The 72,089-nt window shown below is 37.0% G+C and overlaps 2 protein-coding genes across 9 annotated transcripts in view; one reads left to right on the top strand and one right to left on the bottom strand.

Annotated features, from left to right (window-relative positions):
• The window catches only part of LOC145664754 (uncharacterized), a 147,825-nt gene extending 147,824 nt beyond the window's left edge, over position 1 (top strand). Inside the window, exon 7 of the mRNA XM_081731681.1 lies at position 1. This exon is cut by the window's left edge and continues 336 nt beyond it. The gene's annotated coding sequence lies outside the window, so the exon portion shown is untranslated.
• A 22,384-nt stretch (positions 2-22,385) lies between these two features.
• Positions 22,386-71,524, bottom strand: LOC145664753 (uncharacterized). 8 transcript variants are annotated; one of them, XM_081731669.1, is made up of 8 exons: positions 71,048-71,286; positions 68,070-68,230; positions 66,470-66,597; positions 59,847-59,984; positions 56,209-56,337; positions 43,724-43,876; positions 33,208-33,950; positions 22,386-23,274 (listed from the first exon to the last, which is right to left on the bottom strand). In XM_081731669.1, the coding sequence occupies exons 3-8, from the start codon at positions 66,587-66,589 to the stop codon at positions 22,461-22,463; spliced, it is 2,097 nt and encodes a 698-aa protein (XP_081587795.1). In that variant the 5' UTR covers positions 66,590-66,597; positions 68,070-68,230; positions 71,048-71,286; the 3' UTR covers positions 22,386-22,460. The 8 variants fall into 8 exon arrangements, with proteins under 8 accessions (XP_081587795.1, XP_081587792.1, XP_081587798.1 ...); XM_081731666.1 differs by having other exon boundaries at positions 68,074-68,230; positions 71,048-71,283; XM_081731672.1 differs by having other exon boundaries at positions 59,856-59,984; positions 68,074-68,230; positions 71,048-71,238.
• Between the last annotated feature and the right edge of the window lie 565 nt (positions 71,525-72,089).

Below are 72,089 nucleotides of genomic sequence, written 5' to 3'. Positions count from 1 at the left end.
TGCTATGTGACTTGAAATTAAATAAAATTGTTTTTAACAAATAAAAGTTAATGCAGAACATTTTATCCGATTATTTACCTTTGATTGCAGCATATCAATTACATCTTGGTTGAATTCTGGTTTTCCCATTATCAAGTCTTTTTCGATGGAAAGCACAGCTAATGCCTGATAACGCTTCTTAGGACATTCAATTCCTTGAAAGTGTCTTAATTCTTTTCGATGTGGAAACGTGACTTCAACTTTCGCCTATTCAAGATTCACCTAATAACCCCAGGCAATGGAATTTACAGATTATAACTCAAGAAAAAGTGGAGGCGAATCTCGAATTCAAGATTTGCCTAATGCGAAATTATGTTGGTAGTATGCCCTACTGTCAAGAAATGACAAAAGGCACATATCTAAAAAGTATAAACACAATTACAGTATAAGACTAGACTATGACAGTATATGACTGATATTGTATGTTTGACATCGAGCTGTGATAATGGTACACGAAGTTACAAAATGTCTTACAGAAAACAAAACATAAAATGAAGTGATAGAAATTATACGAAAGTTTGCATAAATTATAAACAAAGCACCAAGAATCACTAGTCACATATACCTAAGTAAATGAAATGTAGTGAGACACTGCAGCATCAAAGTGCTGTATTATGACTATTTCTTGTGATCCAACCCTTCTTTTGAATTCCACAATACATCGAAAAAGGCGTCACCACTTTGCTTTCTTTGATTTAGCGACGTATCCCATTTGGAGTTGATTCATTGTCATTTCATTTTCTGTTTGCTCCTGTTTCAAAAGATCTACAAGTCTGTATAGCCCTATATTTAAGCAGCCGCCGTTTATAGAACAATTATGTTTTCCTTGATTTTTTACCTTAGGTTCAATTATTATACGGTCTTCGAGCTTATAACAAAATATTTTGTAAACAAAATTTCCTTAGTTTCATATATGTCATCCCTGTAGGTAGGTAGATATAAAATTACAAATGATAGGCTTGTGCCGTTTAATCTTGTTATTTGTTTCTTTCAAGTGTATTTTTCTGATTGCTTTAAAACTGATTCACAAAGAAGGCAAATTTCATCAACCAGCCAAAATGTTTAAATACATGAAAATAAATGGGGAAATATGGATGATGTGATACTGTTTTACATGAATTTTTTAGGAAGAGGCACGACTTCGTTCCAGAAAGGGAAGAAAACATGTTAGAAACTACTCAAGAGATAGATAGCTCATTGGACGGTGTTATGTATCAATTGGCCAAGCACCCAAACACGGTTCTGAGATATTGAAGGAAGTAAAAACATGTTCCCATTACGATCCAGTACTTGGCGCTTGGTCGATAAGCTTTCCCTGAACAGTTAAACAAATATCTAGGGTTTCAAACCATTTTTAAATTATTTATATTGTTTCCTACTCACTGATGTAAAAATCTCGAAAATCGCAAAATGGCGCTCGGTCAATTGATTAATCTACTATGAATCCTGAAGAACTCGTAAAAGTGGGATAATTTTTCCAATTATACCTTTATGCATCGCATGATAATGAGGCTCTGGCATTCTGCCGGTATTTCACATACAGAATACTTATTTCACACCAGTCACTCATCCCTCAGTTTTGCCCAAAAAAGCGTGCGAGCAGACGACACGTATTGAAGGTGTAGTATCAGAAGCAAATTCGGCTGGAGTAAGATATTCCAGCAATTGATTGAGGATCGGAGGAGAAAATGAAGAATGCTACCCAATTACTTGTTTGAACATACCAGTATCCAAGGGCACCGATTTCTCTGTAACTTTGGGGGGGGGCTTCATAAAAATACATATAACAAGAAAAAATACATATAAAAATACAGGGGCCCACATGAGCTTTGGGGGTTCCCGGGCCCCCAGGGTCGGCGCCATTGCCAGTATCAAATTCTTTTCTGAAGCTGGTGTATTGTAAATGTAAAACCCTTATGCCCTTAGTTCAACTGTTCTTGTTCGAGATTGTTTTACTCAGACATGTGCATTAATTGTAGGGAAGTCACATTTTAGGAATCAAATAACAAGATGAAAGTGACATGTTGGCGTTATCTTAATGTTGAACTACCCTCGAATTATACATAACTTATATGAATCTTTCGAAGTTCTTTCTTATTCTTTTTAGTTTTTCAGTGTAATAGATACCTTTCCTGTTCTGAAAGAAGCAGAGTTTATTATATTAAACCTAAAATATTAAAACATAAACGCTCTCCTTAAAACTGATTGTTTCAATGACCTTTTTCATCAAGCAGCTGTGGGTCTGATCCAACCGAACCGTATCGTTCATGTCCCAGTAGTGCACAGTGTCAAGGATTGGTTAATTTTTGTGTATTTTATACACTATAAATTATAAATGAGGCGCAGGACTACCAACATATGCGAGCTAAACCAAGGTTTATGAAAAATTCAACTTTCGCTTAGTAAAAAAATTAGCTCTGTGTCATCGTTTTGATTGAAGTTTGCATAGCTAGGAGGTATTAGGCGAATCTTGAATAGGCGAAACTTGAAGCCCTGTGTGGAAAAAACGCCTTTCTCCTATTGCTGACGTCATAGGTGCAGTTAATATTAATTTCAGAAGCTTTGAAGATTCACTATATATATTAGATTACTGCGAACAATTCATTCTAGCAAACTCACAGTCCCTGACAGAGATCCAAATTCCTCTGCAGCGTAGACTGAAGACAGTTCGCGGCAGAGATTAGTATTATAAACAAATCTGTATCTTGAACACACTTTATTCAGTTTATCTAGGAAATTTTAAAACAAACTGGAAATATATCTGATGCAACGTTGCTGCAATGAGATGTCTTGTGAATTTAAACCGGGTTTTATCTTCGTAACTAATGACATCGCGTACTTCTTTTGTTTCTGGTGGCGAGGTGAGCAAGATATCCTGGAAGAGTCAGAGAATTTGCAATTTCTAGAAAAGTTACGGAATTCTCGGAATTTCTGCTACTAGTCAGGGAAATTTCAAGCTTCCGAAAGCATAGTGCCGTTGTGTAACTGCGTGGACATTTTTTAAATCATAATTTTTCATCGCATCCTTGCAGTATCAAACATGTTATTTCAAAAACAATTTTCTACTGCTCTTTTGACCTGTCATTTGGAACAGAAAGTAGTTGACGGAATAATAAAAACAAAAATTTATGTGGAAAGAAAGTTCTGCTAACATTTGATTCAACAGAGAAAGGAACGCACATATTGTAAAATACTTTACAAGACATTATTGAGTATGTACTGTTTATAATTGTGAATATGTACTTTTTATAATAGTTGAGGTTATAATCAAAGGAAGATTGTTATATTTGAATAAACAGAGGAAGGACGTAAAAAGTTTATAATCTTTTTCAAAACGATTTTTTAATTATTTTACTCGAGATTTCTTCATTGTTTGTTATTAAAATACTTACCAACATATCCTCATTTTATTGTCCAAACAAACCAATATACGTTGATAGTAAAGTAGTTTAGATTGAAAGAGGTCCTGGGCCTTCAGAATTTCATGTCACCCCCCCCCCCCTTCCCGGTTACGAAATCCTTGCTAAACGAATCAATATATGTTTCAGTTAAAAAGTTTAGAATGATCGAGCCGCTGGTGTGATGACCACAGTATTTCATATCATGGACCCCCTTCTTCACGAAATCCTGGCTACGTGCCTGCAGGATTGATGTTTCTTTCAAAGTTTAAAATCGCCTGTTGTGCAGAACACGGATCAATTCCCTCTTTTGAAGTTGCCTAAACAAAATTTGCACAAACAAAATTATTTTGCTAAAGAAAGATAACCAAAAATTGAAATGGTGACTGATAAGCATCCTTTACGCCATCAGCTGGTGCATTGTATTTGTATTTTTTATATGTCATCCATCGTTGGTATCTTTTTCATATAACAGCTCAGTAGATCTCAAAATGGAGTCCGCGGACCCCTGGGGGTCTGTGGGACCTAGCCAAAGTTCCGCGACGCCTAGAAATTGAAATGTGTTGTAATAAAATGGAACTCACAGCTGTTACGCAAGAAGTATTTTTTTAGTTATTGAAATAAAGTAATTAGAAATTATACCTACGTTTGTAAATTTAAATTTTTCCTATTTTACTAAATTTCTGCCCTGAACTTGGTCAAGTGTTATATAGGACTACTTCAAGTGGGAGAAATTTCTTTTTTGTTAGGGCACTTTTTCACAAACAGTTGTACATTAACTGTACGACGCCTCGGAATTTCATGGATTTCATCTTCAAGTGGCGGAAAGCTCCCACCACTATTACCAATTCCAGATTTCTTTCTTTAAAAAGAAGTAGGGGCCTAAATGTTAGTCATTCCTGTCCTTATAAACATCAAAGGCATTATGCAGAGTCGTTTTGACATCTGATTAATGCCGTACTACGGGTTTGACTAACGGATGGTTATCAAAAGTGTATTCAGACTCTGATTAGGACGTAGTAGTTGATGAAGTTAATCACGTGTTACTAATTAATCTAGATCAGAGGGTACCCTTTTAGCCACGGTTTAGCTTGTGCGACACAACAATTCATATTTCATATATTTTCATGTTTACAGACTACGCATGTGCACATCTACTTTTCCGTAGTTGCCACATTTATTTTTCTCACCCGATGCGTTGGGGTTATATAAGTTAATCATACCCTAATAATCACCATTTTAGTTGTACTCAAAGTAGACTCTGAATACCAAAAAGTACACCTTCCTTAGTAAAGATCTAGTATGCGACTAACTAGTCTGGGCCTTATGCAGAATTGTTTTGAAATATGATTAGTGTCATACTAAAGACCTGACTACTGCAGGAAACATGTTAGTCGAACTCTTTAGTATGACTCTAATCACGCGTCAGAACGACTCTGCATAAGGCCCTGTGTCTAACCCTTCATTAACGAATTGTCTCTGAATACCGCCCCAAGCCTCCCCTCAATTCTGGGATTTCTAAACAAAACTGTGAGAAACCCTTCCCAAAATGTTCCTAGATCCGCCACTGCGAGTAACTCTTGATTCAAATTGATTTGCGTGTGCGCTGTGAGTACGAAGAGTTGTCTAAAAGCCATTGCAACATTTCCCCTACCACTTACTTATGTGAGCAGACCTTTTCTGCTCTTAGCAGTATTAAAACCTTAAAGCGAAATCGTCTTAATGTGGAATCGGATGTAAGATTGATGGTGTCAAAAATTATTCCAGATTTCAATACAATTATGGGAAACCGCAAAGAATTTCATTGCACACATTAGTGATCTCACATTTGAGAACGTTGTTTATCAGGTGAATTTCCTTTAAAAATAATTGATTTTTAGTGTTGAAAGTTACTGTATTTTCAATAGAAATTTCGTTCACTAGGAAACAATCATGTATGTATCTTTAGAATAAATTACTTATTGCATTATTTTTCTTGTCATTGGTAATTCTAATTAGAATATTTCTAAATCCAACTTCGTTAATTTCCTGATCTCAAGCATTCATTACATGTAGCATTCTGGATCTTTTTGGACGTCCCTTTGAACACTGTGGGCCTTATGCAGTCGTTTTGACGTCTGATTAACGCCATACTACGGGGTTGAGTAACGGATGGTTATCAAAAGTGGAATCAGAGTCTCTGATTAGGACGTAGTATTTGGCGAAGTTATTCACATGTGACTAATTAATCTAGAGCTTAGGCTAATCCTTTACCCACGGTTTAGCGTGCGACACAACATTACGTATTTTCATTTGTACAGACTGCGCATGCGCTCATCTACTTTTCCTTAGTTGCCACATTTATTTTTCTCACCCGATGCGTTGGGGTTATATAAGTTAATCATACCCAAATTAGCATTTTAGTTGTACTCAAAGTAGACTGAATACCAAAAAGTGCACCTTCCTTAGTAAAGAACTAGTATGCCACTAACTAGTCTGACTAAATATCGATTAATGAATTCTCTCTGAATACCGCCCTGTAGCTCTTTCTAAATGGTTGAGTTTAAGTTTGGGTTTAACGTCCTGTTCAGCAGCAAGGCTATATGAGACGTCGATCTACTGATTAACGTGGAATCCGAACTACACGAGCTCCCGCCGGGAATCGAAACCGAGTTTCCCACTCCAAAGGCGCGTATGCTAATCGTTTAGTCATGAAGGAACTCTTTGTCTAAATGGTTTCTTACAGTAACGTTTAATTCAAAGCTGAAATCTATTTATTCTTTAAATACACCCGGGTTCAAGGACGAGTCAGTTTCGTCATGCCCCCTTAAAGCTAGTTCAAAAACGCCACGAAAACAAAGTTTATGAAACAGGGTTTTCATAAAGTCTGGACGGATTTAATTTGCTTATAATTTTCATAAAAATGCTCATAATGAAATCAAATAAAGTGCAAACGGTAGCGGAAGGATTACATTTTTAGTTGGCAACACTGTTAGATAAGCGGCAACTCTGAACACGTTGAGAGAGGGAGAGGGAGGGCAAGGGTCAGTTTCTTACCAAATTCCATCCATTGTTGTTTTCATTGTTGTTTGAATGTTGACTGTTAAAAGTAAGTTGTAAGCTGAAAATGGCATGCTAAGTTCTTGGAGACAGGAAGCGTCCTGGACCGTCCTCGAAGTAGGAGGCCGCCAACATCGCCTGCAACAGTGAGCAGGGTAAGGGAAAGCATCATCAACAGCCCACGCCTACGCGAATGTGTGGACGTAAATGGCGCCCAGTTGGAGGTGTGGCGGTGAATGAACTGAGCTGGTGCAGATTACAGGTAAAAATTTAATCCTTCCGCTGCCGTTTGCACTTTATTTGATTTCAATATGAGCATTTTTATGTAAATTATAAGCGAATTAAATCCGTCCATACTTTATGAAAACCCTGTATATTCAATACGTACCTGTTCTGTTTGACTTTTTCATTATGTTCTTCAAGTTTTCTTCTATAAGCAGTGTCCATTGCGAAGCATATTTACTTTTCCAAAAAGCGTAAATTTTAAAACGCTTCTCAAATGTAAAGCTGAAGATTTTTTTTAATGTTTGAGCCTAAACGGTTTAAAGCCCGATTTTGTCCACGATCCTTCACCACCAAACAATAAACATGGGAAGCAAAACAGTGTATTCTTTACTTCGCAACCACACAACCATTTATTATTATTGTATGTATCTTTTCGAACACACTCCCAGGGTCCCCACGCAACTGGCAAAAAAATTCCAGGATTTTCCAGGATACTCAGGCGAATTTTCCAGGCATATCATAAAAATTCCAAGGTATTTCTGACAAAATATACCTATTCTGAAGTTATAATATGCAGTTCAGCAGAATATCATTACTTTACTGTTAATCTTTAGACCAACACATCGCTATGGCAGATTAACTGAGTTTCATCATCTCCTTTTCACTTAGCTCCTTCACCACACTTTTCACTTCCTCTTCTTTATGTTTTGCAGATCTTCTTATGCTGTTTTGATTTTGCAATGAAAATCAAACTGCCGCACTGTTCCGCTTTTTCGGCGTATTTGTCAGCAGATTTCTGTAGTTCATCTATGTCATCTTGTAACCGTTTCTTTTTGTTCTTCAGCTCTTGAACAGCATCAGCAACTTCTTTCCTTTTTTGTGATGACTCTTTCTTTGCCTTCTCCTTCTTCTGTTCTTCTATGAATAACTGGTACTTACTACGAGCATTTGATGCAGAAGCTAAGAGTTTCTTCGAAATATCTACTTTTGTTACACCACCAACATAACTGACGTGGTCACATATTATTCTTTGCGCTTGGAATGACTTCTGCTGAAGATTTTCGATTTCAATTTCCTTATTAACAGAAAATCCTCTTTCAGCTGTGGTTTGCCCATGTGATAAGAGAAGAACTGGCTTCATCACCTGCAACCACAACTTATTGTATTTTCCTGACGAACCAACTTCTCTATACAGGAAAGCATCAATACTTTCTTTGCCTGAAATATAATCGAATTCCTTATATACACCGTTGTTTGGAAGGACAACAGCATCAAGAAAATATTTGTACTTTTTCAGCATATTATCGCAAGAAGACATTCCACCCTCAATTCTATTTAAGTCTGTCAATGTCTTTAATAAGCTCAGTCATCATTTTCTGACATCTCGGTTTATCTGTTCCCATTAATTTGGGATTCAGACATTATATGGCACGTGCTAGTGGGTATTTGATAGGTGACTTTTCCAATATCTTTTTTGCAATGCAGACACGAAAAGACCTGCACTGAATCTTGAATTCTAGCACACGTTTTTCACTAATGGCCTTGCTAGTAACTGATCAAGCTCATGCTGAGCTGCAAATCCAACATCAATGTTTTTTGTTGGGCAATGAACGGAAAGAAGTTGGTAAAGCCGATTTTCGGCTGAAAAAAAAATCTGCACTGTGCCGTTTCGGTTGTTTGTCAAAGCCAAATGTTTCTTTCCAGCTGCACAACTTCGAATGGCAGTCTCACCCATGTTGCAAACATCGAACACTTTTGAGCAAAAGCACACATTTTGCACTGTACTTGTCCGGACCCACAGTCAGCCACTTTTCATATTCTCTTTTCTTCAACCAAGTTTCACTGAACGTGGATTTACCTTTAGGCTTTTTTTTCTAATCGTTAAGTAAAATAAAAAGAAAAGTATCGCTATTATTCAACCACATGAACAAAGCACAATCTATCAAACGAAGATCGCCAATGAACTAACTGGACATTTCTCTTTTCTTCCTTCCTTCGTAATGGATATTGCTCTGAAGGCGGTAGCACGCCTTTGAGCAGTTTACACGAGCGGTTGAGGAACCGTAAACGCATAGTATACACAATGTTCAGTCTAATGCACTCTCACTTTTATACAATGTCATTGCAGATTAAGATGTGACCAGGGCCGGCGCTAGCAGTTTTGCCGCCCTGGGCGGTACTATCACATGCCGCCCCTTTAACCCGCAAACCTTATTTGACAGAAGACGTTCAAGTGTCATGAAAAAGATGCCCCGTTTAAAAGCATGTATGAAATGGAAAAGTAAACAAAAAATCGAACTACTTCTCTCGAATATTTACATAATATTTGAGGGGCCACGGTGGCTCAGTGGAAGAGTGTTCAGCAGTGGTACATGTGGTCCGTGGTTCGATCTCAGCTCGCACCAAGTGAGTTTTGTGATGGACAAACATAGTGTGCGTGGGTCCTCGGGATTCTCCCGTTTCCTACCACTTTCTTCATTCCACCATTTTCCTAATTTCTCATCATCATTGTCTGCTTTAACCTAGTCGGCATAATTGTGGGACGTAAAACTCAAAGATTTTTTAAAAATTTTGCTTACATACTCCATACATGACACAATATTTAGTATGCTCGATTTCGCTGTGTACCTGTGATGTACAGCAGCGCATACAGAAAATAAAATAAAAATGCTTTAGTCACGGCTAAGAATTTTAATTTTTAAGCTTATTTTATATCAAAAGGTGTTTCCAATAGAGTATGGAGCATAAAGATAATAGAGTGAATCAGATATTACGGCAAAACTAAGTGATTATACTTTAATTGAAAGAAACTTCTTGCTTTGATACGAGCAAATTCCATTATCACTTTCACGTAGTCCAACGTTTCAGCCAATTCGTATTCTATTGATATCTCTAGACCACACAAGGGTGTTTTAGACGTGCAAGAACGTAGATAGTTTTTAATAAACTTAAGTTTCGGGAAACTTCTTTGTCCACTTGCCACTGTTACCGGTAAGGTTAATAGAATCCTAAGTCATGGGAGCATCGTTAATTAATTTTAAAGTCTCTTTTGGTGACCTTTCAGGCTTAATTATAGCGGATAACACTTTCAGTTCGTCTTTCAAATCATTGAGGTTAATATCTTTCGATTAGGAGGTTTGTTAAAATGCTGGCAAGTTTAGTCACTTTTCAGACAAAATTTCAGGCGGCATATCTTTAAGATTATTTATATCGTAAAGAAAATCGAAATACTCGCTGTGATATTTAAGTTGCTCAAACCTTTCTCTTAAAGCTAACACAATCACGTCTAGAACTTTGTAATAAAAATCGATCTTGTATCTTATTTGTGGATCTTCAATAACTTCATCCTCTGCCTCGTACTGAAATTGTCTCTTCTTTTGACTTCGAGCTTGCACTGTATTACCTATCTGTGGATCATCCATACCTAATACTGATGCCAACTCTATCGCATCAAGTAAGTAAGATTGAAACTTTGCATCATTTCTTTTCTCCTCTCAAAGTACTCAAATACATTTTCAAGAAACCCGACTGTATCCAGCACATGACAATCAATGCTTTGGAAATTTTTGCTTACTATGTTTATGTGGAGTAAAAAGTCATACCAGATAACAAGTGAGCAAAGGAAAGTAGCCACGCAGCTGGTTTGCTATACACAGAACATCGTGGGTGACCATTGTATCTGAACTTTTGTCGTCACTTACTTGAAGTAAGGCATCATAAAACTCCCCTATTTGATATCTAACGTGTAAGTAGTCAGAACATCAATTTGGCTCTCCCACCTTGTGGTGCTTAATTGTTTTGAAGAGACTGCTAATATGGTCCTTTAGTATGGATCAACGTTGAACTTATACAAAAACTGAAACGGCGTACTGAGATGCTGTGGCTGCATCGTTAACGACAAGCTTTAATGAGTGACTACTGCAAGGAACATGGAAGGCTCGGGAATATATTTCTAAAATTCTCTTCTAAATACCTGAATGTTTGCCTTTCATATTGGAACCATTGTCATATCCTTGGCCCCTCATGTTTTCGATAGGAATGTTCATTTCCTTTATATGTTTATTATTAGTACTTCTGTCAGTCCTAGGCCAGCGGTGTCTGTTACCGGTACGAAACCAATGAGTTTTCAACCAATTTGTGAATTAGTTACAAACTCGCTGCTAGAACCTAAATGTCTCTAGATGCTGTAGACTAAACGCCCTGTCTCAAGTGGAAGTGTACCTTTTTCATATTTGGAGTGGAGTGTTAGAACATTGCTGAATAGAAAAAATATAAAAGACACTTTGAAAATCTTATCCACCCTAGCTGAAAATCTTCGTCGCTGCAAGGGAAATATTGAACGAGATACCTGTGGCTAGTAGTTCGATAATTGAAAATGAGGGGGAATGCTGTGAATTTCCTGAGTAAATAATTTCCTGAATGTGAGTGAAGTAAGTTCAATTACATTCTCAGGTGAATACAGTTTTATGTTTCCATTTGTGGGCCTATTACGAAGCATATTTTGATAGTATTCTTTTCTTTTTCAAATATTGCCGCCCATTAGACTTGCCGCCCTGGGCGGTGGCACGGCTCGACCCCCCCCTCGCGCCGGCCCTGGATGTGACGTTACTTAGTTGTTACTTCGACTACACAAAAAGGTCAAAAACATGATACGAGAAGCAAAACAGTAATGTTTTTAAATCAATACACTAAGCACAGAAATCTCGAATGAACACATCTCTCCACAGAGCGGAAATGTATTACACCGAACATGGTGTATACTGTGCGTTTGCGTCTACTCAGCCGCCTTAGAATGCGGCACTAAGAGGGAAATGTCCTAGGTCTCGCAATTTTTATTTCTCGACTGCTTTCGTTCGCATTCTATTGCATGTAATTGCAACTAGTTAGGAAATTGAAAAACTTCAACTTTTCCAGGATTTTTCCAGGACTGCAAAGAAATTCAATGATATTCCAGGACATTCCAGGGTAATTTCAATTTCCAGGATTTTCCAGGGGCGTGGGAACCCTGCACTCCTGAATTACGCTTTGCTTGTTTTATCTAGGCCTTAATTGCAAGTTATCCTCAGTGGAGAGCTGGGAAAATGGCTTCTTTTATAAGTTATTTACAGAAATCATGGTATAGAATTCATTCAGAATTTGTAGTCATTTACAGAATTAGAGCACACACACTGCAAGTAAATCTAATAAAAAAAACAGCTGATTGAAGAAAAAAACAAAAGAGGTATATGAATCACTAATGCCACGCACGTGACCACAAGCAAACTACATTCGAAATCATCCGTCTTGTATTCTAGTTGTGACATTCATATATTGGTTTGCTTCAGCATAGTTCTGTAATTTAAAAATATATGTACATAAACATAAATTCCGTTTGTTAATTGGTAGTGAAATAAAATTCAGGTGTTATTTAGCACGAAAAGCCTCCTCGTTCACTGGAAACAGTGCCGCGTTGCAGGAGCACTGCAACGACCAGTCTTTTAACTTCTGAGATAAGGGAAAGGAGACTTAACATTGGTTCCAATTGCCGTGCTGTAGAAATTGGATATTAGTTGAGCAAAGAAGTCATCTAACCTGATACTCTCCATCTTCTCTCCGTATTCTCTTAAGTCATGAGACCCCTGCATTTCAGTAAAGAGAGTTATAAATTGACACTTTACTTTCTCAGCTACAGAATCAGATATTCCATTATGCTAATGCAGAGTTTGTAGGATGCGTTTCATCCTAGTCTGAGCAAGTCCTGAATTGTTCTTTTATAGCCTGAGATTCAAAGCTGACAGAGCACGCAGGCGCGGATCCAAGGGGAGGGCTATAGGGGTTCTATAGCCCCCCCCTTGACGCTCAGGTATACACAGGATAAAGCAGCAAACTATGGTTTAGCCTCTCCCTTGATTATATCCTGGATCCGTGGCTGAGAGCACGTACCAGTTTGTACTTCAGAGGGCTCCTTTCCACAATCTTGATTGTGCCCAGCAAAAAGTTTCGACAGTCAAGCCTGAAAGCTAGTTTACCTTTATCTGATGCTTTCAGTTGTTTTTCTGTCTTGAAACGGATGTCCAGGAAGATAACAAGTCATACTTCGATTTCTGCTTTTACATGATCAATTATCCCCCTTTCTGTCACACACACACATATATATATATATACATATTATATATATATATATATATATATATATATATATATATATAGTACCTCAGCACGAAATAACAACACTGTCTCACTGTAATCATGGAAATGCTGGATTGTTATGGTCCTCTTCACATGTTAATCTGTACAACTGATAAGAGAGGAAACAACATTAGATTGAAAAAAAAAAGAATGTCACACTTGCACATTTACGTTCCCTAACTTTTTATGACATTTTACGCAAAATGCATGATTTCTCTGACTTTCCCTGACACGTTTTCATTTCCCTGGCATTCCCTGATTTTCCAGAATGTGGAAACCCTCTATTGTAATTTCTATCAACAGGTTATAGTTTGAAGTTTTGTGGTTGCAGTCGTAAGTAGTTACGACATTCAAAGCATTCAACAGTTCGAAAGGACCAATTTAAAGTGATCGTAGCGTGTTTCATGTATTAATATTTTATTCATGAAGTCCTGTAATCGCGGCATAATCGGAAAAGCCAGAGACCTTTCTCCGTGTAAAGTGGAAGTTATCAAAACACTTCTGGTGGAGGGAAGATATACACAACGACAAATTGCTAGTAGAGTTAGAATAGGGCCAAAATCTATGAGCAGAATCTCTGTTGCAATGAGCAAAAAGCAAATATATCAGCGAAATAGGGTTGGGAGGTGGATGAAAACCAAAGTTATCGCTAAGAGGTACCAGAAAACTAAAAAGATTGGCTCTGGGAAACAAAAACGCTATTTCTAGAGACTTAACCATAAAAATGGCTGAGTACGGTGTAGATATTTCGCCTGAAAGTATACGAAGGATTATTTGTGCTGAAGCAGTAAAAGCACACAAGCCAAGAAAGTAAGCTAAAATTACTCCAATTATGGCAAAGAAGCGCCTCGAATTTGGACGAAGCCTAGAATATTGGACTGCTGATGATTGGAGAATTGTGTGTTTCAATGAAAATCATGTGTGTGCGTGTCGGATGAATGTTCACAATATGTGCGACGTCGACCTGGGGAGGAATTCAAGTTGGAATGTCTCCTAAAAATCATGAAGAATCCTACTTCAGTCATGGTCGGGGTGTGATGTTTGTCTTTAGGTCTGGGAGACTGTATATAGAAGAGGGAACAATGAAGCATGACCAATAACTACAACAGTGGTGCCCACCCCCCCTTATGTCCATGACGCACCCCCCCCAACTGTCTATCCGTAGGTGTTCTTCCATGAAAAAATCTTCTTTTCGATTAATTTTACCCCCCCCATCAAACATATTTATATAGATTTTTAACCCCCCCCAAATATTTCAATGACGCAGTTTGCGTCATAGCCCCCCCTTGTGGGCACCCCTGACTACAAGTTCCTCAAGAACAACTACTTCCCCAGACTGCAGTCTGGTTTGATGACTCATACTTCATCTTCATGCATGATGGAGCCCCATGCCACCCAGCCAAAGACGTGACAAAATTCTTCGAGGACAACGAAATTAGTGTTCTTCCGTGTCCGGGCAATAGTCCTGATATGAACCTGATTTAAAATCTTTGGAGCTTCATGAAGGAAAAGCTAAAGAGGAAGCACATTACAACAAAACATCAATTGATCGAGATCAACAATTTGTAGTATCATGATGCTGAATTGAAGGCAACATGTGCTAAACTCGTACATAGCATGCCTCAAAGGATAAAAGACTTAAATAATAAGGGATTTCATACGAAATATTAATCTATGTATGAGAGAGAATTTTCTTGAACGTATTCCATTTCATTTTTTGTTTGCAATTTTGATATACATACTATAGTAATTATACTTGAATGTTACGTGTATTTGAATTTGTATTTATTGATATTGAGGAGTATGTGCCACACCAACTAGAAATTAGGATAAGAGTTACAAAGCAGTAATTTGAACTAAGTTCGAACGTGCTTTCTCACGTAATATTATAAGAACAGTAAAATATTCAGAAACTAAATATTGAGTCTAAGAATTTGAAAACGTCTGTAAATCTTAGACTTCCTTCGTCATTTTCCTTCAAGCAATTTTCACCCGAAGTCACTATCTTGTTCAGTTGCCTTTCCCAAGATATCCGAGTGAGAAAATATTTTAACCTCAGACTTTATCTGGGAAAAATGATTGCCCTTTGTTCTTTCTCATTCCAACAACTACGAGAAATAGTGTGGAAATTACCTTTGCTTTCTAAATTAATAACACTCCACCACATCCAGGATAAATGCTAAAATTCAGGAAAAGAAATAAAATAAAAAATATTCTGCGAAAACAAAACACAAATAATAATTTTATACATGGCTTTGACGGTGCTCTAATGGCTAGCGCCAGAGCCTATGGTGTACGGGGTACCGGCTTCGATTCCCAGTCATCATCATAGGTATTCTGCCATTATTGGCGGACTTGCCGCAACTGAAAAGCTTCCATGCTCCACGGTCTTCCACTAACCTCTTCGTCTTTATGTACTAATTCTCTGTTTTGATATTGTCCATTAATTGTAGTCTCCTTCGCCCCTCCATCTCTTTCCTGCTACTATACCCTCTATAACATGCCTCAGTGATACAGTTCCTTTTTAGCCAATGTCCCAACCAGTTTCTCTTCCTCTTCTTAATAATATCTAAAATTGTTCTTTTCTCTTCCACCATTTCTCCCCTGCCCTCATTCGTTTTCAGCTCCATTCAGCTAATTCTCTCCATTATTCTCGACATCCACATTTCGAAAGTTTTCAGTTGTTTCCCATCATTTTTGCGTAAAGTACATGGTTCTGTCCCATATGGTACAATATTTCATACAAAGCATTTGATGCATCTTTTTCGCAACTTTTTATTCAAGGTCCCACAAAATAGTCTTTTCTTCCTCCTATCCTATCCTTGCTTTTATTTCATGATCACACTTCGTATATCACTAATAATAATACACAGGTATCGAAAACTATTTGCTAATTCTATATTTAATACCGACCGCTTCGTCCCTATCAGCATTGCTTTTGTCTTTCTAACATTTATTTTCACCCCATATTCTTCACAGCTCTTCAAGTTTTTTTAACATCTTATTGATTTTCTTTTCGAACTCCACAACAAGCGCCATATCATCTACAAGCAGTATACACCTAGTCATTCTAGCTCTTACCGAAATTCCATCTTCGTTATTTCGCTCTGTTTCACTATCTTTTCTAGATAGATACTAAATATTGTCGGTTAGAGACAACATCGCTGTCCAATTTCCCTTCCAACTGCACTCTCCTCTGAAATTTCCTTTCCTATTGATACTTACTTATTTGTTCATATATAAAATTGTAACGAGTCTTCGATCCTTTCTTTCCAATCCAACCTTCTTTAGAAATTCCAATAATTTTTAATTCACGCGATGAAAAGCCTTTTCTAGATCAATAAACACAACATAATTTCTTTTTCTTTTTCTATAAACCTTTAACCGATCATCCTTATTTATCCTAATGCATCTTTTGTGCTCTTACCTGTCCTGAACCCGAACTGTTCCTTCTCAACTTTTCATTTGTTCTTCCATACAACCTTCTGTTCAGAACTCAAAGAAAAAAATTGCTGCACGAGGTATAAGACTAATAGTTCGATAATCCTCACATCTCTCTGGGTTCGATTTCTTAGCCATCGGTATCATAATCGTCTTCAGGAAGTATTTTGGCTACTGTCCTGTTTCATATATTTCATTGAGAGTCGCAACAATTCTTCTTTCTTTTTGTCTTCTACATTCTTAATGAATTCGATTGGTATATTATCTATCCTGGCTGCCTTTCCAACGTTAATTTCGGATATAGCTTTTTCAAACTCACCCCGAAGAATGCTAAACCCTTTATCATCCTAAGGTCCAGAAGGTATAACGTCGTTGCCTTCCCGCGCTTGGACCTGTTCGTCGTTGGGGGTGTGGTAGGAGGACAGCCAATCACCACCCTTCAGATTTGCCAAACTTACTCAGAGCAAGGTTATTCAGTTTCTATTTTCACACACAGTGTCAACCAACTCTGAAGTGTCAATTTCCGCTTGTTTTTGGTGGTGCGCATAAGAGTGATTGATATAGTGCGTGTGTGTTTTAATTTTTGTCCCCTTTTTGTTTGTTACATTTGAAGTAAGTGAATTAATAGTTCTTGCTTCTCGGAATGGAAGGTATCACTATCGTTGTTACAGGAACGTTGTGCATCGTATTTTTGTTGGTTTTGAGGGGAGTATGGCGTGGAAGAACTCCCCGCTCCGATGCACGAGAAATTGTGGTAAAAATTTATAACTTTTTTCAATCTAAGTTTGATGCTGCTCCGAATAATAGACCATTTCTTTGTGTAAGCTCGGTGATGGACAGAACATCAAGTGAAACAGGTTTGTCCCCCACTTATATTAGGACAATTCTTGAATAAATAAAAAAAGAAAGCAGATGCACGCGGCTCTCCGTTACGCACCCCAGGCAAAAAAAGAAAAAAAAAACTGCTACAAAAACAAATATAGACGCTTTTGATAAAGATGTATTGTGGCATCTTATTTTAAGAATTACAATGAAAAAATGTTCCAAGCATGGAGGAAATTCATGTGGGGGCAAAAGCTGAAATAAATTTTAGTGGGTCGCTTTGGTCTATCCGTAAAATTGTCAAAGACATGGATTTTCAGTACAAAAAAGCAGATAACGGCAGAAAGTGTTTGATCGAAAGGGAAGACATCATATTCAAGATATGTCAATATCTTTGTAAAATCAAGCGAGGGAGGAGGGAAAGCATATAGTATACCTCAATGAAACGTGGGTTAACACGCACCACATGAAGGGGAAAATGTGGGTTTCAGACAACGATAAACCTCCCCTAAAAGTACCAACAGGGAAAGGTCAACGACGTATTGTTGTCCATACTGGGGCTTCCACCGGTTTTGTTGACAATGAAGTCTTGATTTTCCTTTCGAAAGCTACGAAAGACTATCATGAAGAAATGGATGCTGATAGGTTCAGACAATGGTTTGAATATCAATTACTACCGAATATTCCACCGAGTTCAGTGATAGTCATGGACAATGCATCTGTACATTCGCGCAAACCAAATAGCTCCCCTCGTCTAGCGCAAGAAAAGCAGAAATGCAACAGTGGTTAGCGCAACACAACATACCATTCGAGAATAATATGTTACTGACAGTTCTGTATAATATGATTAAAGAAAGCAGAAAAAATTGTAAAATATGAAATAGACACTCTTGCAAGTGAGCACGGACACGAGATTCTAAGACTCCCTCCCTACCACTGTGACTTAAATCCAATTGAACTTATATGGGCTCAGATTAAAGGATACGTGGCAAAACACAATACTGTGTGCACAAAATCAGGGGTACAAGATTTATTTCATGAAGCAGTTAAAACTATTACACCCGAGAGGTTGGAAAGTGCGTGTGCACATGTGATAAAAATTAAACAATACTACTGGCAATACTAAACTACTACACCTCCTTTACATTTCCTCACACGAGAGGGTTCGATTAGTTTCTGCTTGGAGTGTAAACAAGACGCCAAGTACATAGCAAAAGCATTTTATTCAACGTAGTTGCCTTGTAAGTTGACACATTTAATACAACGATCCTGCAGCAGTTGTATCCCGTGATAATAAAACATTTTGTCTTGTGCTGTAAACCATGCTTCTGTAGCTGCTATGACGTCATCAGTGTTTCTAAATTCAGCCCTTTGAGATGCATGTTAAGTTTTGAGAAAAGACAACAGTCTAAAGGTGCAGATCTGAAGGATAGGGGGCATGGTCAAGAATACCGAACTTCAGTTTACACAGTTTGTGCATTGCGATGGCTACTTTGTGGCAAGGAACATATAGTCTTTCAAGATGATACGTTTGGACATTCTTCCTCACCTCTTTCCCTTCAATGAGGTACGCAATTTTTATAGCAGGTTTATATATATCTTTCAGCATTCAATATAGTGCCTTTTTCCAGATATTCGCTCAGTATTGCCGCCTCACAATTCCAGAAAAAAAAAACATCCATCACTTTCCCAGTAGAATTTTCTCTGCGACATTTTCTCGGAGTTGGTGACCCATTATGGTACCACTGCATAGACTGAGTTTTGGTCTCGGGATCATACACATATAATTGCGTTTCATCAACAGTAACAATTTGTTTAATAAAGTTGGAAGCACTCATTGAGAAACGGCGCAACACACACTGTGCACAGTTCCGTCTTGACCGCTTCTGATCAGCTGTGAGGAGTTTGGGCACCTACTTTGCCGACAATTTTTTCATACAAAGTTCTTCACGCACGATGCAATGCACACGCTTCACACTGATCCCTAGGGTCTCTGCAATACGTGACAGACCAGTTTGCCTGTCTGCAATGATCATGTCGTGCACACTATCCAGTTTTCATGATCACCACTGTTTTGCGTCTTTCACACCTCTACTCATCTTCGGTGCTCCTCCTGCCCCTCCTGAACTCTGCTACCCACGATACCACTGTACTATATGAACGACAGTCATTGGCCATTAGCTGTGTCAATTCAACAAAACTTTCCTTCGCTCCCATATTCTTTGCGAAAAGGTATTCGATGACTACCCTCTTCTCATATTTGGTAAAAATCACATTGTGCTTCGGCATGATCACATAAAATCTGCAACAAAAGTGTGTTTGAAATACATTTATGATTTTTTGCAAAACATCCGCTAAAATATAGTTACATAACATACTATAAGTATTTTGAAATATGAGTTAGTTTACTGTGTTAGGCTGGAAACTTATCTAACTCCCTCGTACACTTTCGTTTATGAAAACAGTAACACCCAGAACGGATGGCTCTAATCTAAACCTTGCGAACATATGTAAGGATGTTGAGCAGAAAGTTATTAAAATTTCAAACAGATGGCGTTCACGTATGACCGGCAACGCCATCCCGTCTGTGGTCGGAGTGGTACCACACGAAATCAGTGCCATGTCGAAGGGAGGCATAGTGGTGAATAAAAGTGTCAGTATGCCTCGTCAAAGGGCGCAATATACGCAGCTGAGTGAGTTCGAAGGGGGAGACTTATCGCTCAGCGACAAGCAGGTTTATGGTACTGCGAAAGTACTCCTCGTACAGGACATGCTGCGATGACAGTGATGCGTGTTTGGAAGTAGTGGACAGATGAGGGTCGTACAAACCGACGAGCAGTGATTGGAACATGTAATGCGACCACAGCACGGGATAACAGACACCTTGTTCGGATGGCAATAACGGATCGGACAGCCGCATCCACAGTGTTGGCTCAACGCTAGATCACTGTTACGGGTGTTGCCTTATCTTCGTCGACTGTTCGACGTCGTTTGCTGAAGGCTAGACTGGTGGCTCACATACCGTTGCGACGGCTCCCCTAGACCAGAAACCACAAACGTAATAGACCGATAAGGGCATGCGAACACCGCCACTGGCGCGGACGAATCTCGTTTCAACCTTTCCTACAGTGATGAACGCATTACGTGTACGACGCCAACGTGGTAAGCGCAATCTGCCAGCTTGCATTGTTGAGCGCCATGGCGGACAAACTCCCAGTGTAATGGTGTGGGGCGTCATTGGTTACAACATGCGATCGCAACTCATCCATATCCAGGGCAATCTGAACAGCAACCGGTATATTGGTGAGGGTTTAGAACCCGGGGTGATGCCCTATCTACAGGCAACTCCAGACGACATTTTTCAGCAGGATAATGCCACGCCACATGTAGGGAGGTGTGTGCAAGATTTCTTCCCAGAATGCTAGGTATCATACTTTCCTGGTCTGCCCAGTCGCCTGATAGATGCCAATCGGGCATGTCTGAAATATGGGTGGGCGCAAACTTTGTCGTCACGGTCCGCTACTGGCAAATGTGGCTACCTTGTGGACTCGCGTACAAACCGCAAGGCAAAATACATCCCAGGAAGATAAACAGCACGCCAGGATTATAGCGCCGCTGACCTCAGCACGTGATAGATTCACACGATACTGACTTATTTTTTATTTTTATTTTTTTTAAGGTTACAAGTGATATACAGTTCTGTAATTCTAATCATTTGTGTCTTGTCATGTACCTAATTTCATTCTTATAGCATAGATCTTTCTGTTTCAATTTTCATAAAAAGCATTGTATTTCCCAACATTTTCTAATTCTTCTATACTCTAGCGTTTTCTTGCTGTTTTTCTTCGTAACTAGTTCAACTCTCTGTATATCTTTTCTGCCCTCTTCTGTATCAAACTGTTTCCACATCTTGCTTTCCCTCATTTCCTGCAACGTATGTTCTTTACCATAGTTTGTTAGCATTTTTGTGTTCGTGGGAACCTACTTCTCCTTAAATTTGATTTAAACTTCTCATTGAGCAAAACAATATATTTATTGTAAAATATATTAACGTGAAATAGTTTCGCCAACTATCCACTTTGGTTTCATCAGACACTATCTAGTTTGTACAATGGGAAATACTTCTTCTGCATCCTGCCGTGTGCAAAGATTAATTTGCTCTCACCGCCTGTTACTACCCGCATCTATCCTTTCCTCGTTTGAATATTTTTCTTTGATTTCTTCTACGAAAAGGTTCTTACTTCTTCCTTTTTCAAATTTTAGTAGTTCAACACTTTGTTGCCTACTTTTCTTCTGCATACATTTTTCAGTTAAATATCCTCTTCGACCACCCCAAGGTTATGGTATGAGAAAATATCAGTTGTATACGAAATCGTAGGTACAATCACTATAGATCCTTCTTTTTTTTCCCCTTTAAGTCATAACATCACACCTCTATCATCAACATGTTCTACTTTCACTACTTTCTCATTTATGCGCTTACCAAGAATTATTTCTCACACTATTACGACCGTCTTTTTCATTACCTGAGTAAAACATTGTATATCCTTCGCTGTTTAACACTCCATTACTTTCCCATCTAACTTCACAAACTCTTACCAAATCTAAATTATTTTGTTTCATTTCTCTTTAAGATTTTCTATTTTCCCTCCCTGTAACATGGTACGTAGGAGGGCTTTGAAACTTGAACACATTACGGTGGTTCGGATTCCAACTAAATTTCTGGATCTACAGTATGTCACATATAGCTTAAGTCGTGAAAACAAACACTAAATTTCAATAAACCAGCTACCTAAACATACTTCATAAGAGATTTAAAAAGTTATAATTTATTGAAAAAGGGTGCATTTTATTCTTCCTTTTCTACATATAAATTGTGAACCATGTTATGAAATGAAATTATTATGAAGTGTAATTATGATTTAAAAAAAAAAAAAAAAATTCTTCTATGTAGAAAACTTTGAATGGACGAACCTATATTCATAAATACAAGTAGATTCCTTCTTTTCTATCTCGCCTGTTCTGTCAACGTCTACATTTTGGGACTTGAAACACTTAACACAACAAATCAAAAGATTAGTGTGTTACAAAAGTGGTTTAGTAAATTTTCTTTTCTGAAATACGAGTGAATTATTATACATTGTAACATTTATAACAGAAACTGCATCGATATTTCTCTAGATCACTACTACAGTTTGGTCCTTATAAGGATCTACTGTATATCAATAATATTATACTAACTAAACAGACCAGGTCTCTTTTCTAATTATTATTGCCCAGACGTTATTAATAATTAGAAGTTATTCAATCGATAAACTACAAGAAGTATTAAGATGTCACTGTTTTACAAGAATTCTTCAAACATGACCTCATATGTGTTCGCAAATTCCACTTTTGAGCAAATTTTTTACCACATAAATCACACTCAATGTTATACTGTCCTGCATGGAGTTTCAAATGTGTACGTAAGTTGTACTGACGTGCAAACCTTCGACCGCAGATGTCACATACAAAAGGCTGTTCACCTGTGTGAGTTCTCAAATGAAGTTTAAGTAACTCTGGTTTCGAGAGCTTTGTACCACAAATTTCACATTGTGTTGATTGTTTGTGAGCTTGAATATGGGCTGTAAGCATATATTTCTTGATAAGCTTCCCACATATATTGCAAGGCAAACGTGTTTGGCCTTCATGATTCCTCTTTACATGACGCGATCTTCTATTACTGTTAGGGAATATCCTATCACATAAAGGGCAAGCATATCCATGCGCAGCAATGTGTGTTTTCAGCTCTAATCTTGGAACTCTCTCACTGCATATGTCACAACTTACTTTCATATACTGCACTAAGAATGATTTTTTCATATGAAAACTTGCAAGATGATCTCGAAGTCCGTGCCTGCCTTTAAATAGTTTCCCACAAATTGCGCAAGACCAATCATAGGCATCTGGATCCGTATGTCTCTTCAAATGAACAACCAAATCATAACGTTTCGCGTAATCTGTAGGACACAAATGGCAGGCATATCGCCTTTTATTACGAGTCTTTTTTATTGTATGTTTTTGACTTTTATTAATCACAGCACACTTCTCATCATCAGGAGAACAGGTGTCAGTACATTGAATATCTTCCTCGCCTTCAGCTCTGAAAGAAATATATGTGAATTAAGAGAAACCTTGGTACAACAAATGAAAACATAAACTCTTGTGACCTGTAAAAAAAGATCACTCACTAGAATTTCGATTTCGTTCGGTAGAGGTCAATCGCTGGATGATACTTGAAGTCATCAGAGGATAACATGTTTAATTTCTACTACCTTTGTTTCAATAGCAGAAAATGGGATTTGGACAGGTACTTTAAAGTCACCGTTGCCCCTGAAGGTATTAACAGATTGATTCATTAAGGAACTCAATCGAGATAATCACTCTGGCTAGCTATTGCAAATAAATAAATAAAAATAATAAATAAATAAATAAAAATTCTCTTTCGTTCAAGAATTATTGTGTGAACTGACAGAGGAACATAAGTCGCCGTTACTCGTGAAGATGCTAATGAACTGCCTCCATTAACAAACTCGGAGGAAATAACTGCTCTAGATGCCTACTGTGAAAAAAGAATTAAAAAATAGATTCCGTTCAAGGGCTGTATTACTTGGAGTAACGTACGTATTAACATTACAATATAACACAAGAAACTGTGGCCAGCAGCCAAGCTGTTGGCAGACAGCGCACTGTTATAATCGGAGGTGGGCAGGGTTTACCCGCATTCCAATAGGGTATGTTTGTGCAATCCGGGCAATGGGTGCGTCAGTAACCCAGACAGCGATAATTGTCGGATGCGCCCGTTCCTATGTAGTGAAGGTGTACAAGGGGTTACTTCCTGTTTCGCAGAATGTCTCATCAGTGTGTAGCCTTACCACGTTTAACCATTCCCGTTTCGCAGAATCACATGAAAAGTTTTGGTAGCACCTCAATATTAGAAATATTTGGCGAAAGGAACAAAACTCCGACATAAATCTAAAGTGGTGCAGCTCGCAATAGAGCCTTGTCGCACAAGTGCAATCGTGATGTACTGCAACAAGAACAAGTTACAAACACACAGACACATAAAAAATATTTGCATTGAACAATAATGACATGAACCTTAATAAATTTAGTATACAAGCGCGATTTTTAGGATCACCTAGTCTTCATTGGATTTTAATTTCAACTATCCAAATGAATGCAATGAGATACTGAATTAAAATACGGAATAAGGCCAACCTCGCCACTACTCTTCAGAGCCCGAGTACAACTGTCTAATCATCTCCACAATCTTCTCCGCAAAGTTTAATTGCCTGCTTCCAGCAGCCGCATTCAAGGACTGTTCTTGCTTCAAAAGTAGAATGAATCTGTATATAGGGATGATTTATGCCTACTTCCTATTAAACTTGAAATGCTAAACCTAGGCATTGTTTGTGCTTCTTTCGCTGTTGTTATCAAACTTGTTTCTTATTGCTCTGAAACATTAACAAAATTATAATTAGTACAATGTAAGGAGTCAAATAACAATCTACTAAAAATCTAAACTTTCAAATATTGCTGTATTTATGGGTGGAAGGCTGCATTCAGTTCATCAATACAGGTGTCCGCCAAGTAGTCTAGGAAAACCTATGCCTCCGGGATGTCGGGTGCATCGTCTTGTATATATGGAAATGCATCACGAATGTCTTCAAGGGAACGAGTGGAAGTGCATCTGCTTTTCCAACCTAATTATCAGCCTTGTAAAGTGAAGCCAACCTCATATCTTGTACCTTTCTCCATATATACTGAGTAAAATGAAACACACAAATGCGAATGTTGCTTGCTGGAATTTTTTATTCTTTCTTGTATCGTTTATTACCACTTGTTCAGTCATAAATTCTTGCACAAGAAACTGGAAGCAACAATCTTCAGATTTTCTCTTGATTTGCTGAAGCATGGTTGTGTGCAATGACTGACTTCTGCTTTGCAATAAGTAGAAGAGGAGTGGAAAATATTTCCGGAATACTTTCCGTGCAATGTATATAACTATGAAAATAGACGTGGACAAATTTTAAATGTTCCATCAATCATTAGTTTTTGGTCCTTTCACTTTACGGTGTGCGGATATACCCGTCATCCTGACTTTCTTAATAATTTATGAAATCATTTGTTTGTTACTTACAATTTGTATATGTGATTACAATATTACAATGGCATCAATTTCTCAACATATAATACAAATACCGGCGTACTCTTGGACTAGTACAGGCTTTCCACAAACTTAGGTAAATAATAAAATCTCTCATTCTGCGAAACAGGAACACACGTATTGGATTATTTTTCTGTTCTTCAAAACATGGCAACGCTGAGCGTAAAAAAGCAGTTTGAACCCGTTTCTGCAAAACAGGAACACGGTACAAGGAGTGCGAAGAAAATGAGGTAACGGACTCCAAAAAGAGGAACTGCAGGTGCGTACGGAAGTTCAAACGTGGGCCGAGCGTCGCGTCAAACAACTCGTGACAGTCAAACGAACCATCAGTGTCCGGGAATAACACGACCAATACAATGGTGGATACACAACACCCATATCCCACGCAACTATACGGCGTACATTGGCACGCATGAAGTTTCACAGTAGACGACCCATTCCTTACGACTCGTCACCGCAGACTTCGTCGCGCTTGGGCACAGAAACACCTAATTTGACCATGGATAATTGGAAAAGGGTGTGTTGCTGCGATAAATCACGATTTGTGTCACTCCCATCGAACGGGCGTGTGCATATGTGGCGCCAACATCAAGAAGCTATGGGCCCCTCGTGCAAGATACGTACTGTACAAGCATATGTAGGTGGCTGTATGGCTTGGGGATGCTTCTGTTGGCATGGACTGGAACCGTTGGTATGCATGGGCCACAGTGAGACATCCATTGTGTACCTGCAGGTGTTACAGGATCACGTACACCCTACAATACAACACTTCCACCCACATGAAGACGGCATTTTCCAGAACGACAATGCACAGTGCCACCAAGCCAAGATTGTACTTGCTTGGCTTAAGAAACATTCCACGGAGCTGCAGCATATGAATTGGCCTCCTTAACTCACCGGATCTTAATCCTATAGAACATTTATGGGATGTGGAACGAGCTCTTCACACCATAACTCCTGCACTGACATCTGTGGGATCATTGTGGGATGTCATCAGGAGTATATGAAGTCAGATTCCCGTGGAAACATCAGCAACAACTAGAATTCATGCCATGCTGTGTCCAGGCCGGTTTCTGAGCAAAAGATGGAGCAAGAAAATATTAGGTAGTGGTCGCAATTCCGTGAGCACTTACTGTACAAGTCCCATTTGCGCGATCCTAGTAACTGTAACACCAAGAAATATATGAGTAGAATCAAATTTATACTACACATTCGTTATTTGATTATATACGATAGAAATCACAAAGCCTTCGCGTTTTACATTTAGTGTTTTTATACATCGTGGCATCGAACTGATCAGGCGGTAAATATGTTCCTGAAGAATCGCCTCTTACACTGGTTCTATGTAAGTCCATGAGTTATAGATATTATGTCGTTGAGCACCATGACGTGAAATGTGCCGACCAACCATGTCAAGTTAAAAGCGTCGTCTGTTGTGCTTCGAAATTCTGGATAGAAGTCCACATTTTGCATTGCCCCATCCTACTTCAGCGTGACGACGGATCCAATTCCCACCAATCTGCAGCTCATTGCGGTGAACTGGATACATGCTATGCTAGTATTAACATCTTTTATTATATATATCGAATATGTTGTGAATCGCTGAAATGCGAGGCCAACTTTCAATCTTGGGTCGTTGCGCAAGGTCGAATACTTGTGAAACCATACGCTAACGGATAACACTGTCCAGATTTTTTAGATCAAAGATTCAACTCCGGGAACGACAGACAAGGACGCGATAATACCAATTTGGACATGAAGTTTATGAATTTAAAGGATTTACAAACAAAATACCAAAACATTACAAGAAAATGCTGAAGACTTCAAAAGAAAACATAAGTTTAGTTATTAATATTCAATAAGTTAGTTATAACAAGACAATTATACATACATGTTAACAATATAATTAAAATATGTTTCTTTCTCTTTCAAGTTAACGCTGATCTGAATTCTCCAACACTATAGTTTCTTTCTCCAGTTTTTTTTTTTTTTTTTAAGGTAGGATGGTAACTGTAACTATACTTGGTAGGTTTCCTAGATAGTATGTAGTTAGTAAACACTAGGTTCCCTTAGGCTTAGGTTTTTCCTTGTTTAAGGCTTAGATTTTAGGTTTTGTTCCCAAATTGCTAGGTCTAGTTACATAGTGATCATTATATTTAATTTCCCCATAGTTAAGATAGACAACATATCGTTAATTAAAATGACTTGCAAGGACTTCGATTCGCTTTATTACTTTCACGTTATCTTATTGACATTTTATCATATCCAGGAAAAAGCGAAAGTGACTACATTTGTGACTTCACACCTCTTAAACCACCCGACCAATCTCGACCGAATTTTCAATATAGATGAGGTTCGAACCTAGGATGGATTTTATCATTTCACTTTGACAGCACAACGTAAGGAACGAGAAGGGGGGAGATGTATAACAATTAAAACACCCTTAGTAACTTTTGAACCACAAGACCGATCTCGATCAAATTTTCGACATAGATGAGTTTCGGGCCTGGGATGATTTCTAAGGAGTGCGATTTAAGTTAAGGGAACTTTGAATTTTTGTAATAACTTTTTTATTTCTTGAGAAATCACAACACATTTTAATATAATAAACAAATGATATCTGAAAAAAGAAGTAGTTTACTATTTTTGACGCTGTAGACACCCTTGCGGCCGATTTCTCGAAGCTTGAGCAGGAACTTCTGGAAAAGCGCTTGTCCACTACTTTTTGCCACTTCTTTTGATATTTCCGACCACTTTGTTTTGCATATCTTTCACATCCTTGATGAAAGTAAGCTTTTTAGCCATTTCGTGTTTAACTAGAGCCCAAAAATGCTCAATGTTTCTAGCCTGAGGAAGTTCTGGCGCGTTCTCGTTTTTACCGACAAACCCAATACCAGCATCAGTAAGCGCGTCTCGCACTTTTTTCACATAATGCGAGGATGCCATATCGAGCCAAAACACAATGTCATGTCCGGTGAACTCTTTTTGTATCCACAGAGACAAAATCATTTCAATGTACTCTAAATACTGGCTACCGTTGATTGTTCCACTTCGAACAAGAGCAGACGAAACTTTACCGTTTGCCGCGATCGCTTGCAAGATCAAAAACTTTTTCGTATACCTGTCTTTAGGTTTCACAAACTTGCTAGGATTAACTTGATGTTTACCAGTGTACGATACATAGTTGGAAACAGGTGCGAACGCTAAGTTTTGGTAATAGTAGGTTTCATCATCCATGATCCCAATCTTGCTCGCGAACTTCTTGTCGGAGAGTTTGCGGCAGTTGATCTTAGAGCGCTTCTTCTGTTCGTCTGTATAAAGTGGTGCACTTTTACATGTTTTAACCTTGAATCCGTGTTCTTTCTTGATTATCCTTACACTGAATTCAGGAATTTTATACTTTCGTCCTAAAAGACGGTTTGATAAATTAGGGTTCTTCAAGAGTTCTAGTCTAATCGAACTTTTCACTTTTTGTGTATATTTTGAAATTGAGCAACCAGATTTCTTCTTTCGTGATGCTTCACCAATCTCCACATAAGTTTTCAACATTCTATGCACTGTACTATAAGGATATTCACACTTAAAATGGTTTAAAGCAACCGTAAAATCACATGTCCACTGGTTCTCATAGAATTAGATAAGCCTCTCGCGGAGAGCCTTGCCATGTTCGGCTGTCATTCACTTCCCGTTTATGTTTACGCGCTCACGCTTAGCATACACTCGTGAGATACTATGACAAGCAAAGGGTGAAACTTTCATTGAGATCGAACGAGTGGTTTTCGTTTTATGAATGCTTTTTGCCAGTAACCTTAACTTAAATCGCACTCCTTATCATTTCACTTTCACGGTGTAATTTAGGGGAGGGGAAGGTATATGTATAAAAATGATCGAAAATGACTGATATCAAAGAGTGCTGAAGTGACTGACTAACGGAACATATTACTAATTTTTCTTCTTTTAACCCAGCTAAGCGGGTAATTGACGCTAGTTGAAATATATATATATATATATATATATATATATATATATATATATATATATATATATATATATATATATATAGGGTGAGGCATTTAAAACTGTTTTTGGAAATATCATAGGATCAATATTAACAGACGAAAATCATATTCACGAAGAAATTAAATGTCGACTAAAAGCAGGGAATTCGTGTTACTACTCGGTTCAAAATCTCTTGTCGTCGCGAATTCTGTCGAGGAATTTGAAGCTTAAAATATATAAAACGATAATCATGCCTGTTGTTCTGTATGGTTGTGAAACATGGTCGCTTACTCTGAGGGAAGAACATAGACTGAAAGTATTTGAGAACAAGATCCTGAGAAGAATATTCGGACCCAAGAGGAACGAGAATGGGGAATGGCGGAAGCTTCATAACGAGGAACTACATAGTTTATACGGTTTACCCAACATTGTTAGGGTCGTCAAGTCTAGGAGGCTTAGGTGGGCAGGTCATGTAGCTAGAATGGAAGAAAGTAGAAACGCTTTCAAAGTCTTGACTGGTAGACCCATAGGAAAACGACCATTAGGAAGACCTAGGCGCAGATGGGAGGATAATATTAAGATGGATCTCGCAGAGATAGGAATACAAAGTAGAAACTGGATGCAATTAGCTAAGGATAGAAGTCATTGGAGAGCTTTTGTGAACGCGGCACTGAACCTCCGGGTTCCATAGGCCATAGAGTTAGTTAGTTAGTTAGTTTTGGAAATATCTGGAAAACTACAAAATAGATTTTTAAAAAGTTGTAACAAAAGTTGTTCGCCTCGAAGGGGACATCCAAGTATACCACACTCGACTCCCTGCCTCACCTCCTGGGGGGGGGGGGGGGAGATGGGCCAACTTTGAAATCTTAAATAGGAACCTCCATTTTTTGTTGCAGATTCGGATTCTCCGGGAAAAAATACGTAACTTTTGCATTGAACATTTTGTTTGTTGCGTGATCTCACACGGCGATCTCACATTTTATTCACTTAAATGCCTTAATAGTTCTTAACAGTATACTTCAATTACGCATCACCATTTGTTAGAGTCTATTATAAGAATACCCTCACAGTTCTATAAAGCTCTGGCCATCACCTTACCCTGAACCATCACATACGAGTATATTGGGAGCAGAGATAAAGTATGTTTTCTACTGCCTTCGAACTTATTTTGTTTCAGGTTCAAACTGGTGAATATATCTTTGATTACGAATTTTACTGAAACCTCCCTTGTATCTTCTTTATAAAGATAAATTATGTGATCACAAGCGAGCACTCCGTTGTACTTACAGAACAAATTTGATGGTGATTTATCAAGTAATCCACAAGATGTTTTGGTCTCGCGGACGGACGGACACACGGACTGTGTAAATATATAACAGAGTTTTCATAAACCATCTCCTTAAAAGATTTGTTTCTAATTGTTATACATTCGCCCACATAATAAAAGTTGTTCCCCCTTTCTATCCTCCTGAAGATTCAAAAACATTTCAAACGGGGGAAGTTAACGTCTCAGGGATGAAAATATCTTCTTCAATATTTTTCTCAGAGTGAAATTTCTAGCATCCCCCCTTAAATACGCGGACTAGAAAGATTAAACGCTTTAACTCATTTTAGTAACAATTTAGTAGCATCTAAGTAATTTTAAAACAAAAAAAGAAGAAAAATTGCTCAGATTATTCATTTTCTTCGTGTTCGGGAAATCCTCGGATACAAACAATGTAAGTAAGCGACTTCCTACAGTATGACTTCTTCTAAAGAAATAAAAAAAGAAATTAATCCTAAAATTAGAAACTGTAAACTTAAGAGAAAAAAAGATTAAAAAGTAAAAGAACCCAGTGGGATTCGAACCAGGTTTAAAAGTTTTAAATTCTAATAGGAAGAACAAACTAAAGACGAACGACTATCGAAACACACTGTAAAACTACACCTTTTAGTATTGATGGAGATGGAACTCCTTAAAATCCTCTTTGTTTTTTCACGATTTTCCTTCGGTTAAAAAGCTTGGGTGTTTTCTTTAAGTAAACAAAGTTTTCTGCATTTGCTGAGGTAGTATTTTGCTTTGAAACTGACGTTACATTAAGTAATGGAAAAAGGATCTGAATATTTCAAACAGCAAACAAGGTGTGTTGGGAAGGCTTCACTACTCTTTTTTCTTAGGACTTTCCCTACTACAGCTTCGAGCGCGTTGTTGCCAAACTCATAATTTTATGGGACTTAGAAAAAATAATCGCGCATTTATGATTTAACAGTTTTATTCCTGTTTATTTTCTAATTAATACTATTTATCTGTGTTATATAGGACAGTACTGCACTGAGTCGTCACGAGGCCTTCTCTCACAAAGTTTATAACAAAGAAATCACTTTTATTAAAGCTTATAGAAGCTTGTAAGTATCCCTTTCATATCAAAGTGACATTACATACACATATCACTGTTAACATCCTTTAATACATTATAACAATATCTGTTGTTGCGCTGAAATGTAGCATTGATGCTCTTTAGCACAGAGACGTGGACCTATAGTTGAAGATGAAATTCGAACCACTGTAATGCATTCCATTTCAATTCTCTCTCATAGAGAATCGAAGCTGGGACCCCGTGTACCAACGGTGCGCGCGCGCTATCCACTAGACCAACAGGGAGAGCTATTTCTATCTATAGCAATGATAAAATTGTCCTGTAATTTTATGTCCTTTTATTTTTATTAATTATCAATTTGTATGAAAAATCCTATTCATAATAATCGATTAATTTTGCCATATTATTCATAATTTTATTAGTTAAATTTTGCATAAAATTTCACAGTTCAAACCAATTCTTATTACTAAAACGTGTCATTTTTAATTTCAATTTTAATCAATTAATTTTGAAATTAACTTATTTTAATCGTTACATTTTTATACATACATTAATTCTTAATTTAAGCAATTATTTTTTCAGAGCTTTAACTTTTAATTTTAATCTGTTAAATTTTTCATTAATTTTTCCAACTATGCAAAATACTAATAAACAATACATTCAGTCCACGAAATTAAAATAAAGCTCTTCCAATCAACAGAAAGAAAAATATTCGAAATTCCCAACACACATATATAGAAATCGGTATTAAACGCAGACTGAAATTATTGATTCACTTCTCAATATTTGCGCCACCAAGGATCAAAACTATCTTCCGCACAGCAACAGAACGGATATCGAAGAAGTAAATGAATCCTACTACATTATTTTTAAGAATAACTTAAGGTATTCCGCTGCATATAAGTATATTATAGATTTTTTATCCTTTGCAACACTATCCTCCTCCTCCATATTTTACCTTAAATTTAATCCGTCACCCATGGCGCCCATAGTGAAATAATTTTCTCTCTAAAATAGGTACACGTGTGCAAATCACAAGATATCATACTTGCTTACTAGCGTTTGTCAAACATATGGGGATTTCCTCTATAAAAATAAGGCTATTATATGTTACTACATTCATTCTTGAATCCAATGTCCCAGCCGCACTGGTCTACCAGTTCTCGTGAGATAACCACAGTCAAAAAGTGGACCTGAGTAACAGAATTTGGGTAGACGACTACTAAGGGAAGTCAGATAGTGTGGGCAGTGTAGTGTTCACCCAGCACCGTGGGAACAAGTGGAGAGATGCCTAAAATCAAGAATAGCGAACATTGGTCAAACAAACCAGCAATAACAGTGACGGGATTTGCCAATGTGCTGACCGTACGTCTCCCGGTTTCAAATCACCGACAATTCAGCTCTCAGGGCTTCCTACCGAAGAATTTATTTGTAACCACTAGTCTGTTCTACTACCAGCTACAGCATTCTGCATTTACTTTTTTTCAACTAATTCTAAATAATCACTCACCTACAATTCTGCGCATTCTCAGTTGTTGTGCCTTGAACGACAATAAAGACTTTGTTGATGGAAAAGATGCTACCTTCAGAAACACTGGAGTTCACGGACGCCACCTGAGGTTTTAAAATCTCTGATAACGTGTCTATCACCCTTTCAGCATTCACTTCATTATGAACTTCGTTGTTCGCTATTGTAGGACCAGAACCTTCTTCTTTTACTTTCGTTGCGTTAGAAATGCTAGGAACTTCACTATCACCAACTTTCGAAGAGTTACTACTTCCGTCATTTGGTATATCTTGATCCAGGCATGGAATATTGTTCTGATGATTTAGCTCTATAGAATTTTCCTTTTTGATGGTTTTCTGTGCCTCCAGCAAATTGACAGAATCTTGTAGTATATTCAATATTTCATCAATTACACCAACGTTCTCCTTCTCAGTAAGCGGGAGATTCAATTCCTCACTTTGTCCAATGGAATCTATTTCAGGTATTTCGACTTTTATTTTGCGTGTTAATTCACTTCTTTCGGGAACAGAGAACGAACTGGTAGTCGAGTCATAGACACCTGGCTTCTGTTGATCACTTGGTACTTCCAATGATGAGCTGCGACTTTCGGTGTCAGAATACGGAGAGCGCAATAAAAGATTCAACAGAATAGATCGATTATTTTGGTCAGGGCTGCTCAAGTTCGGAGTCACATCTTTCAGTGAGACATCGCTTTTACTGTCATCACTGGCACTTTCATTTGTATCCTGTGAAAATAAATAAACGTGTTAATGTTGTCTCTCTTCTCTCTGTTATTAGTTTTCAACTTTAAAAGCAATTAATTTTAGGTACCCTGTTTCCAAAGCCAACACGACGTATCTATTAAAATTTACAATAAAATAAATATAAATAACTACTATTTCTCTATGAATACATATACAGACAGAATCTAAAATGTTGAAGTCAGCGTAATGTTTTGTACAGATTACGATTGAAAAATTACGGTATAAATTAAACGAACGAAATATTGTTTGCTTTTCTCTAGTTTCTTTCTTTTTTATCTTTAAAAGGTGTTTCCTGTTTCTGTCATATTTTCTATAAACTTTCAGCTGTTTCTTCAGATATCTATATCAGAAGATCACATCTTGATGCGCTTTCACCAACATAGTTGATTATTATAGACATTTGATGAACCTTGATCTTGATTATATCCCATAGATTCTCAATGCGGTATGTCATGTAAGTTTTATTAAAACACAACGAAAGATAAAAAGCTATATAAAAAAGTAACAATAGATTACACTGTGCGTAAAGCAGAAAACCTGAAAACTTAAGAAACTCTTGCGACAGTCAAGCAATAAATGTTACGGGTTATAGATCATATCGAAGACATATCGACCGTTGCGTCACTGCAATTTCCACCGCAGTGAACCAGTTTCCCCGTGAGATTTTTTTTAAGCGCCTGAACAAGTTGAAGTCACACGGTGACAAGTTTAGGTTGTAAGGTGTGTGAAGCAGAACCTAGTTTCTTTTTTAATCCCTCCTGCCCAATGCTCGCCACATGCATGCAAGGACCGTCATAAAGAATGGTAACAGTACACGTCAACATCCTGAGATGTTCCCTTCGTATGTTGTATGCGATTTGTTGAGTGTCACTTGTAGCACTCTACAATCAGTGTCCTGCCCAGTTCCTTGAATTCTTAATAGCAATGGTCCTTGATGATCGAAAAATGCCGTGAGCATAATCTTCCCGCCAAAGGGTTGGATTTTCATCAGGGTGGAAAAAAATCATGATTTTTTTTTTATTTAAATCAATTTTTTTGATTTAAATCAAATCTTTCTCCTCGTATAATACAAGTCGCGAACTGAAGAATAAGCATTAGGAATTAGTATTAAATGCTAATTATACCATTTAAGTGAAAGTATTGGGGTTGAATTTTGAATTATCCCCAATCGTTAACCTATATCAATCCCAAACAATGTTTCTTAACCCTTTTAAATTATGGCTCTTTTTAAAGGTAAATTATAGACTTTCAGTCAAGCAGCTACAGCACCATCCCTATTTATCCTAGGATCATGGTACATACATCACTCTCTTTAGAATAGAACAGCTTTTGAAACGGTAACCTTCACATTTCCCTATCATGTCCCTGAAGCGGGAAATTTTGAGAGTAATCGGAACTTTTTTTACTTTTTTAAGAAAATTTGATCCCCTCTGGACTCCCCTGTGTAAACGCACAGATCTCAAAATCAACTGGGAAATACTAAGGGGTGTACTAAATTTCAAGCTTCTATCTTGAGTAGTAAGGGTGAGGGAACTATTTAACAATGAGCTAAGAACATTCTCACAATGCCCCAGATGACCCGGATATAATATAAACAGTTCCTCAGACAGCCCTATTTATCCTAGGATCATGATTTGTACATTATTCTCTTCAAAATAAAACAAATTTTCAAACGGCACATTTCAAATGTCTCCATCATGTATCTGGGGTGGGTAAATCACGAAAAAAGGAATTTTCTGTTAAAAATATCTTTTTTTTTTTCAATTTTTACCTCTGTGGACCCCTCCCTCTGTTTTAAGGCAGAGATCTGAAACAAATCTGAAAAGTACTGAGTGGTGCACTGAGTAAATGTGCAAAATTTCAATCTTGTAGGTGCAAAAGTAAGCCCGCGAAAAATAATATTCCCCAAATATCCCAGATTCCCGTATAAAACGGGATCTCAGGTAACAGTTTCCTGAGACATCCCTATTTATCCTAGGAGCATAGTACGTACATCATTTTCTTCAGAATAGAACAGCCTTTCAAACGGTACCATTCATGTCTCCATCTGAGGCGGGAAGATCACGAAAAAAGCTACTTTTTGTTAAAAATATCCTATTTAAAAAACATTTTTGCCCTTCTGGACCCCGCTATTTCCACGCAGAGATCTGAAAACATCTGAAAATTATTAAGGGGTGCACTGAACGAGTGCGCAAAATTTCAGTCTTCTGAATGCAGAATGTAACCCGCCAAAAAATAATAATAATACGCATATCAAAAAATTCTTTTTTTAAAATTTATGACGTCATCGCACACTATGCCTCAACGCAAAAAGACGTGAAAGCATATGTAACGTGTTCTAAAATGCCTCCAGTCTAGAAGAAAACAAAGTAAAAAGCCTTATTGGTGCTTTTTTAATTGAATAATGAAGATTCTACCCTATCATCTAAAAATAGGTGATATAATTAGAAAGTTAAGCATTAAGGAAAAAGTGCAGCAACATTTATCAAAAAGACACTTTTTTTTTCTTTTTACAAAAGTTACTGATATTTGGCAGGGGCCTATTTTTAATAACTCAGAACTAGCTTGCGGCATGAAATACATAAATTTCGCCTAAAGTTATAAAATAAAAAAAATAAAAAAATGGAGAGGGGATAGGACCCCTCTAAATACGCCCTATTATCTGGGAACAAACAAAAACAGACACGCACAAAAAAGAATTTTCATTTTAAATGTCGCTGGTGATTTTCCTGTTGGAACAATTAACGATTTTAAAACCCAAACCCAATGTTACGAAAAAAAGAAAGCAGGATTGTTCCGTTACCTGTTCAAAACGAGATTTTTCCTAATCATCCTCTGCATGACTCTTGTTTTCATACTATACTGTACATTTGAGTCTCATTGTATTATGATTATTAACTTCCATAATCGAAATAACAGAACAGAAACGGGATTTTACTTATTTTCACCTTAAATTAATTTATTTAGGAATTTGATTTAAATCAACGATTTTTATTTAAAAAATCAAGTGATTTAAATCAGACTGATTTAAATCAATCCACCCTGATTTTCATTTTCTTCGTTTTTAGTGATGACGGATGCCTCCACTGTTAATGCTTTGGTTGAGGTTCGAAATGATATGACGTCATTTTTTCCTGCCAGAATGTCCATCCTCGTGTCCATGTCAGATTATGTTCATCTTCGGCATATCAACACAGGTGCTGCAGACATATACCCGTGCGGTGATGCTTTTGGTCTTAAGTAAGAACTCGAGAGATCCACTGTGTACACACCTTGTTATACCAGTTTCTTACCCATGATAGTGTGCATTGTACCGCGCGCAACACCAAATCCATAACCAGCATACTGAACTTTTTCGCCCATCCTCTTGTAGTAGTGCCAACTCTCGATCGAAGTCATCACTGATGACATTCACCTGACTGGACGTGGAGAGTCTGTCGTGTGTTCCTGACTTTCCCGGAACATTCGTGCTCAATTATTTAGTTTTCTTCGATACACTTCTCCCCATAAATTACACTCATTCTCTTGTGAATTTCACTGGGTTGACAACAAGAATTGAATTACTGTGTGTTGATCAACGCAGAACAGGTTTACAATCGCAGCCATGCCTTTTCCGTGCCACCACACTCAAACGCCACTCATTAACACCTGGTCTGGTATGCATGCACGAGTATTACTAACTATTGTGTCACTCGCTCAATACACATTTCTCTCGATGCTCAAGAGACTGCGCTGTGTTAAGCGGTTAGGTTTTATTTGGACACACTCACTATTAGAAGATAAACAACCATAGATACAATCTGTAACTTAAGTGAGTTTTCAATGCTTTGGAAGAATAAACATTACCAATTGTTATCTGGAACGAACGACATTCTTTTTAACGCCATGAAAATTAGCCTCTTTTATTTGCTCAAAACCTACGCATCATAATTTACCCTCAAGCAGGTCGTTTTGCTTAGCTTGATGTGATTTATCGACTGACATATACATAATCTTCAGATAATATAGTTAAACAAAAATTAAACTTCAAAAGTTATCGTACAGCATCATTTTTTAGGTTTACATAAAAAAAAAAAAAAAACTTTTCCAGATTTCCTTGGAAAATGCAAGTTAGGATTTACAGCCACTTGTATTGTTTTGTTCAGCTTAATGAGAGGTATCAATTGACGTCTCATATCACTATATATCACCTTCACTTTCTTTCTTTTAATGCTAATAATATTCCAGAATTATTATTGAGTTGATACATCAATTCGGAAAGTGTTTATTGTTTAACTTTCATCATTTTCAGCAGAACTGTTGTACTTGCGAACATGACTTCCATTTTGTGCATTTGAAGACAGCACTATCTGCGAGTTAAAGAGTACAAAGTGTCAAGTGAAACAAAGAAAAAAATATTCCGAAATCCGATATATATTACTATTTAACAGAGAAGTAAAATTTATTTAAGTAGATTCAAACCTTATACCTGTACAGGAAGAATGCCATCACGAAAAGCATGGGAAAAATGGGTTTGTCGTTCCAAGAAAGCCTCCGTACAGAAACTATTATCTTCATCCACAGGATATGTTATATGTCTGGTGAGATAAAGAATACGTCGCGTACGATAAAGAAGGCATTAGAAACAATCACATACTTCTTTCCAAGACTGAACCTCTTATGCCATTCAAAAACACGACAACGAGAAAGGCAATTGTTCCAATACATATTTTTCAAAATCTCTAATGTTTTTGTTCGAGTTTCTCCTAAGCAAACACAGAATTAGATATCCATTCTTTGTTATCTTGTTGAAACGTTCATGAAGCATCACAACACCAGTCTATATTTAGCTTGGTAGCAAAAAACAAACAAAAAAATAGTTTTTTTTCTGTATTGTGTGCTTAAAGCAACTACAGCATGAATAACATTAATTCCAATTGCTCTTAACTTCCATCTTCCCCAGCTTCCTACTAGTTACATACTAGTTGGTCTTGAAGACTGTGATATATATATAACTCTCCAATCCACAACAGGTCGTTTGTCTTTTTACTGTATGATTGGTTGATCCTCAGCCTGCTCTAATTTATGAAACATGTATCCTCGAGTAGCACACTATTTCTGCTAACGTACTGCTGCAATATTAATTTCTTTATTTCTTTAAGAGACTTTTCTTTCCCTATCTTGGGCCAATAGAAGTCTCTCAATACCTGGTAGCGTTTTGAAGTAAAAGTGAAAAGAAATGTTTAGTTTAACGTCCTAGGTTCATGTTCTTTGGGCTCAAGGAGGTGAATGATTAATAAAAATGAATTATTTTGAAATAATTGGTGGAACAGGAAGATGGGAGGAAACGGGAAAAACCTTCAGACACAATGGCCACCACATTTACATGGTCTGGAATCGAACAAGGAACCCCTCGCTCTAGAGATAAGCGCTCTATTACTGAGCTCCGTGTCTTCTCGAAAGGCTTTTGTATTTCGTCTCAGTTGAAATATTAGAGGACTCACATTACTATTCGAATCGTTTAAAATAAATTTATGTATTAGTAGTCTACGTCGAAGTATTTAAATTGGAGTAAATGAACCATTCCTTACTTTCTTGCCGTTACGAGTATATTCTTGTCGCCGCCTGAGCCAATTATAGCATTAAATTTTATCCACTATAAGGGTCACTTGTGTAACCGTAGTTAGGCAATTTGACTACACAATTATACATAATGGTAATCAGACATAGCAATAACCCGCTCTTTAATAAAGCAATAAACTAACATCATACATTTAAGTTCAATTACAAAATTTACTACGACCAAATCAATACACGAATAATCGGTCTTATTCTCATCTTAATAACTGATTCTTCTTCTGGACTCTTCCCTAATTATTCACATAAAATCTACGAAGAGCAAGTAGCAACATCACAAACTATATCTTCCTTTTGTCTTTTTTTAACACTTTTTCTTCATATTGTCATGCACCTAACACTTCTCTCGCCTTTAATTAAATTCTAATACAGAGGTTGTTCAGCCTACGTTTGGCCGATTTCGTTCCTTTCCCCTCCCGGGCAGAATGGACTCACCCGACCAGGCTCGTGGCGTTCTGCAGTGTTGTGCAGTGCCTTCCTGGGAACGGAGTTGTTTTTCCGTGCAGATGACAATAACGCACAAAACAGGACCATTGTTGTGAGTGTTGTGTTAAATTTGTTTCCAACTGTGTGGGTTTCCGCTCTGTGACCAAAATGCCTCCCAAACTAAGCCGGTTTTGGGAAGGCTGGGTTGCGGCTCTTTATTACGCCCACTTAAGTGTTTCTGTCTTTAGAAAACAGTGCAAGAAGAATGGTTGCAACATCAGTTTAAGTGGAATAAAAAATGTTATTAAAAAGTACAAGGGCAACGAAGCTCCACCATTTGGATCACTAACCAACTTGCCTAGGAAGCGGAAATGTACAAAGGCAACCTCCACCATGCAGAGGAAACTTCGCAAAATGGCAATGCAAGAAAATCTGCCAACACAAAGGTGTACGGCTAATCGTCTTGACGTGTCTTTGGGGACTGTGAGCCGGACCTTACACCATCAACTCAAGCTGGAAAAAGTCATGAAAGCTCGTGGCCATCTTCTCAAGGATGCCCACTAAAAGGAACGAAAGTGTAACGCCCGGAAGCTGTACGAACGGCATCTGGCAAAACAAATGTGGATATACGTCGTAACGCTCGATAAAGCATGGATTTACCTTTCCGACTGCGGCAAACCGAGAGCCATTATGTACCGAGAGAAAGGCGCCAAGAACTTCAGAAGGGGGTCTGTGTCTGTAAAGAATCCTTCCCAAAAGGGTTCATGGTCGTTACTGGCTACTGTTACCGAAGTAAACTGAAGATTCATAGGGTGGCGAAGAACTGCAAAATAAATTCGCAGTATTTTCAGGAGCAGATCATGCGGCCAATCTACGAGCATGAGATTCCAACAATGTACGGAAATGACGCCAATCTGGTGCGCATTCACATGGACAAGGCCTCATCACATACCTCATGATCGTCCCTCACATTAGATGGAGGAGGCAAGTGGTATACAGGTGATACCTTTCAATGAAATACCTGTTAAATCTCCAGATGCAAGTCCTATGGACTATTGTGGATTTGGATTGCAGAAGCGGGCTTTGGGAAAACGGCGTGTGACAACTGTGGAAGGTCTTTGGAAAGTTGTGCAAAGGGAATGGGACAAGATTACCCTTCCAGTTCTTCAGGGAAGCCTATTACAGTAGAAATTACGCTGTCGGGCTATTGTTAGGAACCAACGGAAACGCATCGAGCACTTACGGACCTGGCGCCATGGATTCTTCTAAATTTTTAGGTAAGTCGAAATTGGCCAAATGTAGACTGAACAACCTCTGTATTTTACTTAACTTCAACAATATACGAGGTGACACATAAATACTACATTGGATTCATAAGTTCTGCGACTTACTACATTATTACCTGGATTTCTTAATCACTTTCGAAGTAGTCATCTTCGGCACTCATACACTTAATTCAGTGTTGCCACCGTTGATACTATTGCCATGGTTGGTAACAATACTGGAAGTTATTTTCTGTGAGTGTAGAAGGTCTGCCGTGGGAAAGAAGTGTTACCCTAAACTCAGATTTTAGCTTCGGGGAAAAATACGTCATATTATGTCAGATTCGGTGAATACAGTGGATTTCCATGACAATGGTTTACGTGCCAAAAATAGCGGAGTAGACAGAACCTTATGACTTGATACATTATTCTAGTGTAGAATCCATACTTTTTTCCACAGTTAAGGTCTCTTTCTCCATACGTTTTCGCGAAATCTAACTAGAATTTCGTGCCCATCGATTGTAGGAACCCAGATAAACATTACAATCATGAAAGACAAAGAATAAAAGCAACATTGCCTTGAATTTTACGCGTGACATGCATGTTTTTCTCGGTCTGCAAGAAGCTGGGCATTTCCACTGTATGAATTGCCGTTTAACCTCAGAGTTGTAGGTGAAAATCCATATTTCGTCAAAGATGATTACAGATTCCAGTAAGTCTGTTTCATTTTCGATGTTTTATTAATGGTCTCCACAAAAATATTGACGGCACTATTTTTCGACATAACCCTGTCACAATTTCTCTCATGTTTAATTCTTCTGTGAAAATCCGATCTCGATCAAATTTTCAACATAGATGAAGTTCGAGCCTGGGATGATATCTATCTATTCGCTTTGACAATAGAACTTAGGGGAGAGCGAGGGAGGAGTTAAAAAATAAATAAAACTTAATAACTCTTCAAGCAAACGATCAAATTTTTAACAGATGAGGATCAGGCCTGAGAGATTTTTTTTTTTTTTTTATCATTTCACTTTGACGTTAGAACTGAGGGGAGGGGGGATTTAGGATTTAGATTTCTGGGCTTTCAGCATCTAAGGCCATTTAGACCTTCACGTTTGAGGAATGACGTCCCTCGGCGAGCACACAATCTGGGGAAAGGGAAGGAAGAAAGGATGGGGAAAGGAAGGAAGCGGCCTGGGACCTACAAGTTAGGTACCACTCCGGTATTTGCCTGGTATGAATGAGGAAAACCCAGGAAAACCTCATTCAGGGTGGCTGGGCTGAAAAAACGTTTTACACTTTTTCGACCGAGTACCCCCACCGGGAATCGAACCCGGGGCCGCTCGCACCGAACTTAGAGGAGGGGGATAGGAGGGATATATATATATATATATATATATAAAATAACTCTTGAACCACCGGACCGATCTCGATCAAATTTACAACCTAGATGAAGTTTAAACCTGAGATGTTTTCTGTCATATCACTTTGATGGTGTAACTTAAAGATGGGGGAGGGGAGAGTAATTTTAAAATGATCGAAAATGACCGATATTAGTGTCGAATCCATAGTTTTCGGGGTCGTTAAGATGAACAGTGGCACTTTTGATGCCATTTAAATTCAAATTCAGCCCCACAACTTGGGGGATGGGGGAGATATATACAAATGATCGAAATGACCAATGTCAGTGTCGAATTCATCGTTTTTGGTGTTTCACTTTCGATGACACTTTCGATGCTGTGCTCCGCAACATGAGGAACGAAGGGGGATACATAAAAATCATCGAAAATGACCGATATCAAAGAGCGCTTTAGTAATAGTTAAAAATGACTGACTAACGGAACATATTGCTATTTTTTATTTATTTATTTATTTAAGCCAACGAAGCGGGTAATTGATGCTAATTAGTAATAAAATACTTCTGTTTTGGGAAAAATCAAATTCAAAATCAGATATTTCAGCACGTGCACTACTACAACAATATAAATGTTTCACTTCGTGGCTCCGCGAAGCGTAGTCGCTAACGCTCTCGCCTTCGGTGCGAGCGGTCCCGGGTTCGATTCCCGGTGGGGGCACTCGGTGCAAACGATTTTCAGAGCAGCCACCTTGAATGAGGTTTTCCTGTGTTTTTCTTATTCACATCAGGCAAATGCCTGGGTTATACGTAACATATAGGTCCCAGACTGCTTCTTCCTTTCCTTTCTCCGGATAGTGTGGTCGCCGAGGGACATCATCCCTCATACGTGATGGGCTAAATGACCTTAGATGCCGAAAGGCCCGAAATCTAAAACCTAATCCTAAGAGATTCACTTCCTATATCTTCTTTCAGTCTTTCTCTGCGGCACCGTTTTAATCTAGAGCGCATAAAGGAAATGCCACCCCACAAACAAAAAATGTTACGAGTTATTGAAATTCAAATACGTTCACTCTCTCCAAGTATTTCACACTTACCGTCTTTGTTAGAGCAAGTGATTTTTCTGCAAGAGCTAGTTCCTTTATACATTCCAAGGTGATATGGCACTTTTCACGGAAGATATAAAAATTATCTAATGATTCAAGACACTCTATACAGATAATACTAAGGAATGGACACTCTTTCGATACCTGTGAAATATAAAACATGTTTAATAGATTTATTTTATCAATTTACTTTATCTCTACGTATAAATTACAAGTAGTCAATTTACATACTAGAAAAATATAATATACGAGCGTTATTACTGAATTAATGACAACTACTTTTTCCTAAAAAACACATGGATCACTGACTATGGTTTCCAAGACACCATTTTGAAAGACTATGAATATGCTTTTGAAAACAGAACTGCACGGAATATATGCGAAGTGACTGCTTGTTATCATTAATTGGAAATTGATAGGAAGCTTTAGGTACTGTTCGAAAATAGATAAGAATACAGAAAAGAGCAAACTAAAGTTAAAACTGCATTATTCAGCGGCCAAATGGATCGTGACTGCCGTGCAGAAGTACAAAAAGCTACTGTTTTGATATAACATACCAAAAAGGGAGTTTTATTTTTTAAATGTTGTACCAAATAGTGGCGATGTGAGTTTAACCATTTCCACCCAGATGCGTATAAACAGCAGAATTGTAGATCTTACATAAATATTTTTCACAAACGCATGAATGTGCAGTAGTGCAGTAACAGAACTTGAAAGCAAGCAGGCATTGAACTATCATGGAATTAGCCAAACTACATTCAGACATTAATACTTTTATAAAGTTTAACATTCAATATCTTATCATCCAAATTGTAATGATAAATACAGAATAGAAAATATTTTTATTTACTTGACCATGCATACCATAGATTAACACAGGCCAAAGAAGACGAGGAAGAAAAAAGGAAATGATTTCAATATTAAGATTTCAATACACAATATGACAAAATAATATAAAGAGTGGGCCAAAAATCGCAGGAGAGTCAAATATAATAAAAAGTACGAGTCAAACGGGAAAGAAATATCTCTACACATATTATAGGCAAGGGTGAAAATTGCACAGACCGTACCATATTTCCGGTGGTAACCCTGAAATCCTTCATCGTGGATAAACTTTAAGATTTCAAATGGAAAGGGATGTATGTGACACATCATCTAGCAGTAAAATTTGTCCAGAAATTCCTATCTCTGGTTAGCTTTAACGCTTTTTGAGATTGTTAATAATATTCCTCTATTTTCAATTTCAGGTTTACTAATTGAAGATGGTCCTGACAAAAACCGAACGCAGAAAAGTTTTCCTGTGTCAAGTGAACAAACTGTGATAGTCATCACACACGATTTCAACCATCGCCACTCTTGAAAGGAATCCTCAACACAGCTGCTACTCTCCTATCCAAATTCAGGAATACACGAGCTGTGGAAATAGGCCCCAGGCGAGCAGATCTGAAACACAACGGACAAAGCAACAACAATAACAATGTCGGCGCCCGTAAAAAGAAAAAAACTCAAAGGAGCACCCCCCTCTGGCCACAGTAAATTGCGAGAATCGTACCTACATAAGAATCTCTAAAACAACAAGTGATAGTTGTACAGTCAGCAGTAATATTATCTCTCCCTGACTGCCACAACTCCCATTAGGTTTGATCTAGTACTTTTGCTGTTATTCTAAAGCCTGGACAAATGCAACTAGATTTACACCTAACATTTCAATCAGCAGATGACAATTGAAAAGGTTATGGAGCACTGAAACAGGCTTTTGCTGTGGATTTCATGCTCGAAGAAATTTCTCCATTTTGAAATTATTCTCTATTGTTTTAAGCGTGTTGTCCAACGAGTGCCATACATAAAATACAATATAATTCGTTGTGTGTATAATGTAATGTTTCATTACATTCTGGATATGAAAAGAATGAAGAAAACGCTGATCATGTATGATATAGAGAATGGTTGAAATTAACTGAAAATACAGCGTGAACACATAAACAGTACCTGATTTTAAAGTGCCATATAATTAACATTTAATTGAATATTTACATGAAATTTTGGACAGAGCTCAGTAAACTCAAAGTATTTTCCCATCTATCTTTTCAGAATCCTAGTTCTGACCAGGGCAGCTAGAGGGCAGTAACATCGAAAATGGCGTTCATTCCACAACAACGAAGCTGGTGCGTTTTACAATTTGCAAAAACAAGCAGTTTTGTGAGAGTGCAGCGTGATTTCAAACGACAATTTAATGCTGATCAAACCACACACAAATCCATTGTGAAGTGGCATACAACGTTTATTGAGACGGGGTGCATTTGTGATCAAAGAAAAGGACATTCAGGGCGACGTCCAGTCACCGAGGAAACTGTGGAGCGGGTAAGAGCAGCCTTCGTACACAGCCCACGGAAGTCTACACGTAAAGCTAGCAGAGAGTTGCAGATGTCACAAACAGTAAGCAAGATCTTACGCAAGCGTTTGCGGTGTTACCCGTACCGACTGCAGTTGGTTCAAAAGTTATACCCACAAGACAAGGTAAAGCGCCGTAAGTTCTGTGAGACTATGCAAAATTTCATGGAGGACGACGAAAACTTTCTGATGAAGATCATTTTCAGCGATGAGGCGACATTTCACTTAAGTGGAAAGGTGAATAGACACAATGTAAGGATATGGGGAACCCAGAATCCTCATGCAACTGTAAATGTGGAACGTGACTCACCGAAAATCAATGTTTTTTGTGCAGTATCAGAGCGTCGGGTGCACGGTCCGTTTTTCTTTCAGGAACAAACAATTACTGGTGAAAGTTACTTAGCATTGCTACGTAACTGGTTGATTCCGCAACTTAGTAATGCAGAGATAGACGACTTCGTTCTACAACAAGATGGAGCGCCGCCATACTGGCATCGTGCTGTACGCAGGTTTCTAAACGAGAACCTCCCAAACCGATGGATAGGGCGCTCTGGAGTCAATGATCAAGTTCTTTGCAAGTGGCCTCCAAGATCACCTGGCCTCACTGTTTCTGACTTCTTTCTGTTGGGATTTGTGAAGGACAAAGTGTATGCAACTCCACTACCCGCAACTCTGAACGATCACCAAGAACGCATCAGTGATGCTGTCAACTCCATCACACCGGATATGCTTCACAACGTGTGGTTGGAGCTAGGTTACCGCCTCGATATTTCCCGCGTTACAGGTGGCGCGCACACCGAGTGTTTGTGATTTCAATTATTGCTACAAAAACTTTTTGAGTTTATGTATCACTGTTCAAAATTTCAGCAAAATATTCCTTCGCATATTAAATTTACACTAATTTGAAACCTGGGACTGTTTCTGTGCTCACCCTGTATCAAACTTGGAAATGAAAGGAAATAACTTTGTAAACTTTTATCTCGATTCATAGACCTATTCCAACTCCTCGTTATTTGGACATGTATTTCCTTCTCCACAGATCTGGCATATCACACAGAGTATGGAATGAAATTGAAATTGAAGCATATTAAAAACTTCGAACCTGCGGAGATTCCAACACGGGCCACCTTCTAAGAAAAAACTGATGCAGTAAACATTTGCCTACGCCGACCACTTACTTGGTGTTGCACAAAAACTGTTAGCTAGTTGAAATCTTTCATGTAAGACTAGTTCACATACTAAAGCCTGTATGAAGAGACTATCATTAATTAATATAATTAATCATTTCTTTCTTTAACTCAAAAACAAGTCAAATAGACCTTTCTCAATGGGAAAAATGTCTCGAAACGTTTAAGTGGAAGCTGCTTTTAATGTAGGTTAAGCAGCCTAGGAAAAAGACAAGATGGCAGACGTTATTTTGTAATTATTTAAATTGTATCAAGACGTCGAAGAATATTAGTTAAGTTTCGAGATATTTTAAAGTAAAGTACGTTCAGCAAACGTATTAGCATCGTAACTAGAACTTTAATTTGTCATCTTTACCCGAATGATTTGTACACTCGAAGAAATAGATATTTTACTTTTGGCTTAAGCATATCTGCTGAGAATAGTAAATCTACTCTTAGCAACACCGCTCAAGTATAGAATTGACTTTATCTTCCCTCTCTCAATTGCCGAACACACGAACCAGATACAAACTTCGAACGCAGACGAACAGAAAGCCAAGAACTGAAAGGAGTTTTAAAGCACAAGTATTTTTTAAAACCATGTTTAAAGACATATTTTGCCTGAGAACATTACATAAAGTGCTACTCAAGCTGAGGTGGGAAGGGAGGAAAGGATACTTTTTGTTATTTTTCAAAATTTATTTTTAAGGAAACTATAAACACCTTTTTCCTCTGCATTAGGGATATATTTTTTTGTTAAATTTATTGGGTAACGATCCGAATATTGCTTATCAGTGGGTATTGTATTTATGGTATTACTGGAAACGTTTCACACATTCATAATGCCAGTGACCAATATTTCTAAAAAGACACGAAAATGCATGTGGGTGTGTGGGTGTTGCAACTTGACGCCCATGCTTTATGTGCGTATACTCCTAGATTCGATTCATTGTAGGGAGGCCATTGGCAGGTTCGTTGATCTGAAGTTTAGGGTTCTTCTTCAGCATCCAATTCATAAAACCTGTAGTTATTTACAATAATAATAATAAATTCCCTGGCATTACAGCCACGAACTATGGCCTACCAAATGACCGTCAGCTCAGTGATATGTGGTGAACATATCGATCTTCAATGATTTTTACTGGATTTCTAGGTCAACCAGATTGAATTTAGTTGAGTTTCGTGGGGTCAACACATTGACCCAAACGCGGTTGTTATTGAACAATGAGGTTGTTACTGGATTTCTAAGCTTACTAGACAGCTTTCAGCTGAGTAATGTATGGTCAATATGTCGACCACAACGCAATTATTACTGGGGATTCTAGGACTACCACACGGCTTTTAGTTGAGTGATGTGTTGTCAGCACATTGTTACTGGATATCTGGTCCTATCACACGCTTATAGTTAAGTAATATATGGTCAGCACATGAACCCGAACGAGATTGTTACTGGGATTTCTCTGACGGCTTTTAGTTGCGTGATATATGGTCACCACATTGATCCCCAACGCGGTTGTTACTGGATTTCTACACTTACAAGAATTGTTTTAATTAAATGATGTGTGGTCAGCACATTGATTCTAACGCATTTGTTACTGGGCTTTCTAGCCCTACCAGATTGTTTTTAGTTGAGTGACGTATGGCAGCACATGGATCTCAACTCAAATATAAATGGGTTCCTAAATCTACCACATCGCCTTGGAAATTAGAGATCGACCATTTTACACTGTCACAGTCTGTTCGCTGCACACGGAAGTGCTACTCCTCCTTATGTAGTATGGGCTCTGTCTTAACATACTACCACCATAGCCCTGATCGTTGCCAGACCAGATTTCTGACTTGTTTCCAACTCTAGAGACTTATCTATTTATAGTCTGTGGAAGTGTCAAGCTTAATTTCATTCTGTGTATTGGTGGGTAATATTGTTTACACATTTTTGTAATATGTGATATTGAATGCCTGAATATGTCTGGCATACTAACATAAATAGGTGCATAAAGAGCATAATCGTGGGACGTTAAAGATTTCATTTCCAACTGGATCCAGTTTCCACTTTATATTCCGATTTCTGCAAGATCCATTTTAATATTGTCTCCCATCAGCACCTAGGTTTTCTATTAGACTGTTTAGACTGTTTCCAATTTCCTACTGGACTTTGATTTTTCAGTTAATATTTTGAAAGCGTTCCTGCTTCCTTCCATTCGGGCTACATGACCTGTTCAACTGAGCCACCTAGTCTTAATGATCTTAACAATGTTTTGAAACGATATAAATTATGCAATTCTTCGTTATTAAGTTTCCGCCATATCCCATTCCCGTCGCTCTTGGGTCTGAATATTCGGCTTAGGATTCTATTTTTCAGTCTAGGCTCTTCCCTCAAGAAAAGCGATCATGTTTCGCAACCGTACAGTACAACATGCACAATTATCGTTCTATATATTTAAGCTTTATATTCTTTGACAGAACTCACGAAGACAGAAGATTTGGACTGAATAGTAACACGAATTCCCTGTTTTCAGTAGACATTTACTTTCTTCGTGAATATGGTTTTGGTCTGTTAATATTGAGCCTACCTGAAAATATTCACTTTGTCGGAAGTATTATTTTCGCATCTAAAATTTTGAAGTTGAATCCAAGATGGCCGCCGAAAACGCGGTATAGGCTGTAACATTTCCCCCCCTTCTCTGTAAGATTTGTAGGGATACTTGATCACTGTCTTTCGCTATTGGACTCTCCTAAGACTTTCGGCCACCACTACTACGACATACACACACACACAAATAAATAAATAAATAAATAAATAAATAAATAAATAAATAAATAAATAAATACATTAGTATATAGAAAAAAATGATAACCAAGATTCATATTAATAGTTCAAAAAATTCTCTTATCGTTGTTATGTAGGCCTATAGTTTTTTTTTTCTTTCTTCTTTCTTTGTTAGTTCTTCCTTGTTCTGCACTTCTACGGATCACACATTCCATTAATTTTATCTTCCAGTACTAAAGTCTCTCATCTTCAGCCTGACGACCCTATCATGTGCGCCTGCCATCTCCAGGCTTGACAGCTTAATTTTTGTAATTTAGTTTTTCTATCTTTTCTTCCTATTTCTTCCCCTGTCTTCTCTCTCTCTCTCTCTCTCTCTCTCTCTATATATATATATATATATATATATACAGGGTGGCGCGCGAAACGATCCGGGGTTTGCTGTTAAAGTAACTTTGAATTTTATAAGTAGAAATTTTATTGTATGTTTAAAATGTGTACTGTTGCTAAAGTTAATACGTTTTCTTTTGTGTTTCAGGTAGTGGGCCACTGCAATATATGGCGTAACTGAGGCAGACTTTCTATTCAACAGTGCTGACATATACTTAATTTTTCATGAAACAAAAATGTTGTGCAAACACAAAGACGGTTTTATGCTCATTTTATGACAACGTAAACTCCTCGGATAAAAAAAATATACAAAACCTATGAAAAGTTTAAAAGGGAGGGTTTGGTGTTGGAATTCAAGCGGCCTTGCTCGATCTCCGGAAATGTCAAGAAAATCCTTGTGGCGGCTGAAAATGTAGTTAGGAAAATTTATCCAGCAATTCCAGGCGTTCAATGTAACGAATATTAAAATATGATTTGAATTTACTTCTTTTTATAATTACAGTATTGATAAAGTCACTATTAGAAACAAAGAGCGATTGGCATGTTGTGAGTGAGCCCGTGGAAAGGACAAAATCTTACAAATATGTGGTTTTCGAATAAGACCTGCTTCTACTTTAATAATATCGTGAACAGTTAAAAATGTACCGACAACCTAATAATCTATAACGAAAAAGTATAGCATGCTCCAACAATTATAATATGGGCACCTGTTTTCAGTCATGGCTTAACTCATGCTCCAAAATTACAATACGGGCACCTGTTTGCAGTCATGGCTTAACTTCCTCTTTTTACAAGGGTTGGATTTTAGTAATGACAACAACGGTATATTTGAGAAGTAGAGTACTTACAAGGTTCGAAGTTTTATAGGCCCTCGATGTAATCACCAGCATTGTGAATCACGCGTTCCCAGCGATGTAGAAGCCGCTGGATGCCGTTGGTAGTGCCTAATCTCTGGATAGTTCAGATGGAACGATCTGACGCCAGGAGGAGATCATCAACTGTACGGAAGCGTGTCCCACGAAGTGATTCCTTCATCTTCGGGAAGAGGTCATAATCGCAAACTTAAATCTACGGGGTGTGATATGGGCAGGGGTGATACAACACTTCCCAGTCCCAACGATGCAACAAATCAGTGACCGCACCTGCTGAATGTGTACTTGCATTGTCATACAGAATGATGGGTGGGTTAGTCAGGAAGTGGCGTCGTTTTCGTCTTACAGGTGCTCGCAGATTGTTTTGCAAAAAATTTCAGTAGTACTCGGCACTAACGGTGTGTCCTTAGGGGACGGTATGGTTTATAATTACACCATCCCAGTCTATGCAATGATGAGTATAGCTTTCACATTGGTTGGGGTATTCCGAACTGTTGTTTTTCTCGGTGACCCCAGAATGACGCCACTCGTTTGATTGCTGTGGTCCATACTTTTGGGCCCAGGTCTCATCAATAGCAATGATCCGCCTTAAGAAGGCCTCACCTTCACGTTGATACTGTTCCAAGTGTGTTCGAGCGACATCATATTGCAGCCACTTGTGTTGTTCAATCAGATCATGTGGAACCCACCTTGAGGCGATTTTACGCAACCCCAGGTTCTTCTTCAGAATTTTTAGCACAGTCGAACGCGCTAGTCCTGTATCGTTGGCCAATTGACGAATCGTGGCGTTCCGATCCGCTAGCACTAACGCGTTCACGTTCTGCACATCATCTTCACTTTCAGGAGGATGGCCGGAGCGAGGCATGTCTGTGACGTTTTGTTGCCCGTCATTAAAAGCTTTGACCCATCTTGCTACTGTACGGTATGGTAATGCACTTGCAATGCAAACATCTTACAACACTTCGTAGCACTGTTTTGCATTCCTACCTCTAGCACATTCAATTTTCAACCAGCTCCTCTGATCTTGCTTCGTAAACATGACTGTATTCTGCGAGCACTCACGCAACGTGACTGTAGTCCACAAGCACTTACTCAGAACTGCCTTTTAACTGCTGACGCTGCGCGCGCATGGAGGGGAGGGCAGGCGAGTTCATGTGCTCTGAGGGAGGGTCGGCATCTAACCTACCGCTGGTATGAATTATAATGGATTGGTTTGTTCCCGAGTATATGTATAGCAGTGTTGCAATTAATAAAAATCCAACTCTTGTAATTTTTTTAAGAAGACAACGATCAATGACAGACACTTCAAAATGCATCGTGACAGTTTCATCCCACATCTTCCTCTTCCATACAGAACGCATGATTCACAAAAGAGCAAGACCACAAGCGTCCGATGTTGTATTTAACTTTTCTCATGAAACATTCAGGTGACGAGTGGTTTCAAACCGATTTCAAAATCTTTTGTACTGTGGATAATCATTATCCCCAAACAGCTAAAATTTGAATCTCTGAACTTTTGTTTGGGAACTTTTTAATGAAAAGATATTCAGCAATCATTCTGACAATGTGACACAAATGACAAGGCAAAACATTCAGGTACGCAGTAAGATCTCTGAGAACATATATCGTTGTCGGTGGGGTACGCTAGGAGCGTTTCAGGGTTTAAGCCTTCCCTCTTGAGCAAGGCATTATGGAAAAGTGGTTATTTACTATATTAAGATACATATACACACACTTCGCACTTATTCTGAAAGGACATGAGATTGAGTGGTTTATGCCTACTTGATGATTCTGCATACAACATTGGTCGCCGCATAATGAGAAAAGTAATTGTCCGTTTTGAAAAGGTTATCAATGAAGACTACGGACATATTGAGTATATGTTAAAGTGATATGCACCTTCTAATAGTACAGTATGATGCATTGCCGTTTGATGCCTTCTGAAAAATCATTAAAATTTGCAGATCATTTCCTGCTTCACTCTGAAAATTTATATCTACAATGGTGTAAACCTAGGTGAACTAAATCTCCCTCTTACTTTTCTTCGGACTCATAAAACTACATGTGTTTACCTTAATGATATTACGGATATAACAGCCAGTACTCACCGAAACATAATGCACATACAAACAGATCTAGAAGCTGAGATATCTATAAAGTAGCGGAAAAGGCTACAAAGTATAATTTGCAATGGTATGTCTATGTGTCATGCGATCTCCTGTGGAGGTAAGACATTTTGTACTCTTGAGTTTTCATTTCTATCTGAGTTGCTGCTGGTTGCGGACGTGATGGTTTATATCTCTCTTCGTTTAGCAACACGACGTTATTTGGGATCAGAGAGTGAAGCATACGTACAGGCAACATTCAGAGGATGATGTGCTGCGAATGTTGTATTGTGTATTGTTATTAGAAATGTTGAAAAAGTGTTATAAATGTAACATTTCAATTCAGAAACTAATGGAAATCATGAAAATAAGTAGGTAGTGGTCTCTCAGTCCCCTTGTATATTGTTGTTTCTTTGTCCCACCGTATATTATCTAGTTTTAATGATAAACAGCAAAGCACTTCCACGTTCAATATTAGCACTATTCATTTTCAAATATCATAATTAAGTTGAAGCAATACAATTTAAGTTGCAATCGTCACAATATATTACTGCAGAATACACATAACGTATATTAATGCTCACATCTTACGGCTCTCATTATATATTGAAATAACTGAATTAAAACAATGCTGATTTGAAGTTGCAATTAATTATTAGAATAGCTTTAAATATCCAAATTGCCTGCATGCTTGCGACATCTAGCAACACGTAGTATAAGTCCCACTGTTTATTACAGTAAAACCTGTCAACTTGGCCACCTGCTTATCTTGGCCTGGTTCGTCTTTAACCTGCATTTTCCCATAAGATATTCGTTACTTATTACTCTGTAAGTTGGCCACCTGTCTATCTTAGAAGTTGGCCGCATTGAAGTAATGTTTATCCTATCATGGTAATGATAATTTACCTGCGTATCTTGGCCACGCAAAATACATTTTGTAATTCTTCTTAACTCTTTCGTATTCCCATATGAGAGCCAAATGTTCTGTATTTGTTACTGGAGACAGAGAAGCATACATTCTCACGATTTGTTCTTGGAGGTCAATGGCCAGAACACTACCCTGACAAAGGGGTGGTGAAGGAAGATGTGAATAAGAAAAAGCACGTACAGGAATTCAAGAAATGGTTGTATATATTTGTTTACCTTATCTGTTTTGGTAAAGCCATTAGCTATATCGGCTCCTTCCATCAGTGGGGAGCTTTAGTAATTCCGGCAAATTCTCAACGTTAAAGCTAACCATCTCAATTGTTATCTATTGGCATCTGACAGCTTGTCGAAAGGTAGCGGAGGATTTGAGATATGAATTCCGTTAAGATTTTCTCAAAAATCGTTCACTCCAAGGGAAACACTTGTAGCTCATTAATGAAAGGTAGTTAACAACGAAATTAGAATGTGCATATGTGCCAAAAAGAATAAAAGACATAAGTCTAGAATGAAACAACATGAGTAAATTTGTTATTAATAACTGATTTGCTATTTTTCAAAAGATATGCACAGAAAATATTTGTCACTGCTGAATAAACTGCATATAAATTATTCAATTTATAATTTTCCTTTTCTTGTTTTCAATCTGAATAGCTCAGTGTGCTAGAATATCAATTTCAATAAAATGCGTACATACGTTTCTATTTTATGGTTGTTTGTGTTATTGTGTTTTCAATCTGAATAATTCAGTGTACCAGATTAGTTTTATAGGAAGAGAAAGGTACATATATTAAATATACTGTAGTGATTTTTTTCTAGTACTGGTATTGTTATGATTACTCTATATACATTATTTAAAACTAGCCGTGCCATTGCTTATTAAAATTATACAATCAAGTAATACTAGAAACACTATTCTAAAAATACACCAATCACACTTATTTTCTGTAAGTTGGCCACTTTTCAATGGAATCGATGGTGGCTAATATAGACAGGTTTTAATGTATTAGGAATTAGCGTGGTTTGTCTTTTATAAATAGAATTGAGCATAGATACAGAATCGACGCCATACTGAGACCGATGACTCAGTACGGCGTACTGCTCCAATGAACTGATGATCCTTCTATGACCACGGTGTGAACAATTTTATCACAACTTAATTTTATAATTCTTGGTAAGCTGTAATCGAGACGACGAAATCAACAATACTACCAAATTTTAACGCACTAAACAGACAAGATCAATAATTAGATAAACAAGATTTTGTTTGAGGATTAACATTCCTTTTCAGAACAAAAGCCAAAACAAACTGCACTTGTAACTCAACGTGAAATTTCACATGTATTCCATAAGAAATCCAATTCCACCTCCGCACCAAAGGAAACGAGTAACTACTCAACTACAAGGATACTTCATCTATATTTTCTCTGTGCCGGACAATATATTGACGAAAATGATTCCTACTGGAAATTTTAACATCCAGTCATTCAGGCTATTAATGTCCTTGAAGAATTTGTTACTGGTACAAAATTTGTCTTGAAAACGTTTATAGAACTAAAGAATGAGATAAAAATTCCAGAGCAGCGATGTGTGCTACAAATATACTTCTATTAATTTTCTCTTCTTGATAGATTTTCTCTCCGTTCAACACACACACACAACACAAATAAATAAATAAATAAATAAAAATAAAAATAAGAGCAATTAGAATATCTTTTACATTTCTTCTCTTCTAAATGTCATTATTAGAGAACAAATATTGCATTGTTAACATATAATAAATATAAATGAGAAGTCTGTGAACAGAAAAAAAAAAATCTATCCACGAAAGAATACATTTATATCAAATGCGAATACTTACTGAAATATTTAAACACGTCTGCAGCCTGAATATTATGCCCTTGCTTTCTTCAGGAATACTGAATATATTTATTTTGTTCTTCTTATCTTCCATACACACTAGACATACGTCAGATGATGATACATTGCTCTGTAAAGGACGAAAAAAAAAAAAAAAAAAAAAAAAGGAGTTCGCTAGTTAACAACTCATATTACAGTATGAAGGAAAAAAACATCTTATCTTGTCAGGCGCGGATCGCGAGAGAAGTCACACCGATAAAAATTAAAGCTTTACTGTTTCAAACTAAGGTGGGGGTAGGGGTGGGGGGTATCTAATGTTCAAAATGTTGTATACACGAATGAAAACATTAGGTTATTCTTCTTTCTTTACTTTGGATTTATAAAACTTTAATTTTTACCGATATGATTCTCCTCGTGAGATGCTCCTGGCTTATATAAAGTGTATTGGTACACTAACTACAAAGATACTCACAGTTTGCTCTTTACTAAACTGTTATAGATTTATTACACCATCATCAAATTTTCGTCCCTTTCACTGGTAGAAACATTAAGACACAAATACGGAAAAGAGGGATTATGTCTTTATAATGTTGCTAATAAAAACAGCGAAAATTCCACGACTAATGATGTTTAATAATTTCGTAACAGCATAACAGAGGGCAAGGAGATGGTAGGAACAAAGCTTCTGCTTCTTACGTAAATGGTAGATGTGTCTCCAATTAATGTTTTAAGACAAGTGAAATCCCACCGGCCGCTGTGAAACGACAAAACTGATACACTCACAAATTAGTATAATTTTTTTTTCTATGATAATTTACAAAATAAATCTCTCCCACATAGTGAATTAATTCTGCTGTTCTACCATCCACATGCATATGCTTCGCAACTGCCGAAATCGGTGTACTTACGATGACCAGATATCTTATACTAATACACGTGGAAAAATTACCTAATGACCTAATTACCTGATACAAATACGTTTTCTGTTTGCAAATTAAAGGTATCCATACATCTCGTTTGGACCGAGGAAATTTCTTTTATGTAATAGTGTTGTAAGCTTATTTGGTTCTACAACGGAACATTGAAATATCAGAATAGTTTTAAGGTATCGACCTAATATATCCAAGTGAGCACAGTAATACATAAAAACAAAAATAAGTTACACTTAAAAAATAAACTATGATTATGCGCCTTTCAAGACAGATTGCATCACAGGGATTTATTTTCGGAACAATATTGTCTGTAGAGAAATACAATAGATTTTGTTTCTTTTTATACAGTAACTGTAGCTAGAGTGACAACAGTAAATAAATAAATAAGAAAAGGAATCGAACAAGATAAATACAATTGATATTGCAGTTACTCTAAGACTAGTAACAAAACTTTCAATCCTGCGTACAGATCTTTTAGTTGTGTCGTGTTGTAATCGCTGAATTTGTACTATTACTACTGAAGAAGACATTTCCATAGAGCCAAACAAGCGTAGTGAGCTCAACACATACTTGGCCAGGCTCATAAATGACATTTTTAGAAGTAATACTAGATTCGAGGAACACCGCGCTTAGTCAATTATACAGTTTGTGAGTTTAGACAGGAAAGTGGAACAGAAACTTCAGAAAACAAAAAAAAAAAAAAAAAAAAAAAACTGGAAACAATTAGGTAACGAAATCAAAATTTATGATGTTTATTATAGAAATTCAAAGTTATATTTCATTGAAGAGTATCTGTGTGATAAAAAGAATGTTATACAATGTGAACCACTCCGTGCTACAAAGAATGTTATCCAATGTGAATCAATCTCTTAAGCTGACATACTGGGAACCTATTTACAGATATTATTTCGTAAGCTAAGAAAGCACGCCAATCAAGACGGCAATTTCGTAAATAGTCAGAATGAGTTTATTTTACAGAATGACATAACAAAAGCAATATGGTCAGGATTGTAATTTTGTGAAGGTTTGTACGGTTATCGAAAGTGAGCTTCAACACAGGCATATGTTGTCCTATTCTCTTTCATAACAATCCTTCGGGAAATCGCGGAAATCATTAATCTTTTTTCTTGTAGAATGATTTTGACTTTGTCTTCAATCAATGCAGCTTATTGTATTCGTTCTTTTGTCGCAGATGATTAAGTACCAGTGATCTTTTGACTGAAGAGTCCGAATTACAAATACTCTCACCTCCGTCAGTTGGCGTGAAACCAATGCCATGCTTGTGCTGTTTTTATGCTCAGAATCAGACGATTCACTTTCTGATTCGAATCTGGGGGCACTATTGACCAAATCATCAACAGTATTTATGAATGTGTCGTAATGAATGTGACGTATGAATGTCTCTCGACGTCTGAACATTTTTGAATGTCTGAATGATATCCTTTCTTAAAGGAACATTGATTGCAATAAGATGTCTTTTAATTTTTCGGACTCGAGACAAAACAACATATGATATTTCGAGAGATATTTCTTTATCATCACTGACTGGCAGCATCAAGAGGTTACGATGATACTGCCGTACTCGCAGTTGTATCATGGACCCCAGGGTGACAAGAAAGCAGAAAGTGGTCTGTTTTCATTATTTGTATTATTATTTTTAATTATTATGAAAACAATAATTTAACATATTATCATCTAGAAGAGACACTTCGGAGCATATTTTAGTACACAAACTTGGCAATGATTCAACGGAAAAGTGGGAAATTTCAAAATTGAAATTCAATGTAAAGAAAAATAGGCTACAGCTTATGCAAAAATGGGTATGCTTTTGCATTTGCCTTACTTTTGCAGTCAATTGTACAATAGTAACGTCATTTGGCAGAAATATTGTAATGTATAAAAGACCGTGTGAAATTGTGTACTCGATTTTTATTCTGTACAAATATATGGAGACCCTCTTTTGCTTATCGCACCCTTTCTTTACGAATCTTGAAAATGCCAGAGTTTGTCTTCGATATCTATAACAACTTTCGGCAATATCTTCGCTCGCAGGATGAGTGAAGTCGTACCGTAACGAACAGTGATCGGTATATGTCGTCGAGAGCAAGTTTTACCATCTTTGCTCCTTATTTTAGATATTGTAGGGATAGATGTGGAGCTATTAAGAAGCCCAATAAACGATTAAGATACATCTAAAAGATGAAGATAGAAATTGTTAATTAAGACAATACCCAGTTATTATACATCCGATTAGTTCAACTCTCTATATTCAGACTCTTCAATTAAAAAGACTAATTACGTCCTGTATTGATATTGGTATCAATGATTATATTTTCTTCAAATTTAAATAATTTACATGTTTTCTCCCTTATATACGTCAATATTAGATCTTAGTGGTCTAACTCCACATTTCACATGCCTTCCGAGACGTGCTGCGGCCGTTTGGCCTAAGTTTTGGACCGGCACCGCGAATTGCATGTGGTCCGTAGTTCCTCAATCGTTGATGATTAATTCTCCTTCACGTGGTATACTGTCAAGGTATGTCCCTCACCCTTGATTCGCATGTGTTACGTAAGCCTTATTCTCTAAGGGAGTGGGATACGCCCATTGCGCGGCCAGACCGAAGTCCTGAGTCACTGCAGAAACTCTTTGCTAGAAATACCATGCAACATGAAAAAAAAAAAAAAAGAAAAGAAAGGAAACCCACACTGTTTACCTGACAACTAAGTTTTTCAGATATTTTAGCCTGAGTCTTCTGATACTTTTGTTGAAAATCATCAGCTTCATTCAGTCTATACAAACAGGAGTTACATATAGATTTCGTCCACGGATCATTCGGATGCACCTACAATGAATAGATTAACTTCAATAAAACATTATAGTAGACAAACACAATATAAAACTCGAGGATCACATTAAGCTCTGGAATTTTCAATTCTTTAGAATAAATTTTTAACACTACTATACAAAATAATTTAGTATTTTTTTTTTTTTTTAACAGGATTAATGTCACTTATCATGCCATCTACAAGCTTCTTCGTGGCTATATGAGTAGTGTGCATGTCTTCAGCCCGGGGGATCGGGGTTCGATTCCCGGCGGCAGCTCATATGGTTCAGATACAACGTTAAACTGTAGATCCAACCCTCATATAGCCTCCCTACTGAGCGAGTCACTAAACCCCAACTTAACCAACTGACCAATCATCATGTCATTTACGTTTAGGGTACCCTAAAGACACTTTACAATCCTCAACATACTTCCATTCCAGTATCAATCTAAGAATCTTATCCAGCAATTTCACACACACACACAAAGCCGGCAAATGAATAACGAAATGTATGTTTTGCTTTCAGAGAGGGCTGACAGCAATTGATAAGCTTTATATATATGTATTTACTAAGTATACTGGATTACATAATATCTGTTACGCTGTTTTAAGTCAAGAAATGACCGAAATTAAAAGTTACAATAACCTAATAGTGTGAAATGCTAACAACAACAACAACAACAACAACAACAACAACAACAACAACAACAAAAAGAAGAATTTAAAGTGGCAGATTGCAAAAAGTGCTTGAGCTGGTGTTATCGTATGGTGGATAATACGTAATTGTCTTATGTAATTAAATTAATGTGTACAGGAGCTAGCGCAAATGGTTTCGATGACACGTTCAGTCTTCGGTGTTAGAAACTTATTCCAAATTTCTCTCACATCTGAAATATAAGTATCCTTTTTATAACAGCTCCCTCTATGGTTAGTGTTCCCGTCTTCGGCGCGGGAGACCCAGGTTGGATACCGTGCCGATGCGTTAACCACTAGCTACCCAGTTCTCTCCCAGGAGTTTAAATCTGTTGTTCGCTCCTTTACTTTTCTTTTTAACGGAACACTACTTTCCTTTTGCAATTTCAGTGGAAGTCCAAAGAACGTAGCAAAAACATATTTCGGGTCAATGCTATAAAAAGCTTAGCAGATGTGCTATTTATGAAACATATTCACGAGGACGAAAGGACAGGAAAGGAAGTACTGAGGAAGTTCCATGTTTTCGCTAGTTATACGATTTTCAGAAATTAAGGTTAGGTCTTGTATTTCGAAAAAAGCGCATTGAGGTGCTTTACTTCCACATGCTATAAAATGTTGAAATGTACATGGTCTCTTTGTCGTTAATTCTACAGTCAGCTTTCTAGTAATATAGTATCTAGTCCATAGCAAAATGGTTTGTATTATTTAGAACCAAAAAGGCACCTAAAGGGAAAGGTTGGGCTTTAGAAAGGAGATATATCACACCTATATGAGATCATAACAGAACCCTTTTATCATGAAAAAATATATTCTGTTGTTTTCTTATAATAATAATAATAATAATAATAATAAAACCTAATTTCGGTGATAAATTAATGATGATCATAGAAGCATTGCACCTTCTCATGGAATTTTTCGTTTGCATCGTAATTCTATGATTTTGGGTAGCCAACTGTGATGCGATGCCGTTTTTAATAAAACGCCATACATATATGCAAATTCGATATTTATTTTCAACTCAGTCATTATACTCACCTTAAATTTCAATCTATACATCAGACGGAAGCTTTAACAAACTACCAGGAGTTAGTAATCTTCCAGAATACAAGCTCACAATCTGATCTGGCAGCCTTGACAAATGAAGAGCACCTCCACAAATCCTTAGTTGTTGTTCAAAGTTAATCACAATTTCAACTCCCGAGAACTGAACACAGGTCTCTGGCTTGTCGTGCCGTGTGTCAGCCATTATGCTACCCAGTCTGCAGCCATATACTCTTCCACTCTTGAGAGGAATTTGTGAGGACTAACTTGTCTGTTTGTTTGTTTTTTTCTATATTTATCATAAAAGGAGAATTCTAACTTGTTTTTCCAGCACTTTCTTTTAAGTGCGAAATTAATATCACCGAAATTAATGTTTTCTTAGTGCCTGCAGCATAAATAAGGAGGGAAGCAAAGCTCTACATTTGATCTTTTGAAGAATAATTATATACAATTTCAAAGCTTACTGCTCCAATTTTGCAGCTGTTCTTAGGTCGTAATCATTACAAAGATATTAAAACTTATTTTGGAGTTGTGAAAAAAGTTTTACAAGAAATCTTTACGATCTGAAGAAGATGGAAGTTACCGTTGAAACATTTGAACTAAGTTCAGCATAACGCATTTTCCGGTAAATTAGCTTAATTATGAAATTATTACGTATAATACGCCACACAATAACACCAGCTCTAGCACTTATTTTGTAATTCGCCAGCCAAAGTGACGATTTCTCTTTGCGTATCGTTGTGTTATTATTATCTTATTCTGGCAATTTCTTTATTTAAGATTGCCTTATAAGCAACTTTAAAAACAAGAAACTTAACAAACAACTTTAAAAACAAGACATTTAATTACACCAGAGAAGTTACTCCACCTAGTTTTACTCAATGTCTGATTGTAAATGAATTGATGATGGGTAAAATTTTACCTTATATTACGTATGTTCAATTTATCCTTGGCAATAATTTCGGTTGAACAATTCTGCAAAAATCTTCAGGTCAATTTCGGAAAAATCGATTAAACAACAAGTCTTACATCCTGCTGAATGTCTTCTTTTCTTGCACTTTGAAGTATAATTTTACTTGTGGAGAACCCAAATTAAAAATTGTATAGCTACTAGTACCAAATGTGAGAAGTTTGTAGCATGTTGCAATGCTTAATTTCGAAGATTTTCCAGTGACAGTTGTTTATTACTAAAATTTTGTTAAATTTATTCCTTCGAATATCTCGGTGCCAAATCGCATTTGCAGAAATTTGTTTTCAAAATTTCTGAGTCCCATTTCCTAACTACAAAACTACATAAGCTGACGTAAAATAAAGGGGTATTTCCGGTTGACGTGGGAAGTTGAAATTTGGCATGATTTTAGCTTTCCGGGACTAACCCACAGGAAAATTATCAAAAGCGAATATTTGTAATTTTTACGGAGTCTAAAGGGGGAATGAAGAAATTCTCCATGTTATTTAAATGGGCCTTTTTTTTTAACCTATTATCTCATGTTTTAGGTACTTTTTGTTTGTATTACCTAAGTAAACAAGTAAAAATAAAAATTTTCAATTGTTGAGTGGTTTTATGGGGAACTGAAAAATCTTTCTGATGTTATTTACATGGGATATCATCTACACCCCAAAATGTTTAGGCACTTTGGGTAAGATTAGAATAGTGAAATTTGGTATGATTATAGCTTTCCGGGACTAACCCACAGGAAAATTGCCAAAAGTGAATATTTTTAGTTTTTAATGGGTATAAAGGGGAGATGAAGAAATCCCTATGGTATTTAAATGGACGTTTTCTTGAGATAAAAAATCTTGTGTTTTAGATAGTTGAAATACGAAAAGAAACTTGAAATTTGGAAGAATTGTGGGTTTACGAGGTGCAACATCGTAGGGCAGTAAACTCGTGGGTCAAGGGGCGAAGCCCCCAGCTGGCCAAGTTCAGGAAATGTACGAAAATGCACGAAATTCGCAGAACAAATGCACACAATTCACTCTTGATGCAAATTCTGATACGTAAGAGACGCAAGACCGCAGGCCGAGCAAACGCGGGGATCTGGGGGCGGAGACCCAGCTAGCCAAAGGCTAGTCTTATTATATAACTCATTGTTTACGTAAGTTGCCTTTGTCTAAATTCATATTAAATTTCACGATTTGTTGAAATAAGATTCATATACTGGTTATTAATCTAGTGATGATGTTTTAATAATATATTTTCGTATTTGATGGAATGCTTGGAATTACATAAATATTTTGATAATCCTAATATTTGGCATCTCTGTAAATGTTTCTAATTCTTATATTTATATTCTTTTCTTGCCATATCATGTATGTGCTGTTGCAACACATAGATGTCGTATAAGTCAGAAATATTTTCTAATTCACATAGTAATTTTTGAACCTGTCAACGACTTCTCAAGATTTTTTGTGATTTGAATGAGACTTTCAATTAATATTTTTGCGCAACTTTCTACAACCCTAAAGGATAGTTCTGGCCGTAATGGAAAAGAAATTTATGTGTCTTTAGAATCTGCTTTATTTTAAATTTGATTTTCTTATTAAGATATAATCCATGTCTATTGTTTCAATTCATCTAATATCAATGTGCTGTACCCATTTAGAGTGTCGTTATTAATTTACTTACAACTAATTTTTTCTTTTCTTTTCTTTTCTTTTTCTTTTTAATGCTACTTTCTAAACTCTAAAAGGAATTTATCCAAATATTTGATTTTGTCTTGGAGGGGTTAGTAGATTTGTTTTATTTATGTAGAAGTTATACACAATTGGTTTTTTATAAACGTTGATAATGAATTTATTACTGTATCTGCAGATCGTAGGTAAACTTAAGTTTGAGGATTTAACTCTACGAGTAAATCTTTTTCCTTTCTATAAATCAACGTGAAAAATCTGCAAATCTGTAATATTTTAAAAATTTGAATTGAACTAGCTGAATTTAACGCCAAGGATAAATTACATTTACGCAACATAAAAAAAAATTAAACTCCTTATCATAGAATACGCGTAGAAATGAGAACGTTAAGTTATTAAGGTAGGATTCTTGGGAAATCTTGACCAAAGTAAGAGATAAAATAGACAGCAAGCAAAAAACACATTTTACATGTATTAATTCACCTAAGTTGAGTTCTGTTTTTAATCTTTGTACAGTGGATCGATATGTTATAAACTTAATCCGTTCAGTAACGCTACTCGTGAATAGAAATTATTTTACTCACTGCAATTAAAGTAAAGTTAATTAATCCGTTCTAGCGACAGGTACACGATTTTTTTTTTAACAATTTTCAAGTGTTTTCATATGACCAAGAATACACAATGAAGATAAAATATTCCTTACTTAGCCATAATGAGGGCTAATTAACCCAAATGTGCCATCAAGAACAAAAAGTGAAGTTTTTTAATGCAGTAATGTGACAAATAATGTTTACGGCAAATGCGCAAAAGCACTACTGAGCGGGTGAGACTATGGGCACAGAGGTATGTATTAGTTCGTACGCGAAGTATCATCCGGAGTCGAGGGAAAGATGGTTCAGGAAACTTGTTCGTGAAGAAAAGAGTTTGTGAATCCAGGGTTCACTCTGGCTAATAACTTCGGATATACGAGGATGATTCAGAAAGGAATGCCTCCAAGCCCACTACTTGGCCAATAGTACTGAAAACATTCTGAACTCTTTATCATTAATGTACTGATGTTTAAGCTATAGAATATCACTTGTTTCACCTTTCTATCTCTTCTCGTTCTAGAGTAAGAGCAATCCATGATATCCAGTGATGACGTCCGGTTGAAACAACGGCCTTTCATTGAATTTCTGACTGCAGAAGGTTGTGCGACCAGGAACATTCATCGCCGGCGACGAGTAGTGGATACACCATTACGACCCGGAAACGAAGCGTCAGTCAATGGAGTACCGCCACACGTCCTCCCCTCCGCCCAAAGTAATTCAAACTTGTCCGATCTGCTAGCAAAGTATTGTTGACATTCTGCCTTATCCTGTCTATAGTCCGGATCTTGCGCCCTGTGGCTTTTGGCTCTTCCCCAAACTTAAGGATTGCCTTAAGAGCCAACGCTACAGCTGTGACGCAAGAGGTGGAAGCAGCAGTTCGGCAATGGTGTCGCCAACAGCCAGCACAATTCTTCGCCGACGGCATGAAAAAACTTGTTTCGCGTTTTGTTACCCGTAATGGGAACTATGTTGAAAAATGATGCCACCATTTGTAGCTAACATTGCAAGCTTTCACTGATACCTGTATCGGTGCTATCTGTCCAACACAAATAAAGGCATCACCTTGGATGCATTACTTTCTGAATTACCTTTGTATATATATATATATATATATATATATATATATATATATTCTTTATCCCAGGACTTAGAAAGGATGGTTCATTGGTTGTGTTTAGCGTTCCTTCTCAGCACCGAGCCTATACGAGACGTGGATTTACAGTGTAAGGTGGAAACCAAACTATCATAATGTGTTCAAATTTCAAGGTTCCCACCAGAAATCGAACCCGAGACGCCGCGTACAAAAGACACACGATAGAAAGTACATCAGCGGTATGTGCCAGGAGTAAGGAAATTCAATGATACAGGAAGTAAAAATAACTGTAAGAATGGCTCTTATCAGTTGTAAACAAACTATGTCATTATTTCTACAACAATCTTGGTCTTGTGTTTTCTATTTTTGTCACCAAAATAAAGGATAGAACAACAACTTAGATGAGATTATATCAAGTAAACTATGTGAAAGTTCTAAATAAATATAGTACCTTATACCGTAAACTTCTCCATAACTTTACAGATATCAGCTGTGTTTCTCCTTCTCTTCCAAAGATATCTATACATGTCACACGACGACTAGAGCACAAACGACATGTTCTTGAATCCATTGACTAACCTGGAGATAAATAAGAAACTGGCATTAACAAAAATAATATTCTTCATTTCTTTTACGTGTAACTCAAACTTGTGCGCATAGAATATCTAGTAAACACAGTTCGAAGAAATGAACCTATAAATAACTACAAGAACCACGAATATATCTACCATATCAATACATTTTAAGGATATTCTTAGTGTAGAAGAAATTTTAAGTGATATTTCATATTCCAAAGTCAACAAGTGTAATTACCTATTAAAAACAATTCCTACAGTAATATTACAACTATTATTAATAGTGTGTTAATAATTTTCAAATCATAAAGAATGTCAAAATGAAATGATAGTGCAAAAATGGTAGCAAAGGAAGACGTACAAATTCGATAAATAAAAACAAAATATGACCAAAGCACTTTATTATTACTAATCTGTATTATAGTTTCGCCAATATACACTCTGCAAAGAACAAATAGCGATACCTCAATTCTTATGGTAACTTACACAGAAAACCATAGTTGTGGTCTGATAGAAACAAAATGAAAGAAGAGTAGGATAGCTTATTTGGATTATTTATGATATTTGAGGTATAGAATGGACCTTGTCAATTGTTTGTGTAACAATAATATTCCCGCTAAATGGTCTTGTATTCTTCTCTCTGCTGTCTTGAATCCAGATAAACTTTAGCTAGAAAATGGAATCTCGCCTTTATCTTTAGTTGTCTTATCTGGATGATGTGTGGGATGCACTGATAGAAAGCACGTTTACAATTTACTTCCGATGTTTACCTTTCTTCCTTCTTTTTTTTCTATATAAAACTATACTCTTCACATCTATTGGCTTATTATTCACTACTCATCCAATGCCGCCTAAGAATTCTGGAAGAAAAGGCCCTTTCTCACGAGTCTGCAGCCTAACATTTTAAGTTGGGTACTGCTTATTTTTTTATTTATTTATTTCACGCGCTCAGTAATTCATGACCTTTCCATATTGTGTAATCTACTTAATAGTATGAATGTTTACTATTTTATAATGCAAAGAACTGTTCAAGCAGGTGTCTGGCAGCACAACACAATCATGTGGTGAATTCCCACAGCTACGATAAGCTTCGTTCCAATATGGGTTAACGTCTTACTAAATCATTATTCCTATAAATCATTATTCTTATCAACTACTACTGCTACCAACTGTTGCCAGCACTCATGTGTATAAACTGTTATACTGTTCTACCATGTAACTGATAGGAGGAGAAATACAAAGTTTTACTTTGTACGTGTAAGTTCGTTTCTGTCACCTACGTTTAAGTGCAATAATATATTTTGTTGGATATACTAATTTAGTACATTGTTGACTATTATCGAAATGTATTGCATGGTATACTAATTTCAGTGTAAATACTAGTTTCATTACTTATTTTGGCAAATAAATTTCAACAATGTATATACCCATAATTAGTGTCACTATTACTTTACTATGTTGTATCTGAATATTTACACACTTGTTAGTCCTACTATTTACGGAATTGATGGAATGTCCATGAGACTTCGCCGAAAGCTTTGTTTCCTTGATTGATTACTTGATATATACTGGGGACCTCAGCAGCAGAGCTATTTGTCTCCGTTACGATAAGGACAATGACCAACACATTCTGTGCACTGAAAATTCAAAATAAAACTTGTAAAACACTTTAAATAAAAGTATGTAAAAAGAAATAAGTCACTCAAACAAAGTAAAATTAACAGAGAATGTGAAAATATTAACAGAATAAATAGGAAAAAGTACAAAATGCAACTAGGAAATAAATGAGAAATGGAATTATAGTAAAACATGACAGGAAAATTTAAAAATAAAACCTTAGACAGCGTTAACTATTCCAATCTCACGAATAAAAGACCACATTATGCCCTAAAGCCCGAACCAGAATTTTAAGTAGTTCTGAAGTTTTCTAAGGTCTGAATATTCTGGAAATTTCTAGAGAATGAGTAGCGTTCCCAATTGGGCGATACAATCTTCAGAATGCTAACGTTGAAAGTTTTATTTAACTAAGTGGATTTTGCATACTACTCTCGTGCATTTTATCTACTACAATCTGAATGTTTTACTAAACATATCCAGACTTCACAGTTAGATATTTCAACTCTCAGTGTTACCGTTAGTAGTAACCGTTGCTTAGCATTATTAGAAGATGAGACGATTATTCCGTGTCTAGTTCCGACGGCCCAATTATTTGTGTATTGTAAGTCCCCACTGCTATTGTAAGTCCCCAAGTCTATTGTACGCTTCTGCCAAATGTCAATCATGTAAATATATATGCGTACTATTGTACCTATGATGGCTGGGAACTATTTATAAAATAGTCTAACATGTTTTGCGTAACTGCTACCGCGATAACACTTCAAACTATGAGTATTATTGTTATTTTGTTGATAAAATTGTAACTTACTATTGTCCATTTTATTCTACCATGTGCTGCTACTAATACTATATCCTAAATAGTCATGTAATGATATCCAACTTCACTAATGTAAAATCATGTTGTGCAGTATTATTGACCAGATTCTGAAATGTATGTTGATATTATGACAACCTTGGAGAGTAGATTATATCATAATCCCTCATGGAATTGAACAAAATAATTTACCTCTAAAATAAATTCACTGATCTTATATGAATACTGGGATCATTTTTCTCTATCGTTCTTTTTCAGTATATACACATTACATAAACATATATGGTTGATATACCGAATATTTCACGACCAATATATTTCAACTACTCTAAACTTATAAGTATTGTACTGAAACTAAGTGCTATAAAATACCTTTAAAACACACAATGCAACAAAAATCAACTATCATTTTAGTGCAGATTTTTTATACGAATCCATGCATAACGTTATTGCATATATACTTTTTCAATAAATCGACTCTCTCTACCTTAAACGATCATTTTCGGAGTGTGAACTTGTACTCTGGATTATATATTTGGGTGCTGCTATGGTTTTGGCGGATCACATGTTGGAAGATTTACAGGGTCCATGTTCCGTTAAAGGGGTCCAATACAAACCTAACCTAATATAACATTATGTTATGTAATCAAACGAAAATCAATAGGAAGAAGTGGAGGAATTGCAAATTTCGTGTGGGAGAAATTACTGGACCCCCTTAACGGAACATTGACCGATTTACAGATAAAATTGAATTCGTTCCATGAAAAGACGTATTTTTAAGGAACAAACTTCTGCAGGTGAATTTAATACAAATACAGCTGTAATTTAGGTTTACAAGTGTGGGGTCACTAGTCCAAAGTCGTTACAAGTGCTTTACGACGGATAAAATAAGTGAATGCATATTAAACATGACTCTATTAGATGCTATTTTCAGCCAGTAGTATGTTTCTGCACAGTGTGCAGAAGGTGTACTTCATGCTTACAAATGTAATATGAAACCATGACAAATGTTATTGAAACACGTATCATTGCAAAAACACACGGACAATGTTTAGCAGAAGGGATCCAGCTATTTTTTTCTAAAAAATGTTATAATTTCGGTACTTTCTGTTTACATTAGGTTAGTTTCGGTAAGTGTAGGTTACTTTATGTTAGATTATATTAGTGTCGGAGTCCGGCATAATTTTCGAAAAAAATATAGAATTTCGCTTATAATTATTAATACCACGTTACTTTATGTTAGGTCTAAGTACTTGCATCTTCCATTTCTCCCGTAAATTTTGCATTTTTTATGTACTTCTGGAACCCGCCTGCTAAACATTTACCAAACAGTTCTTTTTAGTAACCTCGTTTACGCGTATACCCACTGTCGATGACGCGCCTGCTCCATTTTGACGCAGCCCACCAGCTTCACCATACCCTGACTCGGTCAGCGTCGTGCTTTTTAGTGATATAGCACAAGCTGGTTTGTGTTTTGAGACTAGTTTTTATGCCATGCTTCCGGAAGCCGTATTTACACGCAGGTCATAAAATGACTAATATCTGAACAATTACTTCTGCTTGCAACCTCAATGTCAAGTGAGATATTTTTATGTAGCCGAGCGCAAATCATTTATGGGGCAAAAAGGAAATCAATAAAAGAATTATACTTTTTCGACTGGTGTGCCAAAAGTAAACCTGCAGGTATATTTGAACATTACCAAGGACGTTATGGTAATATTGTGCATTACTTCATTGCATATATAGTTTTTCAGTAAACCGTCTCTCTGTACCTTAAACATTAATTTTTGGAGTATGGACTTGCATTCCTCTATGCAGATTTATTTTACGAAAGTTTCCCCCGACCTCAGTATTCCTATGGACTCTCATCATATAACCTTGAAGGAGTAGTGACTATCAGACTGCTGTTTTCGGAATCCAAAAAATAATATCAATCTATTTGCATAGACGAAAAATTGAAATCCATGAATAACTTCATATTCGAATCAAAGGAAGATTAAATTGAAAACAATACTTGAATTACCTTCTTCATATTTTGTCAACTCATTTTCTTCTTCTTCTTTAAAATTTACTGATTTTATGCTTTCAAGGGTCGCAGCCATTGAGCTATGTCGATCAAATCACTGACAGTTCTGTATACTAATTGATCATGAAAACGGTAATTGATGGATAATGTACGGTTTAAACTCCAACAGGGATTATACGGACGAACCTATTGGCTGATTCCGAATTAGTGTCACAATAAAAAAAATAATGATTAAATTCGGTGGAGGGGCGGCACAAAAGTGATTACAAAACACACTAAACGAAATGCACAAGTAATTATTACATTCTGAGATTTAAAAAGTGGATATAAAAATAGAATGGATTCGAAGTAGATAGATATCCTCATTACCACGCATTTTCAGCGATCCCAAGAGTATCATTCAATAAGCAGCCCATACACATAAACACATGCCTGAAGAAACAGCCCGACTTGTATGAAAAATGATAAAACCACAGGCAAGTTGATCGTGTATGGCCTCGTTCATTCAAGTTAAAAGTTTTCAAAATCTTCTGAAAACATGTTTGATGTTTTTGCCGTTCTGCGTGCATGTTTACCGTGTATGGGCTCGTTCATGCAAGGTGGCTGTTTTATATTTAGGTCCGCCAATCACGACAGCGGAAGAAATCACGTGAGTCTCTCCTCCGTCGCATGCCAAGGTCGTGCAGTTGCAGAAAGAAAAAGCACGCGTTTCCTCGTCCTCCACATTTCTCAAACTACTTTCAGTATATTGGACAGCACGTTGGTACGTGTGTGGGTAAAAAATTCTTTCAAGATGCTTGATGAAAGAAACCTTTCATACATGTTGGTAATGCAAGTGCGTGCGTCTATGGCGCGCTATACATGGCTCAAGTATCCTCTTATTGGCCAAAGTAAATGATGACGTTAGCATTTGCTCTAGAAAGGAGAGAATATATAGTTCACCCAGTACCTGCACAACTTTCTACAATTCTCCCAGTAAAAAGTAGGGTAAGAGATGGGGATAGTAATCAAAATCTTATGTTGTGTAACCGAGGAACTG

Source organism: Thermobia domestica, chromosome 11 (genome assembly GCF_964235325.1).
Source record: "Thermobia domestica chromosome 11, izTheDome1.hap1.1, whole genome shotgun sequence".
In the NCBI taxonomy this organism is placed as follows: Eukaryota; Metazoa; Arthropoda; class Insecta; order Zygentoma; family Lepismatidae; genus Thermobia; species Thermobia domestica.
This window is presented reverse-complemented; position numbering and strand designations above follow the sequence as displayed.

What these genes read in the sequence shown, in the direction of transcription:
- LOC145664753 (XM_081731669.1), bottom strand. Translation starts at nt 66,589, where the DNA reads ATGGATTCAAGAACATGTCGTTTGTGCTCTAGTCGTCGTGTGACATGT. An exon ending in GGAGAAGTTTACGGTATAAG is followed by an intron (nt 59,985 to 66,469) that starts GTACTATATTTA and finishes TATTCATTGTAG; the next exon opens with GTGCATCCGAATGATCCGTG. An exon ending in AGACGTGTTTAAATATTTCA is followed by an intron (nt 43,877 to 56,208) that starts GTAAGTATTCGC and finishes TATATTTCACAG; the next exon opens with GTATCGAAAGAGTGTCCATT.